The sequence below is a fragment of the Bubalus kerabau genome, chromosome 6 (assembly GCF_029407905.1).
Source record: "Bubalus kerabau isolate K-KA32 ecotype Philippines breed swamp buffalo chromosome 6, PCC_UOA_SB_1v2, whole genome shotgun sequence".
In the NCBI taxonomy this organism is placed as follows: domain Eukaryota; kingdom Metazoa; phylum Chordata; class Mammalia; order Artiodactyla; family Bovidae; genus Bubalus; species Bubalus kerabau.
The window spans coordinates 22,376,417-22,433,611 of NC_073629.1; the positions used below are offsets into that span (position 1 = coordinate 22,376,417).

At 43.5% G+C, this 57,195-nt stretch overlaps 3 protein-coding genes across 4 annotated transcripts; 2 read left to right on the forward strand and 1 right to left on the reverse strand.

The window, feature by feature from the left end:
• Nucleotides 1–9,268: 9,268 nt before the first annotated feature.
• POLR3GL (RNA polymerase III subunit GL) lies at nt 9,269–22,656 on the reverse strand. 2 transcript variants are annotated; one of them, XM_055584515.1, is made up of 8 exons: nt 22,511–22,656; nt 13,107–13,274; nt 12,638–12,767; nt 11,726–11,794; nt 11,136–11,192; nt 10,826–10,899; nt 10,582–10,695; nt 9,269–10,057 (listed from the first exon to the last, which is right to left on the reverse strand). In XM_055584515.1, exons 2-8 carry the CDS (start codon nt 13,230–13,232, stop codon nt 9,971–9,973), a joined length of 657 nt encoding a protein of 218 aa, XP_055440490.1. In that variant the 5' UTR covers nt 13,233–13,274; nt 22,511–22,656; the 3' UTR covers nt 9,269–9,970. The 2 variants fall into 2 exon arrangements, with proteins under 2 accessions (XP_055440490.1, XP_055440489.1); XM_055584514.1 differs by lacking the exon at nt 22,511–22,656 and adding an exon at nt 15,851–15,870.
• A 3,015-nt stretch (nt 22,657–25,671) lies between these two features.
• Nucleotides 25,672–28,002, forward strand: ANKRD34A (ankyrin repeat domain 34A). Its single transcript, XM_055584511.1, has one exon. It carries the CDS (start codon nt 25,672–25,674, stop codon nt 27,154–27,156), a length of 1,485 nt encoding a protein of 494 aa, XP_055440486.1. The 3' UTR covers nt 27,157–28,002.
• Nucleotides 28,003–29,437: 1,435 nt separating this feature from the next.
• LIX1L (limb and CNS expressed 1 like) lies at nt 29,438–56,121 on the forward strand. The gene is made up of 6 exons (XM_055584512.1): nt 29,438–29,802; nt 40,314–40,477; nt 43,257–43,397; nt 50,969–51,064; nt 51,632–51,709; nt 52,030–56,121. The coding sequence occupies exons 1-6, from the start codon at nt 29,511–29,513 to the stop codon at nt 52,270–52,272; spliced, it is 1,014 nt and encodes a 337-aa protein (XP_055440487.1). The 5' UTR covers nt 29,438–29,510; the 3' UTR covers nt 52,273–56,121.
• The last annotated feature ends 1,074 nt before the right edge of the window (nt 56,122–57,195 follow it).

Genomic DNA, 57,195 nt, shown 5'->3' on the forward strand with positions numbered 1-57,195 from the left:
TCCATGTGACTAGTGAATGGCACAGAAAAATCTGAGGAAGGAAGGAAGCAGCTATAGCTGTTCACCCAGAGGAAATACATCCCTCCCTTAAAGCACACAAGTCTCTACTGGACTTCCTTTTGACTTTGATACACAACTCCTACCTCACCTCAGGATATCTGCATATAGGCTCACTTAAGTAGTCTTCCTTGGGTCCTAGCCCAGCTATTTCTCCATTTAAGTGGGTGGATATTTTGGGTCTTCCTTTCCCATACTCTTCTCATATGTCTATAAATTTTTAAGGAACTATAACCTACACATACACCCATTAAAGGAGATCCAGTTCTTAGTATCATTTATTCATCAGGTCTAATCTGGTATAGGAAGATTTAAAAGAAGGAAGACAGAAAACTATCTAAAGAGAGAAAATAGCTAGAGAAAGTAAAATTAATAAGAAAAGAACTGATACTTCTACAATCAGGATCCTGGACCATCTTGATAACTCTGGACAGACTGGAAAAAACAAAGATATAATTTGGGAGGGAAAGTATGGAGAAGATCTGACCAAGCACCTGGTCAATAAAAAAAAAAAAAATAAGAGCTAAAGGTTATGAAGTGGGCTGAAGTGACTTTTGCCGTTTTTCCACTACTATATAGACCTTTTCCTAGAATTCCTTCCATGGACTATCTCTAGGTAACAGAATGCATAAGATGGATAAAGAAAATGTTTTGCCGACCCTCCAGTGGCCCAGCCCTTGTCTCAAGCGTCCTGAACTCAGTAGTTCTGGAGTGGAAAAAAAACAAAGCAACTTTTCTCCCAGTCTCTGTTCTGTCCCTACATCCACTTCCATTTCCTAAGCTGAAAAACTCCCTCTCAGAGATATCTACAGATCCAGGGCTGTGGTCCTGGCCCAATAGGTGAGTCTATAGCCTAGAAGAAGTTCAATATCAGCCTTCTTATACTATTAAGGAGAAATAGTATAGTGTGGTAATTAAGCACATGTACCCTGGAGTCAAGCTATCTAAATTCAAATCCTACTTCCACCACTTAACAGACTGTATGACCTTGCAATTTGTTTAACCTGTGCTACAGTTTATCTGTAAAATGGAAAATAATAACAGTACCTACCTTAGAAGATTGCTGTAAGGATTTTAAAAATCTATGGGAAGTATTTCAACAATGGCAAACAAGTGCTTTTTTAAAATTTTAAATATTTATTTATTTTTGGCTGTGCTGGGTCTTCATTCTTCCCATGGGCTTTCTCTAATTGCCGAGAGCAGGGCCTACTCTCTAGCTCTGGTGCCGGGCTTCTCATTGTGGTGGCTTCTCTTGTTGCAGAGCATGAACTTTAGGCTCACGGGCTTCCATAGTTTCAGCTTGTGGGCTCTCGAGTTAGGGTTCAGTGGTTGTGGCAAACGGGCTTAGTTGCCCTAAGGAAGATGTGGAATCTTCCTGCACCAGAGATCGAACCTGTGTCCCCTGCATTGGCAGGTGGATTCCTATCCACTGTACTACCAGGAAAGTCTGGAAACAAGTGCTCATTATCTAAGATATCGCGAAGGCATATTCACCACCACCACCTTGATTAGCTCAGTCCCAGGCATGTCCCCAGATCTGTCTTCCTCTGACCTGTCATAAATAACCATTCTCTCTGTTCCTCTGAATTCCCTTCCTGTGTTGGGGGAACAAAGGAGTCTGAGAAGAGGTCGGGGTACAGAAGCTGACTCCACCTTAGTTAATTCTGTAGTGGGAGAAAGGTGGCCCATTACTGGGACTCCCAACCACCGGGCCAGGACAGGTCCTCTGCACAGCCCCATGGTATAGTTCTTTCGTACTCCTGCGTGCTTCACAGGCCTCTGGAGTAACTCTGTTACTCCACCTTCTGGAAATAAGTTAATTGAGCTCTCAACTTTTCAGTACTGTGGGGTTGCCAGAGTCGGAAACAACTCAGTAACTAAACAACAAAAAACTTTTCAGTACACAATTTCAGGGGAAAGATTCCCACCATTTGAAGTGATAAACTGAGAAACAGAGAGTGATGGATATACAGTGTGACACTACAAAGAACTCTCAAGACTCCTCATTTGAAGGTATTGCATTTCATTTGATTTATTTCCCTAAGGTAAATGCATGACTGAGTAGCACAAAAACCAGTGGAGGTGAGCTCCACTGATGAAGCCCAATTTAGCCAATTTAGGCTATTCCTGTCTTGTCTTGACACTTCCCTTGGTGTGACCCTGCTGTGTCCCCTAGGGAGCCTGTTATGTAAGGAGAAAAGAATGGACAGGCTCTGAAGGCTGGGGTTTTTCTGACTACCAATTGGTTGGTCATCTTCAGGTAATAGAGTGATGGGAGGAGGAAAAGGAGAGGCAGAACATGGGGATGTAACTGTGAAACCCACAGGCTTTGAGCCCTGAGATGTCACTCAGGGTCCATTCTTATTCCTTGTTGAGTGATGGAGCTGCTCACCACCTCTCCAAGTCAATCAAACAGTCAGTAAACAAGTTCTTGGAAATGTCTGGCTGGGTACCCAGCTCAGATATTTTTAACCTCTTGGATAGACGGACAGAGGAAGGATTTCAGTTGCTGGGAGGAGAGGTGGGGTTCAGGACTGTGAGAACTGTGTTTCCCTTGTATGGTTCTGTGGCTAGACCCCTCCCTCTCCAGCCCACCTGTCTATATTCCAACTTCCTCCTTCGCCTATCCAGGCTCACAGTTTCCTTCCTTCCTTCGTCTCCTGTTCTCCTGTTTCTCTCTGTTTCATCTTTCGTGCTTGCCTCATCTTCCAGGTCTGAGGAATCTTTGATTTCTGTTTCAGATCCCATTATGTTTTTAGCTCCATATCCCTGAAGATCAGGGGAAAGGTGGTTGGGTGGTAACCAACGGCTCCTTTGCTTTTGCTGGAGAAAATGTTGCCTGCCACTGGGTACCCAAAGGCTTCTCTTTACTTCTACTTCCCGAGCTGTCCTGTAGGAGAGCTCCATTCTCTCCTGCAGTCTCATGAACCATACTGCCCCCAGCTCTTGGGAACAGAATTGGAGGTCTTGGAAGGCCAAGTTTGGGCCACACATACCTTTGGAAAGTAGGAGAAATGTTGGTAGAGGTCAGAGGCAGTAAACCATGGGCCCATGGGTGGAATCAGCTTGCAAGCATTTAGACAGTTCTACGGTTTCTTCTTAAATATCAATATTTGAATTAGTTGTAAACATTAAACACCCTGGAGGAGGGCATGGCAACCCACTCCAGTATTCTTGCCTGGAGAATCCCCATGGACAGAGGAGCCTGGCGGGCTACAGTTCAAGGGGTCACAAAGAGATGGGACACAACTGAGCAACTAAGTACAGCACAAACATGAAACAATCAGATGTCAGTAAAATCTACTGTCTGGCTCCCCCTAAAAAGTAACCATCTTTGGTAACACTGAGACCACATTCCTTGATGGCATCAACCCGCTAGAGCTAAAAAAGTTAGGCAGACTCATATTTACCAGTTCTTGCCATCCCCTATTGCATTCCACTCACCTGCTTCACTTCTTTATACCCTCGTCTGGTGTTAAGGTTTGTCTTAGGTTGTTACCTCTGGTCTAAGTAGGGCTTCTCTAGTATTTCCTCTGAAGGACCCCTAAGATTACAGAGACTGAATTTCCCCCCCACCCCCAGGGTTCCAGAACCATCCAAAGTAACCTGTCCCAAGCCAGAAATGTCTTTGAAGTATCTGTTTTATGTTTAAAAACTACAAGTTTTGATTTATACGGCATAATATATTTGTGTAGTTTTAGTATAAGAATAGTGTATCTTCCCCCACTGAAAGGTTGTTGTTGAATCACGCGAATACACCGGGATTCTTGGCCCCCGGAGGAGAAGAATTCAATCCGGGGCCAGAGACGAGGCTTGATCGCTCAGAGCTTTTGTGTAATAAAGTTTTATTAAGGTATAAAGGAGATAGAGAAAGCTTCTGACATAGGCATCAGAAGGGGGCAGAAAGAGTACCCCCTTGCTAGTCTTCAGCTGGATGTTATATAGTCACTAGCAGTCTGTTAATGAAAGAAAGGAATGTCTTATAATTCAGAATAGCACCAGGCCCCTTGCCCATAAGATGCATTTTGGGATAATCTTGGCCCCAAATGGTTTATCTTGGGCCATAAAATAATTAACTTGAATCTTAAAGAAGGGCAGACCACCATACAAATAGTTTCATTTACATAGATTAGGGGAACAATATCTGAGTATAACATACTGGTTTGTCAAGTAGGTTTTGGGCCAAGAGGCGGAACCGACTTGGAGACAGAGTTTGGGGTAAAGGCGTAGTACATTAGCATAGCTTAAGACAAACATTTCCATAAGAAAAATGCATTGGTTATCTCTAGGCTCAAGAATAGCTAACTTCAGGAGAAACCAGGTGTCATTATGGCAACACAGTATTTTAAGAGAAACCTCTCTTTAAATTTGTATAGAGAAGGAAAAAAATATTGCTAGTTTGTTTCCTCCTGCCGCTTAAGAGAGATAAAAATGTCTGACACTTGCAGGCTATTTCCTCCATTTGGAGACCCCTGGCCTTCCTGCCTGTTACCCTCTCACCACCAAATCTTAAAAGTAAAATTGACATTCTGGAAGATGTGCCATGTGTAGTCTGAGGCTCCAAGTATATTCACCATTTCACCCATTGGTAAACTAATTTCAGTAGCATGATGCTAAAGACAAGAGGCAAAAAGAGACATGGAAAGAAAGACGTGGTTAGAGAGTCAGAAAAGGAAAGGGATCTGAAAGACAATGAGTTGGAGGGATAAGTTGCTTTCTGGCTCTTAGCCGCCCCTCCTGACCTAGCCCAGCCCAACTCCTGAGAAGTCTGTAGACATCCCTGATAGCTCGGGACAGGTGTAGAGTGGTGGCTCAGGGTGAAAACCTAGTGTCAAAACAGGGGCCAAGCATGGGAGAGGTGAGGGGCCAAGACCAGCCAAGTATGGTCAGACAGGAAGCATTGTCCAGGGGCCAAGGAAGAGGCTTGCAGACAGGAAGTGGAGGGCTGAGAAAAGGACTGGTCAGCATTTGTCCTTTCTCTCACTGAGCCCATCTTTGTTTCACATCCTCTTACCACCCTTGCCCAAGAAAAAATGAGGCAAAGAGTTACTTTGACCTCCTTAGAGGTAGGAATTTCTTCTCCAGAATGGCTGTTTCTCTGGCCACAGAAGAATATAAGGAGGATGAGCACTGGGACTCCTTTCCCCATCCACACGGGATGTCATCTATTCTCTCCAAGACAGGAAATATCCCAGATCTGTGTCCCTGACTCAGCTTAGTTTGTTTCCTCCACTCCTTTGGTGGCAAGGACAGGTCTAACCTCCCTCCTATTCTAGCACTATTAATGCTGTTGTTGTTGTGGTTTAGTTAAGTCGTGTCCAGCTCTTTGCAAACCCATAGACTGTAGCCCGCTAGGCTCCTCTGTCCATGGGATTTCCCATGTAAGAACACTGGAGTGGCTTGCCATTTCCTTCTCCAGCGGATCTTCTAGACCCAGGGATTGAACTCACGTCTCCTGTGTTAGCAGTCAGATTCGGTACTTCTGAGCCACCAAGGAAGTCCACTATTAATGCTACCCTGAGTGTAACAGAGAATGTTAGAGACACAATTTGGATATTTTTCCTTGTCCATTTTATACTAAGGGAAAGGGAATTACAGGGTGGAGAAGATTCAAGGAGAGGCAGGGGTCTAAGTTTTGGGAACCCCTAGTCCGCAACTGAGAATCCCAGGAGGAGGAGAAGTTTGAGAATGGACAACAGTCCCAGAGTCAGAGGTCACTGGGGCACACCACCCCCTGCATTGGTCAGGACTGGGTTGAGGAATCCCTGGATTCCTTTCCCAAAAGTCTTGGTGCCTAGGCTGCTCACACTTAGCCTCTCAGGTCCTACAGTTAGGGTTGGATCACTCTCTTTCCACTGACTCCCATTAGAGTTGAAGAGGGAACCTCCTTTCCCTCCAGAATACAAAATGGCAAATTAAGTCCTACTGGGGATAAGGCAAAGCCCTTTTTGAGGTGATTCTAAGAAACTAGAACTTCTTATTTCCAGCTTTCTAGTCCCAAATGATATTGGGGAAAAAGTAAGTCTCAGTAGGGGAGAGGTCAGTGAAGAAGAGGTCACCATTGTTCTGTCAGGATTAGCTAAGCGAGCTATTTCTGTTTAGCTCATTTCTCCTCTTTATCCTCTGGCCAGACATACTACATGAGGGGGATAGAGGAGACCTGCCCCACAGGCCCCTTCCTCAGTCAGAAATTCCCTAGGAGTCTCCTTGAGTCCTGGCTTGCTGGTTGTGACCTTCAACTCTTCTTCCTTGCTAGTTAATGGAATTGCTGATCCTCCGGCTATTTGGGCTGAAGCAGTTTCGTAGAAAGGACTGCTAGATGCCTGAGGTATCTTTAGCATGTCCAGCTGAAAATGAGGTGGGGAAACCCAGCGGATAGAATGAGTTCAGCAAAAGTTGGACACATCTTCACCTTTGTTCTCAGGAACATTTATGTGGATTCTTGCAGTGGATCAACAACGACTTGAAAGATTCCTTGTGGATGTCTAAATTCTGCTTCATACATGAAGAATTTGAGACTCATAGACTGGATATGACTTCCCCAAGGGCACAAAGCTATGAAATGGAGAAACTAGGACCACAAATCAGTGCTTTGCCCAGTTGAAATGGCAGCTTTCCCCCTTGGCTTAGTTCTTAAACTAGCCTACGCCTACAAGCCACCCTTCCTTCCTTTCAAAGTTCAACAGCAATAAAAATAAATTGAGGGGACTTCCCTGGCGGGCCAGTGGTTAAGATTTCTCCTTCCATTGTGGGGTGGGTGCTGGGCTTGATCCCTGGTCGGGGAGCTAAGATCTCAGATGCCTGGTGGCCAAAAAATAAAACAGAAGCTATATTGTAACAAATTCAATAAAGACTTTTAAAAAATGGTCTATATTAAAAAAAGTCTTTAAAAAATGAATTGAGGAAAATATGTGTCTTTTTCTCACCAAATCATGGGTGTTCTCGGCATCTAATATTTGAGCCTCTAATTTTCTTCAGTTTCCACTCCCTATCTTCTAAACTGCATGTTGCATCTCCCATTCAGCACTCCTTCAGATCACCTGAGTCCCTGAGCCTAAACCTGCAGACCCCGATCTCAAGCTTCCAGCCCAAGGTGGGAGGGGAACAATAGGCTATGGCACATAGGGTGGGGAAGGATACGATTCTTGCCCAAGAATCGACCCTGCCTGTGGCCTAGGTCATGGGCATGGGAACAATCTGTTCAACACAAGCAAATATCTAATACAGGGCTGAGCAAGAACAGTGTGGGTAAGTGTTTGTAAGCAATGTCTTGACCTCAGCCCTTTCAGATGGTCCTCCAGAGGACTAGCAGCCCCCCATGCCATGAACTGAGCCTTAGGCTTCAGCTTCAGCCTGCCCAACAGAGCCTATGGAAAGTAGGGGAAAGGTCAATGGAAACAGTCTAGCTCATTCCTGGAACCATTCCGGAATCTGGGGAAGCTGCTGGGTCCCTTGTCTCTGGCTTTGTTCAGCAAGGTCACCTGCCAGGAAGGACAGGAGGCCAGATAGGAAAGAGTCCAAGAATGGACTGATCTCTCTTGACACTTGGTCTTTGAAGCAGTACAACAGATTCCCCAGAGGCCACTCTAACCTTTATCCTTTCCCCTATTTCATGGGAAAAGGATGTATGTGTAAAGAGGCAGACAGAGGTGTGTGTTCAGTCTCTCATCTAGAATTCTTCTTTGTTCCCACTCTTTTTTAAGTACATATGCTGGCATTAGGTGGGATTTAGGAGGCCAGCTGTGCCCCTTACATAGACACAGATCTAGTTAACCAGATAAGGTCTGGTGTGTGTGTATATGCAAGTGAGTTAGGCAAAAGGAGATTTTTTCCAGGGTCTTTTATTTTTGTTTCTTGCTGATCTCTTCCTAGCCACAATCATGGTGTATGTCTATGAAAAACCCCTGAGACAGGTCCCTTGGCCCCTCCCTCCAACACACTCACACAATACCTCAGAGAACTAGAAAAGGAAACACATCAATCATCACAAATTGCTCAATAACTCTGGAATGTTCTGTTTCTATTTCAGCTTCCTTCTCTGTTCTCGTGGCTGCTGCTTCCTATCACACTTACTACCTAACACTTACTACCACATCCAAACCTGGCTTTTAAGGTGCTTTCCCTCAATGGAGTCACAGCCCCTGTTCCTTCTTTACAATGGGGTCAAAAATATCTAACAGCAGATTGCCAGTCTCTATCACTTGATGCCGCAGGGAATTCAATCTGCCTGCCTAAATATGGCTGGGGACTTTCTTGAAGTTTCTCCCGCCTCCCATCTTTATGGCTTTCAAATGTTTAGTAAGGTCGCTATGACAGCATCCACAGCTCTCTGTGCCTGTTTCCTTATCCAGTCCCTATTCTGGACACGCAGCTTGCCCGTGACTGTTGCATGTCAAGTGGCTGGAACCAATCAGTATGTCTAAGGCTTCCTCAGAAGCCAATCAGAGCCTAGGGAAGTGACCTCACCCAACGGGAGGACTGTGTGGGCGAGAAAGCACCTCCTAGAGCTGAGTGTCCCTAAGTCACTCCCTTCCTCCGCACCCTCCTTACTTCCTGTAAAGCAGTACTGCCTACCCCATCCCCCTCCACACCAAGGGAGTGAGAGAAAGGCTAACTAAATTCCACAGAAGAGAAACTGCAACTCAGCCACACAGCAGCTTCTGCAAGTGGAGAATAAGATATTCAGTAGGCTCCCTCTTCACAACACACCCTTCAAAGTGGGGTTCCCAGGGTCTGGAAGAGGGTGAGTGAGTGTGCTAAAGAACAATCAGCACCTCCTCCCTCTCCACACCTGGTTATCTTGACTCCACAAAAATAGCTGTAATCATTCCTTGTAAACAAGGACAAGATCAAGGTCAAGTGTGGGAACGTGAGAGCCTATGTCCCATGAACACATGTGAACAGAGACAATCATGTCCCCGTTGCCTGAGGACCAGAAGCTCAGAAGCCAGCTGGTCTTCAGGGCATGGGCTATTTACAGTTCACTCCGTGTAGCCCTGCAGATGAGTTCTGAATGTTCCTTGGCAGAGCTAGTTTGGGAGTAGCTGTCCCACCATGGGGGTAGGAGGGAAGGGGCAAAGAACAGGAAGGCTGTAATGCCCAGTGTGTTACACTGGACTGTTGAAAACAGGTAAGGAGAGAAGAAAGGTTTACTAGGCATTCCCTTCATTCCTCCAGCCCTCTCCCAACTAGGCCTCACCCTAGACAGAGAGACAGATAAAAACATTTTATTGAAACTGTAAAACTTCCCTTATTCCTCTTAACGGCTCACACCCAGAAAGAACTATAAAAAATAGTTAGGGGCATGTGTACAGCTATCTCAGCTCTAACAACTCCAGTCCTCGTTTTGACCCTCCTTTTTTCCTTTCATACAACTGAGACACTGGTCCTTTGCCCTTTTCCCCAAGATATCAGAGGAGATACCACACCACAGGAGAGAGGGAGGGTAAGGGCAGAGAAGAGAGCTATCTACTGTCACTCTCCATTTCTGTCTCCAGGGACCAAACAGGTTCGCTGGATTCTAAGCAAAGGATTTGCTTGTCCACAAAACCAAGTAATAGGAGACAGTTAGTCTCTGTGTCCTAAATCAAGAAAGATATGAAGGTCCAGGGTATTGTTTAGAGTCTGTCTTCAGTATATGCTGCTGCTAAGTCACTTCAGTCGTGTCCGACTCTGTGCGACCCCATAGATGGCAGCCCACTAGGCTCCCCTGTCCCTGGGATTCTCCAGGCAAGAACACTGGAGTGGGTTGCCATTGCCTTCTCCAATGCATGAAAGTGAAAAGTGAAAGTGAAGTTGCTCAGTGGTATCCGATCCTCAGCGACCCCATGGACTGCAGCCTTCCAGGCTCCTCTGTCCATGGGATTTTCCAGGCAAGAGTACTGGAGTGGGGTGCCATTGCCTTCTCCGGTCTTCAGTATATAGCCTCATCCATATTGTCATCACTGTCACCCCCAAAGTCCTCCCCATTGTCAAAATATGACATGATGTAATCAGTTTCCTGAAATAGAAAAAAAGGAAGGGAGGAAGAAAGGTTAGGTCAGGCATGCTTTCAGCATTCTCCTTTCTCCCTAGGTACCAGTCTCCTCCCCTCCCAATCACAGCACTCCAGGCTTGGGAGGTCCCTGCAAGCTGTAGTTCACTCTTAAGAAGAGCCTAAGGTGGCTCAGAGGATAAAGCATCTGCCTGCAATGCAGGAGACCCAGTTCGATCCCTGGGTTGGGAAGATCCCCTGGAGAAGGAAATGGCAACCCACTCCAGTATTCTTGCCTGGAGAATCCCATGGATGGAGGAGCCTGGCGGGCTACAGTCCATGGGGTCGCAAAGAGTCGGACACGACTGAGCGACTTCACTTTCACTTTCACTTAAGGACAGATAAAGCGGAGGGTACTATCCTTTGTGGGCAGTATCTCCTTTGGCCCTCCAACCCTCTGAAGAAAACATGCCTGGTGGACAGAGTTGAGATCCCTAGAGCTTATGAGTGGAAAAGACGGGGGTCTGAGAATGAAAGGTGGTTCCCTTTACCTCTTCATGTTCTTCTTCATCATACTCCTCTTCTTCTTCCTCTTCCTTCTCTTCTTCTTCTTCTTTCTCCTCATCTTCCTCTGAAGTCACTTCTTCCTCCTTCTTCTCCAGAGTCTTATGTGAGCATGAACAGGAAGAGAAACCAGACTCAGCTCACAGAACGGGGAGAACTGAGGCACCCATGGGCCAAAGCAGAGGAATGAATCTGGGGCCCAAATGGGCTCTATTCACATTTCTTCCTTACCTCTAGTTTCTGTATTGTTTCCTCCTTATCTTCTGTGGTCTTAGGGGGTCTCTTGGGGAGTATAATGGTGGTCCCTGGTGAGAAGATCACAAGGTGAACCATAAGAGAGGGAACTTCCTTCTTAGCTGTCACCCTCTTGCATAGACCATGTCACTTTGCTGCCCTCCCGTGGCCACCAGGGCACCCAGCAGCCATACTGGGTAGATGGGGTAGGTAGGCATCGGGAGAGCAGGCAAGACCACCCGCATCCTTGGCCCTCCAGTTGATAAAGGAAATCTGTACTTTCCCTCCTTTTCCCAGATACACTCACGTTCCTTCTGTAGCTTCCGCACTCGGATCTTTAGCTCCCGGGGCAGACGTCGCCAATCTAGAAACAGCGGGAATGTAAAAATCAGCCAGACTCTGCCTGGGGTCTCCTAAGAATGGTGACTCTTTTAAAGGAGAGATAAGGATCAGGGTTTCCCTGGTGGCTCAGAGGTTAAAGCATCTGCCTGCAATGTGGGAGACCTGGGTTCGATCCCTGGGTTGGGAAGATCCCCTGGAGAAGGAAATAGCAACCCACTCCAGTATTCTTGGGACAGAGGAGCATGGTGGGCTACAGTCCACGGGGTCACAAAGAGTCGGACACGACTGAATGACTTCACTTCAAGGATCAGGGTAAGGGCGAGGAAGGAAAGGGTTGGGTCAAAGTTGCTTGGAACAGAACTGTGGTTTGGATACCTCCAGAGGAGTAGGGGACATTTACCAGGTTTTTAGATAGAGTCTGTGAGTACGCTGGAGCACATCTAAGCCTTCTGAATAGGGTGGAGGTTGGGGACAGAGGAGGGTGGATAAGGTGGTGGCTTGAAGCAACTCAAGCATTTGAAAGAAAAGAAGTCAATGTAAGGGCCCATCACCTACCAGGGTTCCAATCGATGGCATTGTCAATCGGCCCTGACATCTGATATTTGTCTGAGTAACGTTCCACATCTGAGGGATCAGAGGTCAAGGGTCAAAGTTTTATCCTATCAGAACCCTCGGGTTCTTCCTGAGGATCTAGCCCTCTCAAAACTCAGAAATTGTCTTCCTCACCCCAAACCCAGAGCCCAGGGAGGGCAGCTTCAGTGATGATCTTCAATACTCTTTTAACCTGTCTTTTCACCACCCGAAATTGCAATGTTTTTGCTATCTCTCTTAACCCTAAGGCATGGCTATATTGACTGGGAGTGTGTTACAGTGGAAAGTATACTAGAGCAAGAAAATAGGGTTTCTGTCTTCCCTCTACTCCTTGTTCACGGGAGTAACTTGGGCAAGTCTTTTAACTGTCTGAACTTCAGCTTCTAGAGCTTTAGGAGGAAAGTACCAGTTGTCAATACACTGAAATACTATACTTCCACACCACCTGGTAAATACCCACTATCCCAGGCCTCCCAAGTATGCCCCCTTCTCCAGTCCCTCCTGGCTCCATGACCTCTTCATGAGCCACAAACCAAAGGGCTAATATTTTAATTTGCAGGGCTTCTCAGAGACCCTTCTCAACTCCTTCTGACTGGTTAGTGCCTGCAATATCCAGATTGTTAAAAATTTCTAATACACCTCCCCATTTATATCTGTAAAATGGGCACCTTAATACTTAAGCTCTTACTGTCCAAGACTATTGTGAAACTCAAAACAAACCATGGATACCATAATGCATTTCAAATGCAGGGGTAATTACTATGATCTCCCCAGCTAGGCAGTAAGTTTTCTGTGTCTCTTCTGACCTCTCTGGGGCCCCAGTGGTGCTAAGTACAGGGCACTACTCATGAAAGGCACTCAGAACATTCAACTAACCTCTCTTGGGGACAGCAGGCCGGATGAAGTAGGGGAGCTGCCGCATGGCCCCTCGAAGCTCCTGCTTCAGGGCCAGGACATATTCCCCTTCCTCTCCTGAGGGCAGAGGCACTGGGCGGAACTCCAAGGGCTAAGAAGGCAGAGGCAATGGTCAGTTCAGAGAAAAAATGCTGGAGTATAAATCTAGGAGGGCCTCTCCTCTCCCCACACTTCTATCCAATGCTCCCATTGAGCAGGGGACCAAAGGCAAATGCTGGGAGCAACACAGCATTTTGGAAGCTGGGGAGCAGAGAGTATAAAAAGTAAGGGCAGACACTTCCTAGTCTGGAAAACATCCCATGTAAGTTGCAAGTACAGAGACAGGGAGGGGCCAGATAAGGATGATTCTGATGACCCAGGAGGAATCCAGGATCGCATACAGTCAGTCAAGGGCATAAGGGAGTCTTGGGAAAAGGGGGCAGACACTCACAGGGAAGAGTGGAGAAGGCTGCAGGGTGGGTGGGGGCAAAGCATCCCCCTTCCCAATGCCCACGGCCTCCACGTTGAAGGTCAACTGGCCCCGGCCACAACCCCGGCCCCCACCCCGGCTGGCCATGATGGAGGGGGCCTGGGGATTCAGACATCCAATGGGAAAAACCTGATAAAGACAAAAACAAAGAGAAAAAGTACAGTAGAATGGACAGGAAACGAGGGAGGTACAAGACACTCAAATTGTTTCTCCCAGAGACCTGAAAAGCCAGTTTAATTCAATGAATTTTGAGAAGGCATGGTGCCAGGCAAGGTATTTCTGAAAATATAAATAAGGATGAGACATGGTCCCAACAGGACAGATAATTGCAACATGGTGTAACTGGTGTAACTGAAGCACAAGGAGGAAAGTGACTAGACACTTGGATAAAATTTCCCTATGTTCCCAAGTTAACTGGATGTTTATCATCAGCTGCATACCTACATATGATCTTTGAATTCTTTCTCTCTCTCACTTTCCAAACCCAACTAGGCCCCAATTCAATCTAATGCAATGCATTTCAGCAAAACATTTATTAAGCATCTACCATGAAAAAGGTAGTGTGCTAGACACTGTGAGGGAACAGAAATGAGTCATCAGTCTCACTGTCAACTGGTTGGGGGTGGGGGGGTGCTGTGTGAGAAGAAATATTACACTCAAACAGATCTTTTTAAACGCCACTTGGAAACACAGAATCTTAGAACTGGAAAGACACATGGAGTCTTCTAGCTCAATAATCCTCCCAGTACAGTACTACCTTCTGTAAATTGTCAGTCATTCAGCCTCTGGTGGCATTTTCCTAAAGAGATGGTGTCCTTTTCCCCCAAGGTAGCCCCTTCCATGTGATCAACTGTGATGAATTGAAAGTTCTTCCTGCTACTGTAACTGAACTCTGCCTCTTACCATCATTTTTGAAAAACCAGTCAGATAGGCCGGGAAATTCAAGAAAGTCATCAAATGAAAAAGAAACTTGAAAGAAATTATATCCCAGTAGCAGGGAAGATACCTAGCACCCAGATCTTGGTTTCTCATACTACTCTCCAGCAAAAGGAACCAGGGCTTCTTGGAGAAATGCAGCTTCTCCAATGGGGCAGGAAATACACAGGATGAGACTGAAGTATCTTGTAGTGCCAGAAAGTAAGAAAGTGCTCAAAAAACAACACACACATTGATGGGGCTCTGTCAAAGGTACATAAGAGGCAAATGAAAGAGCTCCCAATGGCCAAAGCCTGAATAAGTTGAACCATAAAATAAAGTAGTATTGGAATGTAATATCAAAGTATAAGATAAATATCCAGAGACTATACTGATATATAAATAAACATTTGAACAAATTAATACATGGGAGAGGAAAAAAAATCCCATATGCAGAATTTTAAATAAATTATGTAGAAAGAAAGTGTTAGTCGTTTAGTTGTGCCCGCCTTTTTAAAACCCCGTGAACTATAGCCCACCAGGCTCCCCTGTCCGTGGAATTCTCCAGGCAAGAATACTAGAGTAGGTTGCCATTCCCTTCTCCAGGGGATCTTCCCAACCCAGTGATCAAACCTAGGTCTCCTGCATTGCAGGCAGATGCTTTACCATCTGAACCAGCAGGGATTCCACCCTAAAAGGGGAAAGTGTAATTCCTCACTGCTTAAGTATGGCCTGTGCATAGGGAATTTTGTCCAAAACAATTTTGGAAAGGTGGGGGGGGGGTGGTAACTTTACGGTATAGAAATTGGACAAGCATTACTTCAGTCAGGTGACCAAGGTCAACATGAACGACTTTAAATCATATCATTAGTATGTACCCTTGTGTGCTCAGTCATGTCGAACTCTTTATGGCCCCTTGGACTGTAGTTCACCAGGCTCCCCTGGCCATGGAATTTTCCAGGCAAGAATACTGGAGTGGGTTGCCATTCCTTCTCTAGGAGATCTTCCCGACCCAGAGATTGAACCTCTGTCCCTAGCGTCTCCTGCATTGGCAGGCAGATCCTTTACCATTAGCAGATGTGATATCTTCCTCCCCCAGACTGATACCCCAGTCTGTAAACAGGAGGAAAAAAGCAGACAAATTCCAATGGAGAAGCATCTTATAATATATGTGACTAGTACTCTTCAAAACTGTCAGGGTCATCAAAAACAAGAAAAGTTCACACTTCCATTGTAAAAGAGAGCTGTCCTAGTGGTAGCATTCTTAAAAAAAAAAAATTCCTTTTGTTTTCTAATTTCAGAAGTAAAAGTAAGTAAAGTCACTCAGTCGTGTCTGACTCTGTGACCCCATGGCTTCTCCGTCCATGGGATTTTCCGGCAAGAATACTGGAGTGGGTTGCCATTTCCTTCTCCAGGAGATCTTCCCAACCCAGGGATTGAACCCAGGTCTCCACATTGTAGGCAGACAAACAATGGTACCCCACTCCAGTACTCTTCCCTGGAAAGTCCCATGGACGGAGGAGCCTGGTAGGCTGCAGTCCATGGGGTCGCTAAGAGTCGGACACGACTGAGTGACTTCACTTTCACTTTTCACTTTCATGCATTGGAGAAGGAAATGGCAACCCACTCCAGTGTTCTTGCCTGGAGAATCCCAGGGACAGGGGAGCCTGGTGGGCTGCCGTCTATGGGGTCGCACAGAGTCAGACATGACTGAAGCGACTTAGCAGCAGCAGCAGCAGCAGAAAACTTGAAAAGATACAAATGAGGTATAAAGAAAAACATCTACTAACCATGATGTAGTAATAATCATTACGAATATTTGCATATGCATCCTTTCAATACCACTTCTGTATTATACATACAGTTTGTGCATATATAAGTCTCTATATATATAGACATAATAAGGCCATGATAACTAATTGTAATGTGGTATCCTGGACAGGATCCTGGAACAGAAAAAGAGCATTAGGTAAAACTAAGGAACTCCAAAGCAAGTATAGACAATGTATCAATATTTATTCATTAATTATAACAAATATACCATATTAATTATTATGTTAATAATAGGGGAAACTGGTGCCAGGGTGTATGGAAACTTTTTGTACTATCTGCTCAGTTTTTCTGTAAATCTCAAAGTGTTTTAAGAAATAAAATCTATTAATAAAGAAAGAAACATGAGTTATCAATTCAAAATTCACAGTTCTCTGACCTTCCTTGTTTTTCATTACCCTGACAGTTTTATTAAAGATTACTGATCAAATATATTATAGGATGTTCCTCAATTGGAATTTTTCTGAGGTTTTTCTCTTGATTAGACTGGGGTTGTGGATTTGGAGGCAGATGATCAACAAGATAAAGTGACACTTTCATCACATCATATAAGCATACATACTAATAACATGTTAGTTATGGAACTATAAGAGACAATATAATACATAATCATGACCTCTCAAATTAGTGGTTCATGATAAAATTGTTCCCACAGTCCAGAGAAGAGAGAAAGCTAAGAGGACTAGGATGGTGAGGGGAGGCTTTAGGAATCACAAGGTCCCAAGTCTGAATCAGGCCTTAGAAATCATGTTTCCTTTCTTTCTTTCAACAAATATTTATTGAGCATCTACTGTAATCTACTATAACTTGTAGCTCAGTTGGTAAAGAATTTGCCTACAATGCAGGAGACCCAGGTTTGATTCCTGGGTCAGGAAGATCCCCTGGAGAAGGAAATGGTAACCCACTACAGTATTCTTGCCTGGAGAATCCCATAGACAGAGGAGCCTGGCAGGCTACAGTCCACGGGGTCGGAAGAGTCAGACACGACTTAGCAACTAAACCACAACCACCACCACTATAAGCCAGACATAATGCTAGACAATGGAGATCATGGTGAATCCTTTACTTTAGACATTCAGCTTTCCTTTGATAAACCATATCTAATAAACTGTTATCCAGCTTCAATTTAAACTTTTTAGCAAATCTTTTTATCTCACTTTACAAGTCATTCCATTTTTGGATATTTGTTCTTTAATCAAAATCCAACAAATAAAACAAGAAATATATGACTCAACAAAATGCACTCCACAAAAGATGTCAGGGAAAAAAAGATTTAAAAATATATACAAGGTAATCTATTTTGTCAAACTTACACACACCCATACATATAAGTAAAAAAGTTGTTCTTTTTCAAAAAATTAATTTATTTTTTATTGAAGGATAATTGCTTTACAGAAAAGTTTTTATTAAAGGGTATACAACAAGAATTAACATTGGTTAATTTAAGGTGATGGGTTTTGGAGATTTTTTGGTAATATATATTTTAAGCACTGTTTTTCCTCTGTACCAAAAAGGTATTGCTTTTATAATAAGAGTAAAATATTCATTAGAAAATTAAAAATATAGTAACTGAATAGTAGATGAGATTAACAATATGTAACAGGAAGGAGAGGGTAGGGAAATGTTTGCTTAAGAAATCTGGAAAGCTTCAAGTCCAACTGCCATGAAAAATGTGAGGAAAAGACAGCTGTTAATGAGGTATCACCTCACATTAGTCAGAATGGCCGTCATCAAAACGTCTACAAACAATAAATGCTGGAGAGGGTGTGGAGAAAAGGGAACCCTCCTACACTGTTGGTGGGAATGTAAACTGGTACAGACACTACGGGGAACAGCATGAAGATTCCTTTAAAAACTAAAATGAGAACTACCATATGACCCAGAAATCTCACTCCTAGGCGCATACTTGGAGAAAACCATAATTCAAAAAGATACATGCACCCCAATGTTCACTGCAGCACTTTTTGCAATAGCCATGATATGGAGGCAACCTAAATGTACATCGACAGATAAACAAAGACGGTGTGATACATATGATACAATACAATGGAATATTACTCAGCTATAAAAAGGAATGAAATTCTGCCATCTGCAGAGACTTGGATGGACCTAGAAACTGCCATACAGAGTGAAGTAAGTCAGAAAGAGAAAAATCAATATCATACATTAACACATATATGTGGAATCTAGAAAAATGGTATAGATGATCTTATTTGCAAAGCAAAAATAGAGACAGACATAGAAAACAAACATGGATACCAAGGGGTAAGAGGGTGGGTGGGATGAATTGGGAGACTGGGATCTACATATATACACTATTGATACTATGTATACAATAGATAACTAGTGAGAACCTACTGTGCAGCACAGGGAACTTTACTCAGTGCTCTATGGTGATCTAAATGGGAAGGAAATCTAAAAAAGAGAGGATATATGTATACGTGCAGCTGATTGACTTTGCTGTGCAGCAGAAACTAACACATTGTAAAGTCTAATGAGAAGTAATAAACAAATAAACAAAAACAGCTGTTAGTTAATAGATTAAACTGTGATCTGACTTAAAGAACACATTAGGTGAGAGGTCCTGTCTTATAGATGTGAGAGAGGGAGTAAGAATTTGCTATTGTGTTTTCAGGCCCTTTCATGGGAAAACACTCTTAACTAGCCGGCTTAGGTATCCCTCCATCTGATAGATACAGTTCTATCAACGGAGACAGGAGCTGTTTTGATTGCAAAGCAGTAAGGAGTTAAGAAAAGGCCATGAGCTTTGAGGTGAGACAAATCTAACTCCATTTCCACATACTGACCAAGTGACCCTCAAGAAATGTGGGGTAAAAAGAAGACAGATTTGGAAGAAAAGTTATGACCAACCTAGATAGCATATTCAAAATCAGAGACGTTACTTTGCCAACAAAGGTCCGTCTAGTCAAGGCTATGGTTTTTCCTGTGGTCATGTATGGATGTGAGAGTTGGACTGTGAAGAAGGCTGAGCGCCAAAGAATTGATGCTTTTGAACTGTGGTGTTGGAGAAGACTCTTGAGAGTCCCTTGGACTGCAAGGAGATCCAACCAGTCCATTCTGGAGATCAGCCCTAGGATTTCTTTGGAGGGAATGATGCTAAAGCTGAAACTCCAGTACTTTGGCCACCTCATGCGAAGAGTTGACTCATTGGAAAAGACTCTGATGCTGGGAGGGATTGGGGGCAGGAGGAGAAGGGGACGACAGAGGATGAGATGGCTGGATGGCATCACTGACTCGATGGACGTGAGTCTGAGTGAACTCCGGGAGCTGGTGATGGACAGGGAGGCCTGGTGTGCTGCAATTCATGGGGTCACAAAGAGTCGGACACGACTGAGCGACTGAACTGAACTGAACCTGGTGGTTAGGAAACTGTAAACCATCCATCTGTACCCTACTCAGCTTAGGAATCTACAAGGCTCTTCTATTTAAGATTGTGATTAAGTGATTATGATTCTTGAAGATGTTCAAGGTTTCCTATAATCTGGTCCCAAACTACCCCTCCATAAACATCATGCATTCTCCTTCCCCCATAAACAACATCCAACATATGTTATACTCATTCCCAACTGAGCCATAATTGTTTTAATATGGTAGAAATTACTAAAAAGCCTTTCTTAAATTTGATGTTATTGCTTTTCTGTATTTTTTTTTTGAAAACTGCTTCTTAGTAACTTCTACTACATTACACAGTTCAGCACAGTTGGGAATGAGTATAACATATGTGAGATCCTGTTGATTGTGGGGGAAGGGGAGTGCAAGAGTGAATAATAGGGAGGGTTGATGTTTCCTTATCTGTAAAATGGAAATAATAATAAAACCACCTTAATTCATTCAACGAATATTTACTCAGTTCTTATTCAGTGTCAGGCACTGTTTCAAATGCTAGGGATGTAGCAGTGAGCAAAATGGACAAAAACTGCTGCACCCATGGAGTTTAAAAGGAGCTTACATTGTAATGGAGGTCTCGGTATACAAATGTTTCAAGTCATGAGACTGGGAGAGATTCCTAAAGGAGTGGATGTGAAGAGAGAAAAGAAGAGATCCAGGGACTGAGGCTTGGAGCACTCTAACGTTTAGAATTTGCTATATTTGTAATAAATAAGACAAAGATTTAACACTCTTATTATATTAGAACTCATGGAAATGAAGAAAAATCATCCCAATAGAATAAATATGCAAAGAACATGAATAGACAATTAACAAAGAATGGTCAATCAAACTATTTTTTATCTATAAAATTGGCAAAGATTTAAAAATTAATCAGGCTTCCATGAATTTTTTTGAAGTGGACACTCTCATACCTCACTGGAAGAATTATAAATACAATATTTTGGGTGAGCAATTTGACTCTTTGAATCTACAGCCTTTTAAAAGTTAATATATCCTTAATCCAGTAATCCCACTTTTAAAACTTATCCAAAGAAATCACCAGATACATAGTCAGAGATAGAAAAGCATGTTTATCAAAGAGCTATCCATAGTAGCACAAATTCTGAAATAACCTAAATAGTCCAACAAAAAATGAATGGTTGGGGCTTCCTTACTGGAGAAGGAAATGGCAACCTACTCCAGTATTCTTGCCTGGAGAATCCTGTGGACATAGGAGCCTGGTGGGCTGCTGTCCATGGGGTCAAACAGAGTCCGACACAGCTGAAGCGACTTAGCATGCATGCATTGAAGGAAATGGCAACCCACTCCAGTATTCTTGCCTGGAAAATCCCAGGGACAGAGGAGCCTGGTAGGCTGCCGTCTATGGGGTCGCACAGGGTCAGACATGACTGAAGGGACTTATTAGCAGCAGCAGCAGCAGCAGCAGCAGCAGGGGCTTTCTCAGTGGTCCAGTGGTTAAGAATCTGCCTTGCAACACAAGGGACACTGGTTCAGTCCCTGGTCCTGGAAGATCCCATATGCCATGGAGCAACTAAGCCCGTCTGCCGCAACCACTGAGCCCAGGCATTGCAACTTCTGAAACCCATGTGCTTAGAGCCTGTGCTCCTCAACAAAAGAAGCCACCACAATAAGAAGCCCACACACCGCAACAAAGAGTAGCCCCCACTTGCCATAACTAAGACACAACTAGAGAAAGTCTACTTGAAGCAATGAAGACCCACCACAGCCAATAAATAAATAAATCTTAAACAAAAAAAAGACCTAATGACCAACTTCAATAAGTAGGCTTTATTTTTAAAAATATGAATGGTTAAAAAAAATCAAATATCTATCTTAGACTATTATGTAGACATAATAAAAATTTCAAATAATATTTAAAGACAGAAAAATGTTCACAATATGATGTAAAGTGGAGAAAGCATAATAAAAGGTTGTATTTGTCGTATGGCCCTATGTGTGTAATATATACACAAAAACACATATAAATACATATGTATACATGCAGGAAATAAATTGAAGGGATTCATTGTCATGATATAATAGACATTTTATGGTTTTCTAGGATAAATGTATATTACTTCTATAAACAGAAAACAAAGAGATATTATCTTTAAGAATGTTACCATTAGGACAGTTCTGTCTCTTTTACAGTGAAAATGTGGAATACATTTTGTTGAGCCATATATTTCTTGTATTTGTTGGATATTGATTGAAGAGCAAAGTGAGATAGGAAGTTCTCTTACTAAAAAGTTTAAACAGAAGCTGGATAATAATTTACTAAATATGGTTTATCAGAGGAAGGATGCATATCTAAAGTAAAGGATTCACTATGATCCCCATTCTCCAGCATTATGTCTGACATATAGTAGATGCTCAATAAATATTTGGCTGAAAGAATGAATACATGACTCCTAAGGTCTGTTCCAAACTTGAGACCTTGTGATTCCTAAAGGCTCCCTTCACCATCCCAGTCCTCTTAGCTTTCTCCCTTCTCTGGACTTTGGGACCAATTTACATTATGAACCACCAACTTAAGAGGTCATAATGATATACTGTATTGTATTTTACTTTGTGTTTTATTAATTGTTCTCTAATTACATCAGAAGTTTAAATTTTTCCTTTCCAATCAAGTCCATCCAATTAACTTTTCCTGGGCACTGTGCATTTAATACATAATACATTGCATTGTATTAAATACTAGAACTTGCCCTACAAAACTTTATATTCTAAGTAGAATAGAAACATTAAAGAGGGAGAGGGCACTAAGGGCTCCAGTAAAAGTACACATAAAATGCTATCATCAGACTGACGAACAATTAATCCTGAAAAAAAAAAAATTGGTCCAGGAAAGCTACAGGTAGGAGGTAATATTTCATAAGAGTTTTGATAGACAACGGGAGTCTGTCAAGCTCTTAGTACTAATAGATTTAGGGGAAGCTGGTTCACAGTAAAGAGTCAGAGGTATCAGAGAGAGTCTTCCACTTTCTCCTTTAATATATCTCCCCTTTGCGAGAAGGAAAACTATAGTTCTCCAGTGTATAATCAACACAGCAAAGGGAGCCCACAGGGAGAGGGTGGGGAACTAGAAGGGGGCAGATCCAACAGGCTGCCGGAAAGCGTTGTCTCCCTAGCTAGCAGCTGGTCCCTGGTGAACTAGTTCGGGAGGTGCGGGATGGAACCAGGTCAGAGCCACCAAGTCGGGGCCTTACCTGCTGCCCCTCCCCCACGCGGAAAACACGCCGCAGCCAACTTGAAATTTGCTTGTCTTCTTCAAGCTGGTGGCGTTCTAGGTCCGCCTCCCAGAGCTCCCCATTGGTGAGTTCTCCCAGCCAATCTAGGGGGAGCCGAAGAGGTCCGCCCACTTGAAGCTGAGGAGGGGAGGGAGGGAGAGAGTTAGCCGGAACTCAGGCTAGCCAGCCGGGTGAGTAGAAAGATGGGGTTGCAGAACCAACCAGGGGGTCAGTCATTTCAGACCCCATCTCAGATGGAGGACCCCTTGGCCTGGCGAGGGAAGCTCGCAGGGAAGTTCACAGAGGGAAGCTGATCCTTAGATTTCACCGAGGGACTCTATAGAAAGAGCTTCCACAGAGAAAGAAAGCTCTGTGAAACTTGCTCCGTTGGGGATCATTCTTTTTGTGGCTTCACATTTGGCTTCTCCTCCATTCCTCCAGTCTTCCCTTCAGTTCTGCGCTGCTTCCCTCCAGCACTACCCATGAGTATTTCTTTTCTAGAAAAATGTTTTCCTGTAGGTTGCTGCCATGTCTGTGAGAAGATGGAAAGAGGCTTTGGGAAAGGAAAGATTAAGAAATCAGATAACCAGAGTTGGGGAGATAGGGCAGGAGTCCAGTGTTTACTGCATTTTCCACCTCCTTCCAGCTCCTCCTAGCCTTTGGTTAAAGAGGGGCGGGGGGTGGGGTGGGGTGGGAGGAGGGGTCCCACTTTCACACACACACACACACACAAAAACATAAACAATGGGGAAAGAGATCTGAGTAGAGATAGAATCTAGAAGTTAGTCAAGAACAATAACCCTGATGTCAGAGAAAACGGCCCTGGGAGTGAAGCCTCTGGACTGGGAAGGCTGTTGGTGGAATGGCAAGCACCCAGCCTTTGAAATAGGACAGAAACAGAGCTGTGAAGCTTTGGAGAACTGCTTAACTTTACTAAGTCACAGTTTCTTTATAACAAGAAAATAATTCCTACCTTATAGCATTGTTGTGAGGATTGGAGATAATGTGTGTACTTACATAATTGGCACATAGTTGGTTTCCAGTAAATTATGTGTGCATACTAAGTTGCTTCAGTTGTGTCTGACTCTTTGTGACCCTGTGGACTGCACCCTGCCAGGCTCTTCTGTTCATGGGATTCTCCAGGCAAGAATACTGGTGTGGGTTGCCATTTCCTTCTCCAGGGGATCTTCCCAACCCAGGGGTTGAAACATGGTACCTAATAAAAATGGGTAGCTTCCCTGCATATATTTATCTCTCCCCCTTCTTCAGGAACATTATGTCTTGTGTCTGGTGGCCTCCAGCCTCTGAATTATCTCAGGTGAGTTTTCCAAATCCTTAGGATTTTTTCCTCACCCCCTACCCCCCACTTCCCCTGATGCCTTCCAGCTGGACACAAACTCATTCCTAAAATATGCAGATGGAAGCTATGGTAACCATGGAGACAGGGCAGGTGGTGAGGAGAGGCAGAGACAGACACTGAGAGAAACCGACTGCTACAGATAGGGAGAAAGAAGACTTTAAGGAACGATTCAAACAGAGACCTTCAAACAAGATGGGAAAATGAGCCTAAGCAAGACCGAGAATAAATAGATGCAATGAGAGAGAATGTGTTACAAGTTTCATTCTTCTCTACCCCTTTTCTCTCTCTCTTCCTCCCATCCCTCCAAAAATATGGGGAGGAGGCATCTGGGAATAACCCCTTACTGTATCTAAAAATGACCCCAACCTCCGCATACTTATCTAAGTCTGTATAAGGAAGCTGAGGTCCAAGTTTATTTGTGATGCATGTTCCGGTTGCGGGGAGGTGTAATGAAGATATATCGCTGTGTCTGACTCCAGCTCCCCCTGACATTTAAACTAGGAGAAGGCAGCCAGATCTCTTGCCTCCCTCTGTACAGTAAAGACTCCAGCTGTGGATCCCATCGCCTCTCTCTTCACCTCTCTATATAGTGTACCATGTACTGTGTGGCAGGTCAGACCTGGTGCACCGGCGCGCATCAACGCACGAAGAGCGGAGAATGGGGATCTGCTGAAGCTAGACGAAGAATTGGGATGGTCCCAGTCTGGGTCGCGGAGGAGTCTCTTAAGGAACATTTAGGTTTGTTGTGACTGAGGGGCTAAGAAAGGGAAGTCAGGATTGGAGCCTCTAGCTTTTGAGGGTTTATGTGTGCATGGGTGGGGTAATGGTTTGGTGCCTGACGCCCCCACCCGCAGAGACTAGGCTATAAATAGGGAAGCATAGCTCCGCCCCCCCCCCCCCCCCCAGCTTCTCTCCTCCAGAGCCGGCGCTGTGCCCGGGGCGCACCGGGAGGAGGGACCAGGATTCTGTGCCCGGGCGCAGATACTGACACCAAGGGAATCCGAGTGCCCACCCCCACGCCATGTGGGCCCCCAGGAACCCGGCTCCGCCACCCCAGCTGCCCCGTGGCCCTGGCCTCAGCCCTGGCCCGGAGGAGATTCTGCGGACTTACAGGTATCAATTTGGGTGCACAACCTGGGAGGGGAAACAGCAAGGAGTGATGAGGAATATAGCAGGGGCAAAAGAACCCCCCAATTCTCCCCCCACCCTTTTTAGGTCCCAAACGCAAGCTGCCTCCCTCCCCCCATTCAGTTTGTGGGGCTGTGGCAACCTAAAAGAGGTTAGGAATGGGACTGTGTGTGTGAATGTATGGGTGCATGTGTGTGGGTGGGTGGCGTTCAACATCCTAGAAAGGGGGATTCCAAGTGCGGATAAGAAAAGGGGGATGCTGGAAAGGTCTGATAAGCCGTGGGGTGAGGGTGGGGGTGCGGATATCCCTGCGCGTGCACGTACGCGTTTGCACGCGTGCTCGTCCTTCAGTGCGGGTGCACCCTTCTCATCTCCTCAGGCATGCGCTGGGGGGATGGGGGCGGCTCAGAGGCATGAGTTAGAAGAAGGATTGTGTACCATGCCGTGGAGATCTCCCCCATCCCACGCGGGTCCTTCCACCTGTGCCTCAGTTTCCCTGCCTGAATCAGTAAATAAGATCTTTCTCTTTTTTGCAGGGATTGGCTTCGCCACTGAGCCCGCAGGCCTCTGCCAGCCACCACCCTCACCCCCCTAGGCGTCCTCGGCAGGTCCCAATCCCGGCTCCAACGGTGCTTTCTCCCCAGAGGCAGCTATGCTGCACACCGAGGGCCACGCTCTTCTTCGGGCCGTGGGTCAGGGTAAGCTACGTTTGGCCCGTTTGCTTCTGGAGGGGGGCGCCTACGTGAATGAGGGTGATGCTCAAGGGGAGACTGCGCTAATGGCGGCCTGTCGGGCCCGGTACGACGACCCCCAGAACAAGGCACGCATGGTACGCTACCTTCTGGAGCAAGGCGCGGACCCCAACATCGCAGATCGCCTAGGGCGCACGGCGCTCATGCACGCTTGCGCGGGCGGCGGGGGCGCCGCGGTGGCCTCCCTGCTCCTTGCCCATGGCGCGGACCCCTCAGTCCGAGATCACGCCGGCGCCTCGGCGCTTGTCCACGCCCTGGACCGCGGGGATCGAGAGACCCTTGCCACGCTGCTGGACGCCTGCAAGGCCAAGGGCACGGAGGTCATCATCATTACCACTGACACCTCGCCCTCCGGCACCAAGAAGACCCGCCAGTATCTCAATTCCCCACCGTCCCCGGGGGTGGAGGACCCCGCTCCCGCTCCTCCTAGCCCCGGGGTCTGCACGTCGCCTTCGGAAATCCAACTGCAGACTGCAGGAGCGGGAGGACGAGGATTGTTATCCCCTCGCGCCCAGGAAGAAGAGGAGAAGAGGGACGTATTTGAATTCCCTCTTCCTAAGCCCCCAGATGAACCCTCCCCTTCCGAGCCACTCCCCAAACCACCCCGCCATCCTCCAAAACCCCTCAAAAGGCTCAACTCCGAGCCCTGGGGCCTAGTGGCCCCTCCTCAACCTGTCCCGCCTGCCGAAGGGAGGCCGGGGTTCGAGCGCCTGACCGCCGAATTCAACGGCCTGACCCTGACAGGTCGACCGCGTCTTTCCCGACGTCACAGCACCGAAGGCCCAGAGGACCCGCCCCCGTGGGCGGAGAAAGTGACGGGTGGGGGTCCTCTCTCTCGCAGAAACACAGCGCCAGAAGCTCAGGAGTCTGGCCCCTCTTCAGGGCTGAGGCAGAAACTGAGCCGCATGGAGTCGGTGGAGCTCGATACTCCCGGAAATCTTTGCCCCGACTCGCCCGAGTGCAGCCGCCCGTCCCTGGAGCGCCGCAGATACAGCGCCTCCCCGCTGACCCTCCCTCCAGCAGGCTCGGTTTCCTCCCCACGCCAGTCCCAGGAGAGTCTTCCTGGGGCTGTATCTCCGCTGAGCGGGCGGAGGCGGAGTCCCGGGTTGCTGGAGCGGAGGGGCTCGGGGACGTTGCTCCTGGACCACATTGCGCAAACGCGGCCAGGTTTCCTGCCCCCGCTCAATGTCAGCCCCCATCCTCCCATCCCCGACATTCGCCCCGGAGGTCGGGCGCCTTCGCTGCCCGCCCCTCCCCAGGCGGGGGCGCCAGGCTCTCCCAGGACCAAGCGCAAGTTGGTGAGACGCCACTCCATGCAGACTGAGCAGATCCGCCTGCTAGGGGGCTTCCAGAGTCTAGGCGGGCCAGGGGAGCCTGGGCGCTGAGAGGAGTGAGAGGAGCCAAGGCGGGTGGGGATCAGGACCTTGGGACGGGTGGGAAAACCAGTTCACACACACACTATGGACATAGAGGTCTCTTGCATGTGCTCATGGGCACGGTGCACACATACATGGGTAAACATGTGTCCACAAGCACAGTACTCGTATTTGCAGGGAAGGGTAAGTACTCTATTTATTGGGCATATAGACTCATGCATTCATGCCCTGGTCACTTCACAGTGCATTTGGGAATTTCTCGTGCCCATGGACACAGCGCACACAGGACCACTTGTGCTAGGGCCCCCAAAGGGTCCCAAACTCAACTTGCATTTGTTCAGAAGCATTAGGGAGCCCCTACTTATGGGTAATCTCCAATCTCTTTGCCCTCCTGCAACAGTAATCCCTTGCTTTCCATGTATGCCCTGCAACACAGCCTGCTCATGATTTTGGACATGCTACCCTCTTCGTGAATATCCCACCCCATTCTGCAGGTCTTGCTTTTCAATCCAGGCCTGGATCCTTGTTCACACCCTGCTTCCAGCCCTAACCACTTTTCAGGATAGCTTCTTTACTCCCCTTGGGAATATCCTGCAGCAATCCCCAACCTCAGTTCTGCTGCTGCCCTCCCTGCTCTCAGCTTTACTTCTCAGCTTCCAGCTTTTTCTTCCCAGCCCGTCCCCCTAACCAATACACCAGGTTGTTTCATTTTCCCAGGAGGTGGGTCATGGGCTCTAAGCTGCTCTTCTGTCCATCTGAGCTTATGAACACCCCCACAGGTTGACAGGGGGAGTAACCCTAAATCATTCCTCTCTCCACTTGATATATCAAATAAATGTGTTCAGAAGTCTCTGTTTTGTCACTTCTGCTGGGGGTGGAGGGTGTGGGGGAATGAGGACTAGGGAGGGAGGGTGATGCTAACTATAGCTAGCTATAAAGATCAGGGGGCTACTTCAAGGCTCCATCCACCTTCTTTCCAGGAAACCAATTGTGGTTGTAGAAGAGGCAAGTGTCCCATGTCTTGAAGATTTTAAGGCATCTGATAGGTTTTCATTTCCCTTAGTCTCCCCTATGTCCATCCTTAAATTCTTTAAGATTCCTACAAAGAATCTGCCCCCTCCACAATCAGCAGCTATATTACAGTAGATTAACTGTCCCTCTTTCAAGCTTCCTGCTTCCTGACCACTCACAGTTTTTCCTTGGTGGGGGGCTAACTTTCATCTCACTAACTGCATTTCATCCATTTTTTCCCCCTACTTCTGCTTCTGTTTCCCCATCCTTGATTTCTGAGGCTCTGTTGGGTGGAGAGGGAGGGAGAGAGAGAAATAGTATAATTTCCACCTAGGTAAAAATGGTATGATATTCAACTGACAAAGGGTGGGTGTATGTATGTGCATGTGTGTAGTGTGTGTGTAAGAGTAACAGTAATTGGAGGAACCCAGCCGGAAAGGTTCTATGAACAAAGGCACCTGTCTTAATTTGCCCCCTGGACCTTTCAGCTTGCTGGTTTTCTTCCTGTACTCTAACTCTTCCTTGCTCTAATGATAGGTAGGGGAGCAAATCTACTGTTTCTTCCTTCAACGAAGAATTGATGAAATCAGAAAATTGCCCAACAGTTCTGTATAACAAGAAGATTAAAATATTGGAAATCAGAAGACCTATTGTCTAAACCTTCCTTTGCTACCTCCTGGCTATTTAATTTTGGACAATATATCTAGCCTGTCAATTTCCTTATCTATAAAATAATAAAATCTAGTTAGTGATTGCAATTATTAGATAAGACAATCCACTAAAGTACATTGTATAGTGTCTGACGTACAGTAAGTATGTGCTCATTAAATGTCAGTATCTTTCCTTTTTTAGCTCCACTATCAATTGCATATGATCTTGAACAAGTCATATCACTTCTCTGAGTCAGTTTCCTCACCTACATGTATGAAATGAAGTGATCGGACCAAGAATAAGAATCTTCTCATTCTGTCTACAGTTCTCCCCAGTCATACACCCAGGCCCCCCTTTTTCCCCCCTCTAGCCTCGCCCTAGGAGTCTGGCCCGCTTTCTAGTACTCGCAAAGATGCGCCGGAGCTAAGCTTCTCCAGGGTAGAGGTATCGCTTTTTCTCTTTGTAATTGGTTGCTCAGAACCTCCGCCTTCAATAATTTGCCTATGGTGGAGGGGCAACCGGCCAGCTCCCGCCCCATCTCTGGTGATTGGCATAGGACTTGGCTCGTCCCCGCCCCCGTTTGACTGACGGCTGGGCTCCGGCACCTCCTTCAGTCCCTGGGCGCTCGCTGGAGGGGGCGGCTGGGACCGTTAGCTCGCCAGGCTGGCAGGCTCCAGGCCGCTACTCCACTGGCGGCCGGGATGGAGACCTTGCGAGCGCAGCGACTGCAGCCTGGAGTGGGCACGAGCGGGAGGGGCACTCTGAGAGCGCTTCGGCCCGGAGTGACTGGGGCCGCGGCTGCCACCGCCACACCCCCAGCGGGCCCCCCGCCGGCCCCGCCGCCCCCCGCACCGCCCCCGCCGCCTCTGCTTCTGTCCGGGGCCTCCGGGCTGCCGCTGCCTCCCGGCGCCGCAGGCAGCCCTGTGGTACTGCGGGAGGCCGTGGAGGCCGTGGTGAGAAGCTTCGCCAAACACACGCAGGGCTATGGCCGAGGTGAGTCTGCGGGGTCTGGCCTCCTCCGGGACACCCTCTCTGTAAGGGAGCTTTGCTCCCACAGTCCTCTGGATCGCTTTTCCTGGCTCAGAGCCCTCACATGCATTTCCTTTTGGGGAGTTTCCTTCAGGGCTACACTCACACAGACACGCACACGCACAGACGCGCATATTCATACACACGTTTAAGCCTCTCACCCCTCCCCTTTATTGAGTTACTACTATATTCTCCAGGGACCCGTTTTTACAGAGGTAGCCTTCTTTTCTTCCCAATCTTTTCCTCTTTAGAAATGGACTTCCTCCTGTAGCTTAGTGCTTTAACATCTCTCTGCCTTTACAGACCAGTCCCCATTGTGTGGGATCCTATCCTTTATCTCAGAACCAAGACATTTCTCAGCCACATCCTCTCAGTCTTTCTTCTGTGATCTCAGCAATTCCTGGGCTCCGGCTAATTTACTCTGTCTCCTTAACCTTGACTTTTAAATTCTTTTCTTATGTCACTCTGAGATTTCCAGTGCAACTTCAGATTTACTGGGGAATTAGGCAGGGCTTTCACAAGTCACCTGTAAATTGTGCTTTTAAATTTGGACCCCCGCCAGCTTCCTGTGACTTAGTGCCCTACTTCGGTGTCTTTTTAAGTATGGAACCTGACAATTCCAGCCTCTCTGTCTGTCTGGCTCTGTTTTCCTGGCCCTTGCCCAGGAACTGAGGATAAATCCCAGGGCTTGGCTTTCTCAATGTTAAATTCAGTGGAAATGAGCCAGACAGAAACCCTATTTCCTTTAGAACTCTTCATCTTAAACATGCCTAATTTCCCGGGTTTCTGAAAAGGGGGATGTGAAGATTTTCTTTGTTGTTTGTGTTTAACCAGTGCAGGATATCATGAGTTTGAGTTCCAAGATTTATAGTGTAAAAAGAAATATATAGGAAGGGGTGTGGGGTACAGAATTCAGATCTGAAATTTCTGAGACATTACTTCTCTCTGCATGGTTAAGTCCCGCTTGACCTGGAAGTGACTGTATCTTTAACTTTCTAGTTTGTCTGTTTAGGAGAGAAAGGTTGCAGGGCTTTCTTGTAATGACTTTTTTTTTTCTTCCTGAGAAAGTGCAGTGAGAAGAGCACACACAAAGGCTTTGGAGTCAGACAAGTCTGGATTAAATCCCAGATTAAATCTCTGTCACTTGCCAGCTATGTCTCTGTGAAAGAGACTTAACTTCACTGAGCTTTGATTTCCTTTGGAATTATTGTCTCAATAAATGATATATTGCACCTGACAGATATAATAATGCGTACTTTAAAAATGATAAATATTTTCTCAAGTTTATTGGTTCATTTCTTTGGGAAGAATACATATTTTCTCTCACTGTTAAATCCTAACAGTGTAAAACCAATGATTCTTGTGAAAACATTTTAAGATCCATTTTGCTTTATTTGCATAATGATACATTTCCCATCAGTTTCCCTTTGTTCTTTAACATTTTAAACTGCTACCAAGGGGGCTGGCACTCTGCTAGATGCTGGGAATACAAATGTATATTATCTTGAAATTCATCATGAGGGAATTTAATTGTTTTTTCTAGTTTAACACCTAGATTTAACAGGGCACTGTAATGGAATTGCCATTAGCTATTGTCCTGTTACTTCATGCCTCTTTTAAATTGAGACCAAGGGAAGGTCTTTGCTTCTGAGCATAGGAGTAGCAACCCTAAATCTAAAGCCTTCTTCCTAGAATCTTATAGGTGTTTATTAAAATTGTAGAGGAGTGACATATTTTGGTCTGTGTTACCTCAAGAAGCTCTGGTTTAAACTGAGCATCCTGTAAAACTTTTTCATTTCCTTAGAAAGGATGAGGGTGAGGGTACAAGGGAATTATACTGACAAAGAGCAACCAGTTAACATTCAGACTCTCCAGCAATTCAGTCCTCCAGCTTGCCTACCTCCCACCACAGTCCTTCTCATTATTTTTGAGTTTCTCATTTCCAGTCTGGGTGTCCAGCCAGTACTTTGGGAAAGTTTGGCAGATAGTTCAGCTTCAGGCAAGCAGAATCTCTGCCGATTTGGCTCAGAAGACTTTCACCACATGGAATCACTTACTCTGCTTCAATTAATAGGCAAAACTGCCACTGGCTTGTGTCCACACACCCTTGTGACTGATGGCATGATATTTGGGGGCTGGCCCTATTCCCCTGCATAAAATTTACTTTAGTCTTTGCCCAGACCAGTCCTCAATCCAGCAATGCTTTACTGGATTATCTTCAATTCAGATCTTTCATCTTCCTTCTGACCAGGCATGGTCTTTAGATTTACCTTCACTCCTGTAGGCTCTCAGCGTTAGATTCTTCTGTTATCTCGCTTATTTGTCCTGTATCTCTCCCTGCAGTCCCCACCCAAGATGCACACCGAGCTCAGTATGCTGTAGGATCTTAACCAGTTTAGTGCACAGGATTTGGAATCAGAGAATCTGGCCCTGTCAAATAGTGGCTGTGTGATCTTGGATAAATTACTTTCTCTCTCTAGGCCTCACCTGTTCCATTCATTCAGTTAATGAATATTTATTGATCACCAGGGGTGAACAAGAAACACAGTCCCTATCTTCATGGAGCTCACAGTCCACTCTGTAGAGCATGTGTGAGAATTAATGATGCAATAAAGCAGGACAATACAGCAGAAAGAGGATTGGTTTGGGAGGCAAACAAACATTGGTTCTGAATTCTGGTTCTGCCACTGTGGTCTGTTTCCTAACTTGTTCACCATTTGTTCAGTGGGTATTACAATGCCTATCTTAATAGTTCTTCGTGGATTAAATGAATGCATGCAGCAGCTAGTTAGTACTCAATAGGTGGTTGCTATTATTATGCATGTGGAAATGCTTTGAAAACTGTGCATTTGATAGGTACTGTTAGCATTACCATTTCATTTACCTCCTTTCCACATGGCATATAGACCCCTTCTTCCAATGACTCACAGCTGGTAATCTCTAAGCTGGCACAATTGCCTGAACAACCAAGTTGCTTTCCTTATTCGGTAACTTCTGTGTTACCCTCTTCAAACCTATCTTTTAAAAAAATTATTGCTGTCCCATGGGACTTTCCTGGTGGTCCAGTGGCTAAGACTTCTCACTTCCAATGCAGAGAACCAGGTTTTGATCCCTGGTCAGGGAACTAGATTCCCACATGCTGCAACTAAAGATCCTCTGCGGCCAAATTAAAAAGTATATATATTGCTATCCTTATATATCACATATAGTTACATGATTGGAAATTCAGCCCAGCCACTCCACTAGGTTGAACAAATGAATCTTATGTGGTATTTTCTGTTTAGTTGTTCCTTTTCTTCAGAATCACAGACAGCTTCTTTGTTCTGAGTGACCATGTAGTTATTAATAAAATGATTGGTCTGGATATTTCCAATGTTTGAAATGTAGGATTAGACCCTGTATTCGTTTCCTGTGGGTGCTCTAACAAATTATCACACACTTAGCTTAAAACAGAAGAAATTTATTCTTTCATAGTTTTAAAGCCCGGAAGTTAAAAATCAGTATCACTGGGCCACAGTCAAGGTGTCACAGCAGGCCTGTGTTCTCTCCAGAGGCTCTAGGGGAGAATCTGTTTCTTTGCCTCTTCCAGCTTCTGGTGCTACCAGAATTCCCTGGTTTGTAACAGCATCATTCTAACCTCTGCCTCCATGTTCCTGCTGCTTTCTCCTCTTCTGTTTTTCATCAAGTCTCCTTCCCTAAGGACCCCTGGGATTATATTTAGGACCCACCAAGATAATCCATGATAATTTCTCCATCTCATATCCCTAACTTAATCACATCTGCAAAATCTTTGCCACATAAGGTAACATTCACAGGTTCTAAGGATTAGGACATGAACCTCTGGGCAAGGTGCATTATTCCGCTTACTATGGTCCTCTCCCAAAGTCACTGTCATTTTTCAATCCCTCCCTTCTGGAGACTGTGCACTGTGGGCTATTCAGGGGTACCTTCTACAAACTGAAATAGGAAGTCAGGTGAAATATTGTTAACCAGTTTCCCTATCTTCATAGTAACATGAATTAAGCCAGATCACACTATTCTTACAAATAGCTGTGAAAAGAAGAGAAGCAAAATGCAAAGGAGAAAAGGAAAAATATAAGCATCTGAATGCAGAGCTCCAAAGAATTGCAAGGAGAGATAAGAAAGCCTTCCTCAGCGATCAATGCAAAGAAATAGAGGAAAACAACAGAATGGGAAAGACTAGAGATCTCTTCAAGAAAATTAGAGATACCAAGGGAACATTTCATGCAAAGATGGGCTCGATAAAGGACAGAAATGATATGGACCTAACAGAAGCAGAAGATATTAAGAAAAGGTGGCAAGAATACACAGAAGAACTGTACAAAAAAGATCTTCACGACCCAGATAACCATGATGGTGTGATCACTCACTTAGAGCCAGACATCCTGGAATGTGAAGACAAGCGGGCCTTAGAAAGCATCACTATGAACAAAGCTAGTGGAGGTGATGGAATTCCAGTGGAGCTATTTCAAATCCTGAAAGATGATGCTGCGAAAGTGCTGCACTCAAAGTGCTGCCAGCAAATTTGGAAAACTCAGCAGTGCCACAGGACTGGAAAAGGTCAGTTTTCATTCCAATCCCAAAGAAAGGCAATGCCAAAGAATGCTCAAACTACTGCACAATTGCACTCATCTCACACACTAGTAAAGTAATGCTCAAAATTCTCCAAGCCAGGCTTCAGTAATATGTGAACCGTGAACTTCCAGATGTTCAAGCTAGTTTTAGAAAAGGCAGAAGAACCAGAGATCAAATTGCCAACATCCGCTGGATCATGGAAAAAGGAAGAGAGTTCCAGAAAAACATCTATTTCTGCTTTATTGACTATGCCAAAGCCTTTGACTGCCTGGATCACAATAAACTGTGGAAAATTCTAAAAGATTGGGAATACCAGACCACCTGACCTGCCTCTTGAGAAACCTATATGCAGGTCAGGAAGCAACAGTTAGAACTAGACATGGAACAACAGACTGGTTCCAAATAGGAAAAGCAGTACATCAAGGCTGAATATTGTCACCCTGCTTATTTAACTTCTATGCAGAGTACATCATGAGAAATGCTAGGCTGGAAGAAGCACAAGCTGGAATCAAGATTGCTGGGAGAAATATCAATAACCTCAGATATGCAGATGACACCACCCTTATGGCAGAAAGTGAAGAGGAGCTAAAGAGCCTCTTGATGAAAGTGAAAGAGGAGTGTGAAAAAGTTGGCTTAAAGCTCAACATTCAGAAAACGAAGATCATGGCATCTGGTCCCATCACTTTATGGGAAATAGATGGGGAAACACTGGAAGCAGTGTCAGACTTTATTTTTTGGGGCTCCAAAATCACTTCAGATGGTGATTGCAGCCATGAAATTAAAAGACGCATACTCCTTGGAAGAAAAGTTATGACCAACCTAGATAGCATATTCAAAAGCAGAGACATTACTTTGCCAACAAAAGCCCGTCTAGTCAAGGCTGTGGTTTTTCCAGTGGTCATGTATGGATGTGAGAGTTAGACTGTGAAGAAAGCTGAGCACCGAAGAATTGATGCTTTTCAACTGTGGTGTTGGAGAAGACTCTTGAGAGTCCCTTGGACTGCAAGGAGATCCAACCAGTCCATTCTAAAGGAGATCAGTCCTGGGTGTTCTTCGGAAGGACTGATGTTAAAACTGAAACTCCAATCCTTTGGCCACCTGATACAAAGAGTTGACTCATTGGAAAAGACTCTGATGCTGAGAGGGATTGGGGGCAGGAGGAGAAGGGGATGACAGAGGATGAGATGGCTGGATGGCATTGCCAATTCGACGGACATGAGTTTGAGTAAACTCTGAGAGTTGGTGATGGACAGGGAGGCCTGGCGTGCTGTGATTCATGGGGTCGCAAAGAGTCGGACACAACTGAGCGAATAAACTGACTAACTGACAGACACTATTCTTACCATCTTGTATGATCAGAGAGAACCTTCTCACTCACTTAATTTCATTATCTATTTATCCATGCTGCCCCACTATAAAATTGTTTTTTTTATAAACTTTTTTTATTATAGTTTCATGTGTCATTTTAGTATTTTTACTCTGGTGTATGTGCACTCTGTCTCTCTCACCACTTAGACATTCATCTAATATTTTATCTCCCAAGGGAAAAACCAAAAGTATTCTCTTTGATGTTGTTCAAAAATAAATACTCATATGCGCACACACACACACACACACACACACACACACAGACATGCTTAATTTTACTTAGAGTTTTAAAGGTCTTGTGAAGCCCTATGAAGTTCAACCACAGAGTGGACTTTGGACCCTGGATTAAGATTCCCAAATTGGAAAAAACATCGGCATCAGGTTCTGCTACAGCTATGTAACCTCAACCAAGTCACTTACCCTTCCTTAGCCTGAGATAGACTAGATAATCTCTCAAGTCCTTTTTAGCTTTAGAAATGAATGAGCCTCATGGGCTTCCCTGGTGGTTCAGATAGTAAAGAATCTGCTTTCAATGCCGGAGACCCAGGTTTGATCCCTAGCCAGGGAAGATGCCCTAGAGAAGGAAATGTCAGGGAAGACTGAATATTCTTGCCTGGAGAATATCATGGACAGAGAAGCCTGGTGGGCTACAGTCCATGGGATCACACAGGGCTGGACACAACTGAGCGACTAACACTTATGAGCATTTTCAAATGCAGATCACAATTCATTGCCTTTTTCCCTAATCATTTGCCCAGTTTGTCATTTCATACTCACATTTCTGAAATAAGACTCCCTATTTCATTTGGCTTTGAATAATTATTTTTAAAAAAGCCCTATAGTCTGTGCCAAAAGGGATTTAACTGGATATAGAATGGTCATGTGCTTTTTAATAGGACCTTCCCCATTATAGCAGTCTTCTCCCCTTCCTCTTTATTTCAGTATTCTCCTTGTTTGAATGTCATGCGACCTGTCACCCAGCACATTGTGCTAGATTACCTCAAAGAGGGAACTGAGCCTGAAAAGATCTCAATGAAAAGAACAAAGGTGGCTAAGCTTTCTGGGCAGCAATAACCTTTGAAGAGTCCCTGCTAAAACTAAGGGTGGGAAAGAGAAAGTTTCCTTTTCATGCTGACTTTTAATGGAAGAATGAACATTTTAAAAAGTCAGTTAAATATAAGGTATTAGTTAAGAGCTTATGCTGCTTTTCAAACCCTGGTTGGTACATGGAGTGCTTGCTTCAGTTGCAGAGCAGTAAGATAAGTTTTTATTGTTCATTTTGAACACCTTGTATTTGTACATTTTGAACATCTTCCTGGCATGAAATATATGTTACTCGTCTTGGCATCTCTAATGTCTGGAATAGAGCTGTGCACCTATTGAGTGCTCAACATTTTGCTTAGTGTGTATGTGGCAGCCATGAAAATGTGCTGGTTAATATCTGGTGCTGCAGGGAGCATAACTGACTGACAGCCTTAAACTGCTGTTCCCTCTGAGTTCATCACCATGTTTGCATTGAGGCCATATATCCTGTAGGCTGCTCTGTCAGTGACTGAGCGCAGCAGGGGTGCTAACTCAGGCACATCCTGAGATGTGGGATTCCTTTGGTTTCTGGCCAAACCTTTCTTGGAACTGTGCTGCAGTCTTGAGACTCTCATATCCACACTTCCTGCCTTGCCTCTTTTCTTCCACAGGTGTCAGACCTTGAACCTGGTCTGAAGGCTCTCCCTTCTCCTTCTTCTTCCCCAACAAATTTCTTGCATGTCTGACCCATCTTGGTGTCTTCTCCTTGTCAGACCTTAACTCACATAATATAATAGAATTAACAAGTCCTTGTAACAAAGGGTGGAGAGTGCTCATGGAAGATATTGGTGAATGTGTGTGATAATTTATTGTTATGAGGCTTTTAGTTAAAGCCATTTGAAATTTTGGAACCCTAGAGTCAAAGAGATCCTTTCCAAAGGCAAACTGATTTTATCCTGCCATCCATTTAAAAAGCCCTCAGTAGCTTCCCATTGCTCAGGATAAAGCCAGTACTCTAACATGACCCATCACATCTAACCTGATCTGGCCCTGGCTTTATTTTTTTTTTTTTCTTGCAACCTCATCTTGCATTATATTACCCCTCACTGTCTCTTTTCTGGCCACACTGGTCCCCTTATTCATTGTACTTCTTGCTGCTACAGAGCCCTTGTCCATGCTATTTCTTCTGTTCAGAGCACTTTTCTCTCACCTTTTCGCCTAGTGATACTTATATCCGAGCTTAAATATTACCTTGTCAGGGTAGTTTTCTTTGACCTTCTTAATTAGGTCACATGTTCCTACATTTCCCACCATTTACCACTCCTTTATAGCATTTATCTCAGTTGTAGTGTTTGATTTGTTTGAGATTACTTGGTTAATCTCCCTCTCCCTGTTTAGACTGTAAGCTGCAAGGGAAAAGGAACAGGGTTTTGCTCATGATTGTAGCCTAGCACCAGCACACAGTCTAGCACAGAGTAGGTATTCAATAATTTTTGTGGAATAATTGAATCTAGGTGTTAGGGGATGAGGGGAACTGTCCTTGAATACAGTGTCAAGTCTGGAGTTTGATTTTACCCTGTTTACAACTAATTACTATTTGTGAGAGCTGGACCGTAAAGAAGGCAGAACGCCAAAGAATTGATGCCATCAAACTGTGGTGCTGGAGAAGACTCCTGAAAGTCCTCTGGACAGCGAGGAGACCAAACCAGTCAATCCTAAAGGAAATTGACCCTGAATATTCATTGGAAGGACTGATGCTGAAGCTGAAGCTCCAATACTTTGGCCACCTGATGTGAGGAGCCGACTCATTGGAAAAGACCCTGATGGTGGGAAAGATTGAGGGCAGAAGGAAAAGAGGGTGTCAGAGGATGAAATGGCTGGATGGTATCACTGATGCAATGGACATGAACTTGGGCAAACTTTGGGAGATGGTGAGGGACAGAGAGGCCTGGTGTATTACAGTCCATGGGGTCGCAAAGAGTGGGACACAACTGAGCGACTGAATAACAAAAACATATCATGTAGATGGTTACTATTTCATGGATGCTGGCAGAAGCCAAGAGACTCTGGGTCAGAGACAAAGGCCTTTATTACTCACAGCACAGCATGTAGCATGAGCCTCCTGTTTGCCTGCACTGGTTTCCCTTGCCTCCCCTGTCTGACAAGGAGGGTTCAGGTAGATGCTTGCACAGGCCATGGGCTGCATTACAAGAGAGGAACACTGAGCTTGGGGAACCTGCCATTTTATAGTAATAGTAAGCAAACTTTGTCCCTTATCCTAGTCAGAGACATTATTCCTCAAGGTTTCTTGCTGCAAACTCAATCCTGAGAAATTATCCAAGTAAAGAGTAGTCAGGACCTTGAAATCTCGGTGTACCTAGCAAGATGGAGAGTAGTGCTAGAGACTTGTGGAGGAATGTTTCCCAATATGCAGTCCTTTCTAAAATCATTTATGCTAGGGAAAGCCTCAGAGTTCATTCTCTTTCCTTCCTTCTCCCTCTCTTTCTCCCTATCTCTCTGTCTCTCTCATATATATAGTATACATATAGTATTTCAGGGTGGAAAAGGAATCTAGCCAGGGGTTTGCTCACCAGAAGCACAGCCTTGAAAATGGCTAATAGGGCCATATGTCCTTAAGTGACAGTATTACTTAATGATTAAGAACATTGACTCTGGAACCAAGAATGACATGACATACATGCATGCTCAGTCATGTCTGACTCTTTGCAACCCCAGGGACTGTAGCCCACCAGGCTCCTCTGTCCATGGAATTTTCCAGGCAAGAATATTGGAGTGGGTTGCCATTTCCTCCTCCAGGGGATCTTCCTGACTCAGGGATTGAACCCACATATCTGCATATCATGCGTCTCCAGCATTGGCAGGCAAATTCTTTACCACTGCGCCAGGAAACCACCTGGGAACCAAGAATGCCTGGGTTGGAATTCTTGCTCTTCTACTTTCTGTTATATCCTTGGGCAAGTTATTTAACCTCTCCATACCTCATTTCCCTCATCTGTAATATGGGGATAATAAAAGTACCTGCCTCATGATTGTATGGGTAAAGCACTCTGAGAAATATGACATACAGTAAGTTCAGTAAACGTCAGCACTTATGATCATGGTGGTTATTACTATTCTTGGCCAGCTGACTAATTGTGGAATAATCTACTTGTATTTCATCAGGTAGTAACAATGGTATGCTGACCTTGGAAACTCTGGCCTCCAATATTTATGCTATTCTCTTTTGGTGTCTAAGACTAACCAAAATGTGAACTAGAGAGGTGAGGGAAGTATATTCTGGTCTTCCTATGCAAATGAACTTAATTACAGCCTTGGCTTATTACTTTAAATGCTTTTAAATGGTGATAGGTGGGGATCTAAGACGGGGTAGTCTCTTAATGTAAGTACAGGTTACAGATAGTGTATTGAAGCAGAGCACCATTTGGAAGCATTCTTATTGCTGAACTGAACTACTTCTCTTTTTATAGTGAATGTGGTGGAGGCACTTCAGGAATTCTGGCAGATGAAACAGTCACGAGGGGCTGACTTGAAGAATGGGGCCCTAGTGGTTTATGAGATGGTTCCCGCCAACAGTCCTCCCTATGTCTGTTATGTCACCCTGCCTGGGGGAAGTTGCTTTGGGAGTTTCCAGGTAAGAGCTGGGAGGCAAATGTAGCCGAGATAAATCCGTAGTGCTAGTAGTGGCTTTCTCTATCACTTTGATCATTAAATCTCTGTCCAAAGTCACCTATTTGAGGACTTGGACCAGTTCTGGGTAAATCATTCTAATAAGCATCTGAGGCTCATTTGACCAGAAAACAACCTTGGTAGCATGCTTTTCTTTTTAGTGTGTGTGCTAAGTCACTTCAGTAGTGCCTGACTCTGAGATCCTATGGAGCCTGCCAAGCTCCGCTATTCATGGGATTCTCCAGATAAGAATACTGGAGTGGGTTGTCATGCCCTCCTCCAGTGGGTTTGAGTGTTTTTTTAAATTAATTTTTAAATGAAAGATCATCGCTTTACAGAATTTTGTTGTTTTCGTCAAATGGGTTTGAGTTTTTGAAAGCTGAAAGAAAAGCAAACTACTAGCACCTAACTCATGTTCTGATCTGGCTTTCCAGGTTCCTGCTGTCTCTTTTTGAGGACATAGGATAATATCCATTGCCCGCACTACTTTTTCATAGGCTATGGCCAAGGAAAGCAGTGTTTGAGTTCTCCAAGAAATCAAAGGAGAAGGACTATGTATGGTGGAAATAGTACTCATCTAAGAGTTAGCAGATCCAAATTCTCATTCCCCTGACTGCTAGCAGGGCAAGTCAAGTAATTTCTATGGGCCTCGGTTTCTCCATCTATAACATGAAGGAGACAGAGTAGATTATTTCTAGCCAGTATTTCTGGTACTAACATTCTACAATTATATAAAAGACTTGTATATGATGATGAAAATAGTTGATGCTATTGTAGGGTAACAAGAAATTTGACCAGTGTGAATATTACATCAAAGATGAATTTTTCACATTGTAGACAGGAAAGTAGCTTCCTGAAATGTCAACTTAGAGCCTGAATAGGAATTTAGGGAGGGGACTAGACACTTTTGTTCTGTTTTCCGTATGGCTTGAATAACCCTTACACAAAGTTATACCCTCTGCTATGTGCTTCCATAGCACCTTGAACTTCCCGTATCAAATCACTTACCACAACATATCATTATTGAGTGTTTCTCTGTCCTAGTGGACTATGCTCTATGGTGGCAGAGATAGTGTCAGTCTTCTTTCTTATTCAGTTTTAAATCTCTACCGTCCAACTCAGTGCCCAGCACAGAATAGACATTTAATAAATCTGTTGCACAAATGAGTGCCATTGTAGCTCAGTTGCAGTCTCAAATAGAAACTGTCCAAAGAGAGCTTCATTTCAAATCAGGTGACTAAATGTTTCTCTCAGAACCCCAGCCATTTCAGAGAAATAAATATGTGCCCAAGATAACTAATGTCTATCTTTTGCTTCTAGAAAATAAGATCTTTCCTTCCTTCTCCTACCTCATCATATCGTTGAATAAAGATTTAATAATCTTATGGTGATGCCCCAAGTGAGTGGAAGTCGCTCAGTCGTGTCCAACTCTTTGAGACCCCATGGACTATACAGTCCATGGAATTCTCCAGGGGAGAATACTGGAGTGGGTAGCCTTTCCCTTCTCCAGGATGCCCCAAACTGGGGCATTCAATTTCTGTTATTTCCTGAAAGAGTAGAATTATCTCTCTTGGCCTCTTTTAGCTTACATCTTTTATATGCACTGTGGCAGGTGATACTTCTCCTGCTGGTTTTCTTCATAGATGATTTTTCAGAAAGAGCACCATGCAGTAGCATGGGCAGCAGGCTAATAAATAGTGAGAGAAGCGGAAACAGAAACTGAATAAGCAAGAAGACGTAGGATTAACGTACCAAACTCCATATGTTGTCGCAGAGAGACCTGTCAGCTAAAGGAAATTGGGAATTACTGAAATTAAGGATGGCTAAGTAGCAAACATAATCTGGTCTACTTTTAAAAATTACATCACGTTCTTTTCTTTAATCCTAATCATAAATGACAAAGGGCATAGAGGCCTTTGAAACAGCCAGTAAAAATGAATTTTAAAGGTGGCTAGGGATCTGAAGTTGAGTGATTCAAGACTTTTGAAAATCAGACATTCTTTTTGATACATATGTTGGATCCAGTGTAAAAACATGAGTTAATTTTTAATTTATTCTTGTTTTCCTTGAGTCAGCTTTCCTTTCCCTAGCTACCTCTCTTCTCTTTGCCTCCACTGGGAGGGGGTGGGTTAGAGATGATATAATCCTTCCTCAGACCTTAGACTCCATTCAGGGATAGTTCCCTGGCTCATTGCATTAGTGAGGAAACTGCCTGCACATAGCTAAGGGTAAAGTCCAAGAATCCCAAATGGGTGCTTTGGATAGAGACTAGAGGGCTCCTCTGCAGAAGCAGCCTAGAAACAGCTTTGTTCTAATCTTAGGTTATCTAGAGGGATAAAAAAAATCTTGTCCATCTTGTCTACAGAATAAAAGAACAAGATACAGATTTCTAACAGACTGGCGAGAATCTGGCTTTTGAGTAATTAATTCTGTTGACAGTTCAAACAGAGGTACTTTTTGTATCCAGTGATTATATGCTGACTTCAGCAATCTCCTCCATACTGCCTTCAATTTGGTATGAGCTACAGCTGTCTCCAGTTCCTTAATGACTCCAGGATGTTGAATCAAACTTAAGCTTCCAAGTGCCCTGACCATTTTACAATAAAAACTTTGGACAGCATCTAGAACAAACTGACTTTTCCAAAGAGTATCCAAGTGTTGTCTATGCCAAGTGTTTCCCTCCACTTCTTCCTTCCTCTCTCTCAGATACACATATACACATATTTTCTCTGTTTACTGCCTAGTTTTGCCCCACAAAAGCTGAAGCCCGGCGGAGTGCTGCAAAGATTGCACTAATGAACTCTGTGTTTAATGAACATCCTTCCAGAAGAATCACTGATGAGTTCATTGAGAAGAGTGTCTCTGAGGCCCTGGCATCTTTCAATGTAAGTTATTTGGAGTTGGAAAGGAGGAGAGTGGGGGATGGGAGAATTGGCTGATTGTGAAATCTTGTGTATTACTGGGAAACAGAACATGAATTCTTGGTTTTCTTTCCTGTCTACATTTCTGTTCTGTTTATTTTCTATCAGTCTTTTGTATTACATGCTCCAAATGCTTCAGTCTCTAAATCTATGTATGTTTTTGTTTTTGTTATTTTGTCTCTTTCATTATGCCTCTGGTATCTAGAAATCTTTATTTCAAGATTTATGGACTTTTAGAGATATTATAAAATAAAAATTGAACCAGAATTTTGCTTTTCCCAATTTTGGTTTAAGACCTTACTCCCTTTTTCCTTCGCTCTTTTTTTATACAACTGTTTTCATTGTCACTTGTTTCCTGCCTCCATTACTTCATCTTATTAATAAAGAACATGTTACAATATAAGTGTCTTGTCTTCATGTTTCTAGGAATGTGGAGGATAATTTATTTACTGTCTTTAAAAAGAACATCTCTTCTTTCAAATGATGACGATGATGATAACCATAGCAAATCCTAATTGAGTATTTATTTTGTACCAGGGACTATTCTAGGGGATTTATATGTAGTTTATCTCCTTTCATCTTCACAACAGTCCTATGAGGTATGGTGGTGGTGGTGGTTTAATCGCTAAGTTGTGTCTGACTCTTGCGACCCGGTGGACTGTAGCCTGCCAGGCTCCTCTGCCCATGGGATCCTCCAGGCAAGAATACTGGAGTGGGTTGCCATTTCCTCCTTCCAGGGCATCTTCCCAACCCAGGAAATGAACCTGGATCTCCTGCACTGCAGGCAGATTCTTTACCAACTGAGCTATGAGGGAAGCCCTCCCTATGAGGTAGAAATACTATTGATACCCCTCTTTTACAGATGAGGAAATTAAAAACATAGAAGTGAAGTTTTGCCTAAAGTAATATAGCTTGTAGATGGTAGAACCAAGACTAGAACCCAAGTCAGCTTACAAACTTTTCTAGCTTAGAGATACATCTTAAAAATTAGCACTGCTTTCATCCTTCCTCTCAAAAGACCATCGATAGGGAGATAAAGTCAGATCAATTTTCTGTTTCTGTTTTCTTTACATTTAAGATGTAATTACATATACTAAACTGCTTCACTTACCTGTTTTGGAGATTAGTGTTGAACACTTTGATTCATAATCCGTTACCTAGGACCCATCTGTTTTTCTCCTATTACCCTGTCAAGCAGTGTCTGCAGGGAATAAAACATTTTATATTAATCAAATCAGTTAAAATTTTAAAAGCACGTTTTTCAGTCTTAAATCATCTAATGTATCGACATTATAAAATGAAACATTAGTTTGGATTATAGAAAGCAGTGCTTATGAGCATGGGCTCTGAATTTATTTTGAAATTTTGGTTCTACTTGTTATGTGACTTTGAACAAGTTAGTTTTTTCCAGTTTCCTCATCTGTAAAATAGGATAACAGTTATACCTATCACATAGGATTCTTGGATAAAAGAGATTATGTTCCAGCATTTAGCACATGTTATCTGTTTAGGTGCCTTTGGATGCAAGTAATAGAAAATCTCACTTCGAATTGACTTAATAAATAAAGGAAGGAAATTTATTACCTAACATGATAAGAAGTCTAGAAGTAGGGCAGATTTCAGGACTGGATGACTCCATGGATTAAGAATGTTATCATTTAGGACAGCAGCTCCAACCTGGACTTCAAGCCTGAAGACCAGTCCCATTTTGACATAAAGGGTGAGTTCTGTTGTCCCATCTGCAGGAGCACACTCTTGGGAGGGTAAAGTGGGGAGACACTCAGGTGCAAAATTTCCTGCAAAATCAGCTGTCTGGGAGTCTGGTCAACAGATCTAAATGAAGCAGACTGGGTTTTTTTTTTGTCTGTACTGGGTCTTCACCGTTGTGCACAGGCTTTCTCTAGTTGTGGCGAGTGTGGGCTACTCTCTAGTTGTGGCACGTGGGCTCTTGGTGGATTAGCTCAGTAGTTATGGTACGTGGGCCCTAGAGCATATGGGCCTCAGTGGTTGTGGAGCACAGGCTTAGTTGCTCCTTGGCATGTGGGAATTCCTGGACCAGTGATCCAACTGAGCCCCCTGCATTGGCTAGCAGATTCTCAACCACTGGACCACCAGGGAAGTCCAAAGCAGGCTTTAAAACAATTTTTGTTTATTTTTTTACTTTTGGCTGTGTTGGCTCTTTGTTGCTACATAGGCTTTTCTCTAGTTGTGGTGAGTGGGGGCTACTCTCTAGTTACGGTATGTGGGCTTCCCACTGTGGTGGTTTCTCTTGTTGCCGAGTAGTCTCTAGGGAGTGCTGAGCTTCAGTAGTTGCAGCTCCCAGGCTCTAGAGCACAGTCTCAATAGTTGTGGTGCTCACTACTATTCAACATAGTTTTGGAAGTTTTGGCCACAGCAATCAGAGCAGAAAAAGAAATAAAAGGAATCCAAATTGGAAAAGAAGAAGTAAAACTCTCACTGTTTGCAGATGACATGATCCTCTACATAGAAAACCCTAAAGACTCCACCAGAAAATTACTAGAGCTAATCAATGAATATAGTAAAGTTACAGGATATAAAATCAACACACAGAAATCCCTTGCATTCCTATACACTAATAATGAGAAAATAGAGAAATTAAGGAAACAATTCCATTCACCATTGCAACAAAAAGAATAAAATACTTAGGGATATATCTACCTAAAGAAACTAAAGACCTATATATAGAAAACTATAAAACACTGGTGAAATAAATCAAAGAGGACACTAACAGATGGAGAAATATACCATGTTCATGGATCGGAAGAATCAATATAGTGAAAATGAGTATACTACCCAAAGCAATCTATAGATTAAATGCAATCCCTATCAAGCTACCAATGGCATTTTTCACAGAGCTAGAACAAATAATTTCACAATTTGTATGGCAATACAAAAAACCTCAAATAGCCAAAGCAATCTTGAGAAAGAAGAATGGAACTGGAGGAATCAACCTGCCTGACTTCAGTCAGGCTCTACTACAAAGCCACAGTCATCAAGACAGTATGGTACTGGCACAAAGACAGAAATATAGATCAATGGAACAAAATAGAAAGCCCAGAGATAAACCCACACACCTATGGACACCTTATCTTTGACAAAGGAGGCAAGAATATACAATGGAGAAAAGACAATCTCTTTAACAAGTGGTGCTGGGAAAACTGGTCAACCACTTGTAAAAGAATGAAACTAGAACACTTCCTGACACCATACACAAAAATAAACTCAAAATGGATTAAAGATCTAAACATAAGACCAGAAACTATAAAACTCTTAGAGAAGAACATAGGCAAAACACTCTCCGACATAAATCACAGCAGGATCCTCTATGACCCACCTCCCAGAATATTGGAAATAAAAGCAAAAGTAAACAAATGGGATCTAATTAAAATTAAAAGCTTCTGCACAACAAAAGAAACTATAAGAAAGGTGAAAAGACAGCCTTCAGAATGGGAGAAAATAATAGCAAATGAAGCAACTGACAAACAACTAATCTCAAAAATATACAAGCAACTCCTGCAGTTCAATTCCAGAAAAATAAATGACCCAATCAAAAAATGGGCCAAAGAACTAAATAGACATTTCTCCAAAGAAGACATACAGATGGCCAACAAACACATGAAAAGATGCTCAACATCACTCATTATCAGAGAAATGCAAATCAAAACCACTATGAGGTACCATTTCACACCAGTCAGAATGGCTGCGATCCAAAAGTCTACAAGCAATAAATGCTGGAGAGGATGTGGAGAAAAGGGAACCCTCTTACACTGTTGGTGGGAATGCAAACTAGTACAGCCACTATGGAGAACAGTGTGGAGATTCCTTAAAAAACTGGAAATAGAACTGCCTTATGATCCAGCAATCCCACTGCTGGGCATACACACCGAGGAAACCAGAATTGAAAGAGACACGTGTACCCCAATGTTCATTGCAGCACTGTTTATAATAGCCAGGACATGGAAACAACCTAGATGTCCATCAGCAGATGAACTGATAAGAAAGCTGTGGTACATATACACAATGGAATATTACTCAGCCATTAAAAATAATACATTTGAATCAGTTCTAATGAGGTGGATGAAACTGGAGCCGATTAAACAGAGTGAAGTAAGCCAGAAAGAAAAACACCAATACAGTATACTAATGCATATATATGGAATTTAGAAAGATGGTAACGATAACCCTGTATGGGAGACAGCAAAAGAGACACAGATGTATAGAACAGTCTTTTGGACTCTGTGGGAGAGGGAGGTGGGGGATGATTTGGGAGAATGGCATTGAAACATGTATAATATCATATAAGAAACGAATCGCAAGTCCAGGTTCGATGCAGGATACAGGAAGCTTGGGGCTGGTGTACTGGGATGACCCAGAGGGATAGTATGGGGAGGGAGGTGGGAGGGGGGTTCAGGATTGGGAACACGTGTACACCCGTGGCAGATTCATGTTGATGTATGGCAAAACCAATACAATATTGTAAAGTAATCAGCCTCTAATTAAAATAAATAAATTTAATTAAAAAAATAGTTGTGGTGCTTTGTTGCTTTGTGGCATGTGGGATCGTCCCGGATCAGGGATCAAACCTGTGTCTCCTGTATTGGCAGGCGGATTCTTTAGCACTGAGCCACAAGGGAAGCATCAAAACAGACTTTTAACCTGGAGAAAAAAAAAAGAGTATCATCTACTGGCCAAAATTCTTTCCATCTCTCCACCCAGCCATCCTCTAGATATTGGCTTTGCCCTTGGGCTGACTCCCCTCAGGGTACAAGACAGAGACAGAGTTCCATTTGTCAAATACAGAGAAAACTACATTCAGAGACAGAAAGAGACCATCTTTTCTAGTATCTCCTTAGTATTAAGGACTCTATTCCCAGAAGCTCTCTGGCAGACCTTCCCTCTACCACCCATGCCCAGAATTCTCACCTTAAAGTCAGTTACAGGCAAAAGAGATTAGGATTTACCCACTTGGAGTTAGGATAAAATCACTCTTCTCTGAGGTAATTGGAGATGAGTAGGCCCTGTAGTATGGAAGAAGGAAATAGACATTGGATAGGTCACCTGCAGTGTCTGCTACAAAGTGTTTAAGAAATGTAAACTATTATTATTTTCATGCCACTATTCTTTTTTTGTTAACCTCTCAAATTGAGAACTTAGTGGATGTCTCATTAATATCCCAGGGGAATTCCCCTTCTCCAAAAAAAAAAAGATTTTCATTTGGTCTTAGCCCATGGTCTGATGATGGGAGGAATTGGGGGCAGGAGGAGAAGGGGACGACAGAGGATGAGATGGCTGGATGGCATCACTGACTCGATGGACGTGAGTCTGAGTGAACTCCGGGAGTTGGTGATAGACAGGGAGGCCTGGCATGCTGCGATTCATGGGGTCGCAAAAAGTCGGACACGACTGAGCGACTGAACTGAACTGAACTGAAAGAGTGATGTCCACATTTTTTGCTTTTAACTTTTGTCCTTTAAAAGTCCTGAATCTAACACTGTATTCTGTCTTTTGACAAATCACTTAGCCTCTGTGGTTCTGAATTTCCTCATTTGTAAAATAAGTAGGTTAAATTAAATTAATTCTAATTCCTTTCCAATTATATTCTAATGTTCCTATCACTAATCAAGTGTTCTGTGATTAAATGTTTATTGAATAAATGGAGTTCATTTATAACCTTGGTAGGTGTAGAAGTATCCTATGAGACGGAACTTGCCAATGTTGGGTCATGCCATTTGGTATACTCCAGATAGTTTACAGATGTGCCATGATACTGATCCCCTCAACTCTCAGGGGAACTGAGAAAGGCATGGGGCAGATGGACTCTGCCCCGCAGCCTCTGCTGGCAGCTGTTCTGTGCTGTATCATGGAGGCACTGAATAAGGTATCGCAGTGAACAGTTCTAGATAAGAATGAAGACTCTTGCTTGCTTCAGAGCCCTAAATCCTAATAATGAAAATCACCACCTTTTCCCTCCCTTCCTCTAGATTTTCACTTCTAAATCCAAATTTTATGATCTTTGTTTCACCACAAAGATTTAATCATGCATGGCATGATTATTTCTCATGAGCCACAAAACAAAGTGGGTTGATTTTGAGTAGTTCTGACTTCTTGTTGATTCTAGCACAGTGAAGGCAAAGAATGATAATAAACTAGCACTTATGGTATGCTTACTAAGTGCCTGACATTATTTAAGTGTGATACGTATACAGTAAAACCCCATGATAAAGTATCCCACAATAAACTGAATTTGGATATAACTTAATTGGTTCCTGAACTCTACCTGATCCCTTTGCTCAAAAAGAGCAGAATGAAGTTCATTTCTTGGGAGTTTGGGGGCGTGTGTGTGGAACTGGCTAGAAAGAGCAGGAAACCTCTTAGGAAGCAAGAGGAGAAAGCTGGATCCCTGTGTTCCCAGTAGTCTCCTGGCCTAATGTTTCTAGATCGGGTTGATAAAAAGGATCACTAGGAAACCAGGAGATGCCCTCATTTTGGAAGTCCCCACAAGACCCTGGACCTAGAATTATCTTTAATAATATGAAACCACCAACCAAATAGCACAAACCAGAGCCCGTACCAGAATGGATTTGGATTGTGTAACTGGATATCAGGTCCAATATGATAATGCACCTACATTATATGCTTAGAATTGTTAGACTAAATTTATCTTTTTTTAATTTAAATTTTTAAAAGAATATCTTTAATCCTTAAAATTATCCTGTAAAATAGATCCATGATTATTCTCATTTTACAAATAAGGTAGCTGGGGAACAGAGAGGTTAAATGACTTCACCAAGACCATAAGAGTAGTCCAGTCCATGCTCTTAACTTCTATACTGTATTTTTTTCATACACTCTAGGCTTACAGGTAGGTCAATGTATCTTAACTCGACCCTGGCAGGGTCATGTTGCCAGTAGAAGACACACGAGGCAAATGTCCAGGAGGCCAAACGGCTACCCAGAATTTGCCATGCTTGTGACTTTTACAGTCACTCTTTAAAATGCATTTGCTAATTGCCCTCTAGGTTAGTCCAGTCTTATATGCTGAACTCACTCTGTTATTTTAGCTAAATCAAGACTCTCCTCTATGTTTCAGTGCTCTCCCTTTTCTAAAACAGGGAAAATCAGATTGACTTGTCTCTATCACCTAAGTTAAAAAGTGTGATGGCTCCAGAGGCCTCTAGGATTGCGCTGAGCAGCAGAATAGCCACTAGCCACATGTAGCTATTGAGCACTTGAATTGAGATATGCTGTAAGATAAACAGACACCAGATTTTGAAAACTTAGTATAAGGAAAACAATGTTTCATTAATAAATTTTATACTAATTATAGTTGAAATAATATTTTAAATATGTTAGGTTAAATAAAATATGCTATTAAAATTAATACTATTTGTTTTTACTGTAATATGGCAACTAAATTAAACACGTGACTTGCATTATATTTCTCCTGGACAGTCCTGATCGAGGTGATAATCCTGACTGAAAATCTATTGTCTTTTCTTTTCCTCTGTTACCAGGGCAACAGGGAGGAAGCTGACAACCCCAATACAGGGATTGGTGCTTTTCGATTCATGTTGGAATCCAACAAGGGCAAGTCAATGTTGGAGTTTCAGGTACTATACTATTCCACCTACTTCCCTTGCTCTAATAACATGGATTAGACTGTACACACACACATAGACACACACATACACACACACACACACCTCGTACCAAGACTCAGTTGGAAAGGAAAGGAGAAAAGTTTATAGAATATTTTTCAAAATATAAATATCTTCCTTCCCCCAAGGCCCCAAGGACATATCAGAGTTGGTATAAGGCATGCTGCCACAAATACATTTTGTGAAAGTTTCCCCATTTAATTATTTAAAAAAACAACAACAAGATTTAATTGTGTGTCTGGGTGCCTCAGGTCTTAGTTGCACCATGCCGGATTTTCATTGTGTTGTGTGGGATCTTTTGTTGGGGTGGACAGACTCTCTGGTTGTGGCGAGCAGGTTTAGTTGCTCTGTGGCATGTGGGATCTTAGTTCCCTGACCAGGGATTGAACCTGCATCCCCTACATTGCAAGGCAGATTCTTAACCACTGGACCACCGGGAAAGTACTCCTCCCCTCTCATATATAATTCTTATGCAACCTCCATATACCAGTCCTGGCACTTCATATTTTCTTCCTCCAGGAGCTAATGACAGTTTTTCAGCTGCTGCACTGGAATGGCAGCCTTAAGGCCATGAGGGAAAGACAGTGCTCTCGGCAGGTAAGAGTTCCTGTGGATGAGGGGAGTCTGGCAGAAGGGCTGTTTTGAGGTGGCTGTTGTGTTATAAATAAGCAGGCCTACCAGTTTGTGAGTCTTGAAAGGCTTACATAAAGTGCCCACTTCATTCCTATAATCTTAACTGTGATTCTTTTACCTGCCTTGCTTCTCCCACCAGGAGGTTTTCCTGTAAGACTCTCCTCAGAGGACACCAGTGCTGACTTTGGTTAGGACTCAAAGGCTGAGGGTTCCTAGTCCCAGAGGGTTAATGAGGAATGAACCTTTACTTTGTCCGTGACTTTCACATTCCTCTCCCCCTCCAGGAAGTGTTGGCTCATTATTCACACCGAGCCCTAGATGATGATATTCGCCACCAAATGGCACTGGACTGGGTGAGCCGGGAGCAGAGTGTGCCAGGGGCACTGTCTAGAGAGCTGGCCTCTACTGAGCGGGAGCTGGATGAAGCCCGGCTGGCAGGCAAGGAGCTGCGCTTCCACAAGGAGAAGAAAGATATTCTCATGCTGGCTGCTGGGCAGTTGGGCAATATGCATTCCTCCAACTGCTAGGCATCTACCCACATACTCGCATCATCTCCAGGCCCATTTTTTATATGTCCTTTCTAAGACTTAGTGTGATTTCTGTACATACTTTCTCAATTTTATACTTTAAAATATAGAGATATATATATGTGTATGTATAAATTCTACATCTAGATTCCTATTTGCTGAGATATCCCTTTTCTTACTTCTAGTTTTTGGATGTAGTTGCTTTTGAAACATATCCACACTGCTTTACAAGAAGAGCAGGCTGTCTTCAGAGCTTTGTGGGCTCTTACACTGCCAGTAACTCTGTGTAGTCATTTCAGTAGCACAAAATGACTTACTAGGTGTTCATGTCTCCTTTTAAGATAACAAGGAGCTTGAATAAGGACTGTGAGCCCCACCCTTACCCTCATTCCTGCTTTCTCTTGGACCAAACAGAGCATGAAAATGAAAACTTTGGCTTTGGTTTTATCTTGAGCTGGGCCTACTTGGTACCAAGTTGTTCCCTCAGTAACTAGGTTATTTCATAACCTACATCACACCACACTACCACCTTACTCCTCTTCTGCCTCCAAATGGTACTTCATTTTAGGGCTTCCTCACATTATTATTTGAAAGGGAAATGGAGAGCTGGTTGTTTCTTAATTTTAAAATCATTGCTGAGAAACTTCCCAGGAACAAGAGAGGAATTATAAACACAACCTGCAGGGGTTTATCACCTGTGTTGCTTCTGGGGCCTAGATACCATACCATACCAGAATCTATTGAATGGGTAAGGGTTGAAGTTACTTATCTTTCAATATTCTCTTTTCACTCCTCCTCCCCTGCTCACCAAGCTTAGTTAAGCCCTGTCTATAGATCTTCCTGCTGCAAAGATTGGTAGAAGGTAAAACATATTTCCCTTTCTTAAAAACCTCCTCCCATCATTTTGGTTTTTGGAAACATCTGTCCAATTTGGTGAGGGCTATGTTCCTCCTACTCCCATGAAGTGGCTACTGTTTATGACCTTAGATGTATATAACTAGATTCACATTGGTGTTCCTCTTTTCTTTCCTCTTCCTCCACAATTATTATTAGAGCATGAGCCGATCAGGAAAATTAGAAGATACTTTGGCATTATGGCACTTCCTAATGGGAACCATGAGAAACTCCAGGAGGGGAAAGAGAATCAATGATCAGCTAATTATGTTTTTAATATGAATACTATTCTCTTCCCTTACCTCTTTCCTGGGTAAAACAGGAGAAAGATGATCTGGAGTATAGCTAAAGCATTCCCCTTTGGGAGAATTTTTTGTACATTTCTCTAAGATATATTTTCTTCTTGTTTCTGTAATCACCTTAATACTATATTATAGCTCAGTGCACTTCCTAAACTGAGTTTGGGAAATTTAATATTCCTGTAATTACACTTTCCGTTTAACAATTATACACTTTGCTTTTAGAAATAGGTTAGGAAACAGGCTACAATTTGCACATTTGGATCAGATAGGGGAAAGATGAAAGTCAGCTTTCTTGCTTTTGAAATCATCTTAGTGACCAGTATATATGGGATCAGAGGTAAGGAATCTAACAACAGTTATATTAGTACTTGAAAGGGATTTCCTTGAATTCTCCAAGCCCCATCTCTGTATTCCATGAAACACATGTAAGGTTGGAGCAGAGGCTCCCTACTTTTAAATAATAGGTGTGTCTATTCAGTTGTTATTTATGTTTATAATCCAGAAATCACAAACCCTCATTTCTCCTTTGCTGTTTTCTCTGGGAAGGGGTGTGAGTTATGGAAAGAACTTGTCTTCGCATCTCCTTGATTATTTTTCTCAAATACCAACCAGTAAGATCCCAAAGAACTTGGAGAAAAATTGTTCCCTGATATGTCCACCTTTGGTGTTAAATTTTTACTTACCTTTTTAGTACTCTCTATGTATTTTAAATGTATAATTTTATATAATTAAAAATAGATTTTTGTCTAGTGAGCCATATTGACTCTTTCTTGAGACCCATGTATCAGAGACGTTCTAAAATGACCCTCTTAAAAAGTTCAAAAAATAACTTTTTTTAGTATTTTTAGGGTGGAAGAAATAAGATTGTACTGCGGGAGAAGGCATCTGCCTCCCCTTCTCCAGATATTTAAGAAGCCTGAATTTGGTTCTTGACCCTTTCTCCTCAAGTTCTGCCCTTTTTCACTAGCAGTCACACCCACTGTGGTGGCTTAAACTCTATCATACACCCAGTTCTCAAACCTGTTCCTTTCACCCCAACCTCTTTTGAGCTTTTATATCTGTATTTCCACACATTGCACATTACCACATGAATGACACAAGCTCTTTGAACTTACTTATCTAAAATAAAACCCATTTCTCCATACATGCTCCTCTTTGACTCCCCACGTTACTGAAATTACTGCCCAGCAATCTAAGCTAGAACCTCAGTTTTCCTTGAGATCCTTCAATTCCTCTTTGCCATTATCTAATCAATCACTTACTGTTGAGTTTACCCCTATATAAACTTCCTAATCTGTTTTGTCCATATCTACTGAATTGGTTCATTCCTTTAGCATCTCAGGGCTGGACCACTGCAACAGCTTCCTAATTATCTCTACCTTCATTCTTCACATCCTCTACATTACTATCAGATTTCTTTCTAAAATACTTATCACTGCACCACTCCCTTGCTTAAACTATCATCTAGCTATCTTTACCTTTAGCAGCACTTCCCAAAGTTTTATATGTGAACCCTTGGCATTATCTGACAAGATTTTCGGTGGTAGATGGCCAAACATTTTTCATTTTTACTAGTTATGCTTTTATCTGAATTTGTAATAGAAAAATATGGTCTCCACTGATGGCAGTGATATTTAAACAGTATAAATTTGTTTGGGGCTTCCCTGATAGCTCAATGGTAAAGAATCCTATCTGCAATGTGGAAAGACTCAGGTTCAGTTCCTGGGTTGGGAAGATCCCCTGGAGGAGGGCATGGCAACCCACTCCAGTACTCTTGCCTGGAGAATTCCATGGACAGAGGAGCCTGGCAGGCTACAGTCCCTGGGGTTGCAAAGAGGTGGACATAACTGAGCAACTGAGCACAGCACAGCACGTAAATTTAAAATGCCAGTCTATTTAATGAAAAACACAAGTCAAAAATAGTATGGGGGCTACTTGCAAATGTTAAAAATTATGAATACTAAAATATTGAATTAGAAAAATTTCTTGCCTGTAGGGTAAGTTCCAAATTTTTAGCATGACATACAGTTTGACCCTAAACTGTATTTCCAACTTTGTTTCCTAATTAGACAGCATCAGGCATAAAAAATTTCTTGCCCTCCTGATATTCATTGGATATGTATTTAGCAATTGTCTACTATGAATCAGGCACTGGTCTGAACTTTGAGGATATAGTTGTAAATAAGAATCTCTGCCAATGCAAAAGACAATAAACAAACTAGAACGTAAATAAAGTAATTCAAGATTTGATTTTAAGTTCTGTGAAGGAAATAAGAGTGAAGAATAGAATAGAGAAGACTCCTTTGAGTGACAGCAGTATTTCAGGGAGACCTACAGGATGGGGTAGCCCCCATACTATTTTTGACTGTAGGGAGACCTACAGGATGGGGTTGAACCAGCCATGTTGAAAAGCTGGCGGAAGCTCATCAGGAACAGAAAGTTACAAAATGTCCAGAGATGAGAAAGTGTACAAGATAGTTGAGTATAGGGAGTAAACATAGTTGAGAAAAGTATAGTAAAGTAATAGGTGAGAGGGAAGAATGGTGGTGAAACAGTATGGAGACACAGAGCAGGCTGTGAGTCTGAATTTTATTCTAAGTGCAAAAATAAGTAAGGGGGTATCAGTAGAGATGTGACTTTTTTTTTTTTTTTTTTAAAGATCATACTATGTACTGTAGAGAATGGATTACTGTTTCTTAGTTTCAATACAACTGTTTTGCCTGGAAAGCAAAACAGCCTTACAAGCACAGTTTAAATGGAAGCCCTCCCTCAAATGCACTCTCCTTATTTCCAGTCCTATTAGAAACTTGTATTGCTGTAGTACCTTGTAATATCAATGATCACTTTCATAATGTTATTATAAAGTGATTGTTGATGCTGTACTTCCCCTTGTATTGCTAGCACCTCTTCTAGTATTAGACACACATATAGGCATTCACAACTGATTTAAAAATTAATAAATAAGTGACTACTTATCCACTACTTTTTTAAGGCCTACGTCGGATTCCAGAATGTGGGGGCAATATTCTTTTTCGCCTCAACTCCTGGGTTTTTAAACGTGAAATGTCTGTACTATCCTCAAAGAAGCTAAAGCCTCTGTTTTATTTAAAATCACGACTTTTTCTTTTTAATTCCCAGAAGCGGTGGGTAGAATTTAAGAGACTATTTTTAATTTGGGGGGCGGGTGCGTGACCCCGGGTTTGCGGGATTTTAGTTCCCCCACCATGAACTGAACGGGGCCCCCGAAGTAAAAATGTGGAGCCGCCAGGGAATTTCCTGAGACATTATTAAATAAAAAAAGAAAAGTTGATATGTGTCTCATCAGTAGTATTTCACGGGAAACCAGGTCGGCTGATTTTCTTGAGAGAAAGCCCATGCTGGGAGGGATTGGGGGCAGGAGGAGAAGGGGACGACAGAGGATGAGATGGCTGGATGGCATCACCGACTCGATGGACGTGAGTTTGAGTGAACTCTGGGAGTTGGTGATGGACAGGGAGGCCTGGCGTGCTGCGATTCATGGGACACGACTGAGGGACTGAACTGAACTCAAACGAAGAGTACGTTCCAGAAGCAGCTTTTTGAAGTAGCATTGCTGACTTTTTTTTTTTTTAATGCTTCCATCACAGATCCAGCTGCTCCTCGGTATAGGCCTGCAAGTTTTTAGAGAAAAAACTTTCTTCAGCTTCCATTTCCTGGTATGGAATGAAAAGAGACGAAAAGCAACCCG

What these genes read in the sequence shown, in the direction of transcription:
- LIX1L (XM_055584512.1), top strand. Translation starts at nt 29,511, where the DNA reads ATGGAGACCTTGCGAGCGCAGCGACTGCAGCCTGGAGTGGGCACGAGC. An exon ending in AGGCCCTGGCATCTTTCAAT is followed by an intron (nt 43,398 to 50,968) that starts GTAAGTTATTTG and finishes CTCTGTTACCAG; the next exon opens with GGCAACAGGGAGGAAGCTGA. An exon ending in AGTCAATGTTGGAGTTTCAG is followed by an intron (nt 51,065 to 51,631) that starts GTACTATACTAT and finishes TTCTTCCTCCAG; the next exon opens with GAGCTAATGACAGTTTTTCA.
- POLR3GL (XM_055584514.1), bottom strand. An exon ending in TGCCATCGATTGGAACCCTG is followed by an intron (nt 11,193 to 11,725) that starts GTAGGTGATGGG and finishes CGCTGTTTCTAG; the next exon opens with ATTGGCGACGTCTGCCCCGG. An exon ending in ATGAAGAAGAACATGAAGAG is followed by an intron (nt 10,058 to 10,581) that starts GTAAAGGGAACC and finishes TTTCTATTTCAG; the next exon opens with GAAACTGATTACATCATGTC.
- ANKRD34A (XM_055584511.1), top strand. Translation starts at nt 25,672, where the DNA reads ATGCTGCACACCGAGGGCCACGCTCTTCTTCGGGCCGTGGGTCAGGGT.